This window comes from Zootoca vivipara, chromosome 3 (genome assembly GCF_963506605.1).
Source record: "Zootoca vivipara chromosome 3, rZooViv1.1, whole genome shotgun sequence".
Taxonomy (NCBI): domain Eukaryota; kingdom Metazoa; phylum Chordata; class Lepidosauria; order Squamata; family Lacertidae; genus Zootoca; species Zootoca vivipara.
The window spans coordinates 1,237,407-1,309,495 of NC_083278.1; the positions used below are offsets into that span (position 1 = coordinate 1,237,407).

At 44.6% G+C, this 72,089-nt stretch overlaps 1 protein-coding gene across 1 annotated transcript; it reads right to left on the reverse strand.

Moving 5' to 3' along the window:
* Positions 1 to 5,986: 5,986 nt before the first annotated feature.
* Positions 5,987 to 47,716, reverse strand: TFAP2D (transcription factor AP-2 delta). Its single transcript, XM_035110726.2, has 8 exons — positions 47,678 to 47,716; positions 46,262 to 46,759; positions 42,898 to 42,958; positions 21,957 to 22,122; positions 19,488 to 19,606; positions 16,127 to 16,268; positions 11,432 to 11,545; positions 5,987 to 6,206 (listed from the first exon to the last, which is right to left on the reverse strand). Exons 1-8 carry the CDS (start codon positions 47,714 to 47,716, stop codon positions 5,987 to 5,989), a joined length of 1,359 nt encoding a protein of 452 aa, XP_034966617.1.
* Between the last annotated feature and the right edge of the window lie 24,373 nt (positions 47,717 to 72,089).

Consider the following 72,089-nt stretch of genomic DNA (forward strand, 5'->3'; position numbering starts at 1 on the left):
ATAGCCACCTTCAAATATCTCAAGGGCTATCACATGGAAGGTGGACCAAGCTTGTGTTCTCCTCCCATGGAAGGTAGGACTCGAACCAATGGCTTCAAGTTACAAGAAAGGAGAGTCCGACTAAACATTCAGAAAAAAAAATCTGACATTAAGAGCTGTTCAGTAGTGGAGCAGACTCCCTCGGGAGGTGGTGGACTCTCCTTCCTTGGAGGTTTTTAAGCAGAGGTTGAATGGTCATCTGTCATGGATGCTTTAGCTGAGGTTGCTGCATAGCAGGGGGTTGGACTAGATGACCCTTGGGTCCCTTCCAACACTAAGATTCTATGATTCTTCATTTTCAGGGGAAGCATTTCTAGACCTGGTTCAGCCCCATGAGCTGGAGCCCTGGACACCTGGTGGACCACAATTCCTCCACCCTGCCATAAAGAAAGGCTAATTTCATAATTCCTTTTTGGTGGGGTGGGATGGCTTGGAGGCAAAGCCATCAAGCGCTATTGTAACAAACCCTCCCGGAAAATTTATCACTTTGAGGGAGACTATTTGCATGTTTGGTGGAGCTGCTTAACTGTAGCTATTGCAATATGTTAATGAATAAAGTGATGCTTGGAATGTTTGGGATTCATTCCCAGCCACCCTCATTAACTAATCACCCTGAGCAATGTGGCCTTGGGGATCAGCAGTGGTCAGGAAAGGCCGGTGAGATGATAAACTGCTCTCTCTCTGCCTGTGAAGTGAATACTTTAGAGCTGAAAAGAAATTGGACTGTTGTGCTGAACAAGTTTGCTATGTTTTGCAGCAGTGAAGGCCATTCAATTGGCTGGAACCACACATGGGTAGGATCCTGGTTTGCCTTCTTTATGGTGAAGCTATAGAGACAAAAAAGGAACTGCGGGAGCCTTTTTTGCTGCCATCTGCTGGCTGGAGTATTTCAATGCATCCATTTTATTTATTTCTTGTATCTTGGCAGAGCTGGGGACCCAGGTGGCGCTGTGGGTTAAACCACTGAGCCTAGGGCTTGCTGATCAGAAGGTCGGCGGTTCGAATCCCCGTGACGGGGTGAGCTCCCGTTGCTTGGTCCCAGCTCCTGCCAACCTAGCAGTTTGAAAGCATGTCAAAATGCAAGTAGATAAATAGGAACCGCTACAGCGGGAAGGTAAATGGTGTTTCCATGTGCTGCTCTGGTTTGCCAGAAGCGGCTTTGTCATGCTGGCCACATGACCTGGAAGCTGTACGGCGGCTCCCTCGGCCAATAATGCGAGATGAGCGCGCAACCCCAGAGTCGGTCACGACTGGACCTAATGGTCAGGGTCCCTTTACCTTTACCTTTATCTTGGCAGAGCAAGTGACATCAACTAAATATTTGATCCTGTCCAAGTGAATAGCAGTATGGCTGTACCTGGGAGGGCAGCACAGCAACAGTGGCCCTCTTCACATGCCATGCTTTGCTCATTCTACAAAGTAGCATCTTGGGTTTATGCCCCAGACTCCTGTCCTGATGGTACCTACACACAAGTATGCACACATTGAACAAAATAGGACTTCTGAGTAGATATGCACAGAACCAGATTTTCCCACTGCTGCATGTGTTTCCAGTGTGTTTCCAATGCTATGTGGCAGGCATTCATCGTGGCACAGAGAGTCAGTAAAGGGAGAAAGTTACACCTCCTGAATTTCTGGCTGTAGTTGGTGACATCAGATGATTAATAGGTGAGTTAACCTACCCACCTGTCAAAGTGGCCAACTCTGGTCTGCTGATGTGATCCTGTTCCCCACACCTGTGTTAAAGGTACAGAAGGCTAGAGGGAGGGGCAACATGTTATTTCTGCTTAGAAATCCGAAATACAAAAAAATATTTCCAAGTGCATAAATCAACATAGATTTTATTGCCGTGAAATGTTCACTTAAATGTGGTCATCATCTTCAGAGACCCATGTCTCATGGACAAGTCATGTAGGGAACGGAAAGGTAAAAGAGAATGAGTTTAACCACCAAATTATAAATTGCTGTGGGGTGGAGCAGGGAAGAGGAAAGGAACAATAATCTTTGCCTTGCTTGTGACCAAGTGCTCACTCACATTTAAGTACAATCACAACAACTGCTGTACAGAACAGAATCCATCAGACAAAAGAAGAAAAAATAGCTCTTTAAAAATGATTCCCCATGAAAGAAACTGAAGTTTGGTCTTTTTCTGATGTCGGGGGAAATGACCTCATCTTCCCAACCCCTCAGTCAGCACTTCTGCAGAGTCAGCAACACAGCCAGGAGGAAGAAGCCTTTGAAATTACACTTCCTGGATCCTGCTTGTGGGCCTGGATTTCTCTTACTTTCAGCTCCTCTTGCCCCTTTAAAGCAAACTATTGGAACAGCAGAGTTATCTTTCCAAAGGCTAAGATAAATTCAAATTTATCGGGATTAATTAGCAGCCCTTTCTGATTTGTTAATTTCCAGAGCAAAAAACAAAAAAAAAACAATGTTCTACAGTCTTTTCAAGGGCGGAAGGAACCACTACATGGGGTGGGGGCTCAAGGATGCATCTGAATAACAGGATGCCACCATGTGAGTGCTCCTATCAAGCGACCATGCCAGTGGGAAATTTCAAAAGGAAGATATGAGCAGTGGGTGGTATTTACACAGAGGTCTGAGAGAAAGACTGTACACTGAATCAGGGTTTGTTTTTGTTTTTTTTTGTTTTTTTTTGTATCTTACAGAACATCAAGCCTGACCTGCAAGAAGGTCATTTCACACATTACGCAGCAACAAAATAATGGTTGGCCCCAAGTGTACACTCAAATGGCCCTCAAGCTACATCTAGGCTGCAGCTCACCCACCGTCTTCTAACAAGTGTACTTCGTCTGAAACACATATTTTCAAACACCTGTTTATCACATCCACACTATACATTTTTAGGCGTACACTTTTTTTTAATTAAAAAAAACCACCATAATACAGGAAGGAGGCCCTAAGTACGGGTGCCTGTCTGGTTGGATAAAAAAGATGGCTGTATTTTGCTAATGAGCTTACTTATAGAAAAACATTGGCAACCAAAGGATTATAAAAGACTGAACAGTTAAGATACTTTTGAATATGAACTGGGGTGGAGCTGTGAGTGGCAATAAAGGTTCTTGCCAGGATTTCAAAATGAAGAAGTGGTCCTTAGCTTTTACCATCTGAAAATGCAGTGGTCCCATGAACGCACAATTCCAAAAAACCCATTCATCCCTCTCTTGATTGAATAAAAGCGTTTCTAAATTACAGCCACCAAGGCTGTCCCTGGTCATTCATGCCTGTGCGTCACAGCCAGGGTGTTACAAATGATGGCTACAGGGGACCCGATACCTGCCACACAAAAATAATAATCACTCCCATATTTAACAAAAATGGTGAATCCTTAGAAGGGAGGGTTAAATGTGATTAAGTTACACAAGAGGAGACCTCAGGTAAAACTTCATGATACCAAGAGATTTGTCAATTCTGTGTGTGTGTGTGTGTGTGTGAGAGAGAGAGAGAGAGAGAGAGAGAGAGTAGCTGACTTTTGACACCTCACAAAACCCCACCATGCTTATGTGAGCAGTCTACTTTGGTAAGCAGTATTATATCAGAGCCATGGATTCATATGAGATCAACCCTTCTCCTCCATGTATTGAAAAATGGCTTGCACAGAAGAGGAGCCATGTTCTCATGTGACTCCAACGCTCGAGAGTTATACTGTTCAAACAAGCAGGCCACAAACATGAGTGCATGTATGCAAATTGGGTTTCTGGAAGCAGGGGCGTAGCCAAGATTTTGGTTAGTTGGGCAGAACCAACGTGATTGATCAGTTAGTTATGTATTTCTATTGTTTTATTTGATGGGGGGGCAGCTGTCCCCCCCAGGCTACGCCCATGTGTGGAATTATAATCAGAACCAGCTCTGTGGGATTCCTCTCTATTGGCAGGAATTAAGTGTGTGATGCACAACATGTCAGGGATTTATTTTATAAATATAAACTTGTAAGCATTTCAGCTGGGTTGGGCAACTGAGATTAGGGCAGAATACAGATCTGCAGCAGTTAGCTGAAGTGTGACCTGCTGACCACTGTGTAAGGCTTAGCTGGAAGGACTAGTGGCAAAGTTAGCAATCCTATTACATTTTGATCCTGGACATATTTCACGATGCTTTAGTGAAAAGTTGATTTTACTCTGGATTTGGGTAAGTTTGGTGAGTATTTGGAATGTCAGAACATCATTCTATTTTAAGAAGAGGAAGTAAGACAATTGAGGGCAGTAAGGTTGTGCTCTAGTTTCTGCAGTGAGTAAAGTGTGTGTCTCTCTCTGTGTGTGGCAGATTTGGTGTTCCAGCCCCAACATGCGCATATGTTAAGTGTAGGGTCTAGCTGAATGAACCTGAGCCCAGAATAGCAAACCAGACTTTCAGCAGGTGTCTGGGAAAGCAACTTTTAAGTCCAACTTTATTATAAGCCACAGCTAGAAGGCTTTTGTCACTCCTTTAATGAACCTAACAGAAACAGAATGAGACTGGCAAAAGCTGAGGCATTAAGTGTCAGAATCATGAAACAGCTAGAAAATCATAACTCTCTGGTTGTCTTGGGCATAGCTGCTACAAATGGCTACTTCTGAATCAGATTATTGAATTGGATAATGTGCTGACCTGTAACAAATCTTGAGTTTAGGAATGTGTGTTCGGTGGGGGGGGGACGACATTTGGCACTATTAAGACATTTTCTGAATAAGCAGGGAAAGGGGGGGGTAGCATCTTCTTCCATGCTCATGCCTTCTGGCCTTGCCCTCACTCCTTATGCACATTCAGCATGGTGTCTGTACAAATGATGCCCTACACATGTGCAAACTGTTGGCTCTGTCTGTGTGATCAGGGACCTTTCCTGATTGTGTAGTCAGAGCTTACACACACACATTTGTAATGCCTGCAGGATCTTTCAGACATTGCATCAGAAGCACATTGGGGCAGACCTGGCAGGAGCAATCCTACCCCCCCCACCCCCACAATAAGAGCTGAACAGTGTGGCTGAAGCATGATCGTACAGGCCATTGAAGGGGGGGGGAAGAGAAACATTGTGACATCACAGCAACACACTAGATCTCCCCAGTCCCCTATTCGGATCCAGCAGAGCATTCAGCTGTTTATGGTTTTCTGCGGGCACAGAACTCAGCTGCAGGTGGGAAAGATGGTCAGAAGCTCCAGCTCTTATTTAGTTGAACTTCTCCTAGCTAGCGGTAAGAAGGCTGTGGACTCAGTGGCCACACCCTCCCAAGAGAAGGCACCAAGGCTGGAATGACAAATCATTGACGGGCTTTGACATCAATTTCTGGTGTGGATCTATCAGACGCTCCCAGGCCTCAGTACTCAGTCCAAACTTGTTATTTGAAATACTGTATCTTCAAGTTCTTCCACCTCCTATGCAAGACTTGCTTCCATATTGTCTCTCGTGGGGGCCAATGAAAAGAGGCACTCTTCTCTGTTTCATCCCTTGAACGGGTGATGATGTGACACAAGTTCACCTGGGAGGCTGCATATCCCAGGATGCCATATTCTTTTAGCCTCCGACTAGGCTGTCCAATCAGAAAAGTGTTTCAGCATTAGCCTGTGATAGGTTAGAATTGTGCTGCTTCTTCCAAGTCTGGAAGTGCTAAGGGTGGGGTGGGGGGAGTGTCAGTGTATCATTCGGAATGATCAAATGTATGTGTGTGCGTGCACACACAAAACATCATTGAGAGAGAGAGAGAGGCTTTAAAAAAAGTTTCATCCCACAGTTACTGTACATAGCTGTCCTTGGGGAGAGCAGGGGTGGTGGGTTTTTAAAAACCTCCCCCTCCCCAAATTCAGTTTGGTCCACCGGAGCCAAGTCACTTTTGTTGAGATATATAGATATAGATATATATGTAGATCTATATAGAGAGATAGATAGATATATGTTTTTTAAAAAATATCAGTAGCAAGGTTCTCTGGAAATAGATTCTGTTTGATGTAGCTAATCTGTCTTTTCTGTTTTGCCCTCTTTCACAGCAGCCTCTGAAGTTTTCCGCAGCGGGGCTTTCTCCGAGTTGGGGTGTCCTTGGCCGGATTCTGCTGCTCCGCCATTTTTGTGTGCCGTGTGTTTTTCCAAGTAGTTCAGCATTTCACTGAGAACAGTTTGGAAAGTGCTGAGGGCAGCACATATGGCAGGCGTCCCAAAGCCATGCGTGATCAAGCTGTAAAGGAAGGAGAAAGAGAGAGAGAGAGAGAGAGAGAGAGAGAGAGAGAGAGAGAGAGAGAGAAATATTGAAGAGTTTACTGCACAGATTTTCATTTTGCTGAAATTGAAGACTTGCCCACTAAAATATTTATTACTTTTCGAGTGAGGAAGACACAAAAATAATCTATCTATCCAGGCCAGAAACATCTTCAAAGGTTGATTTTCTTGACAGAAGCTTAGGTCTTAAGTGCAGCCCTTAGGGACCAGATTTTCAGTTGGTGTTGCTTCATTTACTGTGGCCAGGATGCCCTGGAACCCCACAGGTGGAAGAGGATGCCCTGAAGTCCCCCAAAGTAATAGAATGCGACTCCCAACAAAACTGTCTGCTAGGATGAGGAGGAATAAAGTCCAGCAAGAAAAAGCCTCCAAGGTAGAAATATGTGTGGAAAAACACACAGCTTGTACCCACTGGGAAACTCTGGCCCAATCAGGTACTTGTGCACGGGTGTTTATGGGTTTGTGGGTAACATCCACTCTTGGCATGGTGTGGTGAGAGTCAGTGTTTCAACAACAGTGATTCCTGCAGTAATAATGTATGGAACTGGAACATATACTGGGGTGGTAAAACAGGGAGCAGGCAGTCTTCATTCTGGGAATAGGTATGAAGGAAAAGGGTTAACCCCCTTCCAAATACATGGCCCTGATCCAAATCATACTTGGGATACAGTCACATGTAGTTTGGTCTTTCATTTGGATTGCCGGTTTCCCCGCCTGGCATGTCCCCTATACCTTTAATGATTGCCTGGCTGGCAAAAATCAGCACTGACGTTTTTGCGGCCATGGCTATTCAACAGTGGGCAAAGCTTAACATACTGGTTTCTGACTGTTATATAGCTATGAAATGCTGGAAGTATTTGGATGCAGCTAAGCTTGCACTAGGGACACAGGTGGCGCTGTGGGTTAAACTACAGAGCCTAGGGTTTGCTGATCAGAAGGTCGGCGGTTTGAATCCCTGCGACGGGGTGAGCTCCCGTTGCTCGGTCCCAGCTCCTGCCAACCTAGCAGTTCGAAAGCACATCAAAGTGCAAGTAGATAAATAGGGACTGCTACAGCGGGAAGGTAAACGGCGTTTCCATGTGCTGCTCTGGTTCGCCAGAAGCAGCTTTGTCATGCTGGCCACATGACCTGGAAGCTGTACGCCGGCTCCCTCAGCCAATAATGTGAGATGAGCGCGCAACCCCAGAGTCGGTCACGACTGGACCTAATGGTCAGGGGTCCCTTTACCTTTACCTTTTAAGCTTGCACTAGAGGCAGAGGTGTAGGAAGGTCAGGTGGTACCCAGTGTGGAAAATTTCTTGTCACCCCCCCCCACATACACACACATTGATTTTTTTTTATTTGTCTGCAAAAATGGTTTTACATGATTTCTTATTTTCTTACAAAGGAATGTGGATTCTGGGCCCCTGATAACAAGTAGGCGACTGTGGACAGATACTTAAATCTACAGGATGGATTGTGTTTTGGCTCCACTGAATTGAAATTTCAGCCCTCATGACATATGAAAACAGCCAAGTAAGCAGTTATTTGCGTGGAGGAGGCTCAAGATATTAACTGATATGCATGAAATTTCAGATATAGCTATATAATCCCTAGTGTAGTAAGGTAAGATCTTTGGAGCAGGCATTTTTTAAAAAATAAATAAATTATGAACCACTCTAGTAGGGCAAAACAAAAAAATTTTTCCCCCTTCAGCAGCACCTTAGAGACCAACTAAGTTTGTCATGGGTATGAGCTAGTGGGGCAGTAATTGTTCCTTGATAATATGGCACTCGGGTCGCCCCTGACTGGAGGCTACAGAGAGGAACCTCCTAGCTTCCTAGACTATCATTTATCCTGTGCTGACCTTCCTAGAATTTCTGACCTCATTTCCTACTTTCTTCTTTTCCATGCCACCTTGGCATCCGCCTTGAGTCTCTCTCCATTTGAGATGAAAGAGAAAGCAAGGTTCATTGCACCCCTTCTATTCTTACCCTGGTACAATGCTCTTTGGGGAAACAAAAAATGGATTTGTGTTTGTAAAGAGTGTTCTGAGAACTTTGGTGGTGGTTGGATATTATGCCAATTTTCTCAAGTCATTATGCAGTTAAGCATATGCAGCCATGCCCAGAAGCTGGATGGGAAGGGTGTCTCCGTCATGTTTTAATGATATCCTTTCACTGAAACAAAACCAGCCAAATAGGCCTCAAGACTTGGACTCTCCTTTGGCAGCAGCTACAAGGTGTCGCACACCCCACCCCACCTCTCCACCCCCAGGCTGACAGAGCTCAGTCTTATGGTGAAGGAAATAGCTTTACTCTCCATGGGAGGTGGAGGAGAAAAAGAGGAAGCCACCATCTGTCTATCCCCGTTTACAGCAATGGCCAAGTCTGGATATTTCTAGCAGCAGAAGTTGCTATCAAATATTTACAACATACTGTGGCAGGCTGATGATACTCAAAGAGAGACATGTGCCTCTGCTATGCCCTGCTCAGTGTGAAAACATCTAACCCCATGAGTGGCCCCTATGACTGCAGAAGCCCCTTCCTGCAACCTCTACAACATACAGTGGTACCTCTACTTACGAATGTTTCTACTTATGAATGGAGCTCCGTCCGCCATCTTGGATGCGGTTTAGATAGGATTTTTTCTACTTACAAATTTTTAGATAGGGTTGCTTCGACTTACAATTTTTTTCTCCCAATGCATTCCTATGGGATTCGACTTACAAATGTTTTCGACTTACAAATGTGTGTTTGGAACGCATTAAATTCGTAAGTAGAGGTACCACTGTATTACCTGTGGTTCTTCTCAGTATGTAACTTGTTCATGGTTAGAAGCTAGAATGCCTCTCCTCATGATGGATAACACCAGGGCTTAGCGCCAAGCCTTCAGATGCTTTACAGCAGGCACAGCCAAGGTGGGGGCCCTCTGGATGTTGTCAGACATCAACTCCCATCAGCCCCAGCCGGCATGGGAGTTATAGTGCTGAACATCTGGAGGCAGGGCCGGTGCTAGGGTTATTGGCGCGCTAGGCAAGATCACCTTCTGGCACCCCCCCCCCCGGGGTATGTATCTTATCGATGCACGCCTGGTGGTTCCACTGACTTACTTTAATTGGAAGATCAATGTTTCAGCTGATAGCTCAGACGTGAGATGGTGCAGTGTGAATGGCAGGAGGGATGAAAACTTTATAGAGCACATGGGATGACTGAAGCTCTACGGGGCGCAGAGCCCATGCTGCTGGCCTGGGCAGCGGACGCTGTCTCCGTGCCACTGCCGGCGCCGCTTCCTTCCTGCTCTCGGCCGCTTCTGGCCGCTTCCTCCTGCTCGGCCCTGCAGCCAATCAGAAGCTGCGGGCGCCTCTGGGCCAAGCGGGAGGAAGCGGCCGAGAGCAGGAAAGAAGCGGCGCTGGCAGCGGCACAGAGACAGCGTCCGCTGCCCAGGCCAGCCTCCAGAAGGCGCGCACAGCAGTGGCGGCCTCAGAGGAGGACCGCCTCCTGCGTCCTCCTCCCCACAGTACCCCTGATCGCCAGGCGCCTTGGCGCCCCCCGCCCGAGCCTAGAGACGGCTCTGCAGGCAGCAGCGGATGGTGGTGGCGGCGGGTGGGCTGGCCAGTGCAGCGCCCCTCAATTTCGGCACTCTAGGCAGTGGCCTAGTCCGCCTAAATGGACGCGCCGGCCCTGTCTGGAGGGCCACCCTTGCTTTACATAAATTTATTTTGGGAACAAAAAGGTGAGAGCAGTCTCCAGTGTTTTCTTGAAAGGATCTCGCTTGGTCAATAATCACATTTTTGTGGCCCACGCACAGCACTCGCTGTTTTCATCTTCATGAGGATCTGCTTGCAACGAGTGTATCAGCCGTGTCTCTTGCTGCATGAGGGACTGTATCGGCCACAATGTGGGCATGCTTTATGCGGGGTTTCAGCTTCTCTGGCACTGAAGCCTATGCACATAGCTCAGTTGCCCATGTCGGATGTGTGGGTGTTGGGGGGGGGTCAAGGGAAGCTGCAGAGGCCGTGGTATCGCCCCACCACTCCTTTCTGGGCATGGCCTATTAGAACCCACACATTCCCTTAAATACTATGAAATTGTTTAGTGGTAGTTCTACTGGTTGTGTTTTAGTTAATTTTGTTTGCAGAAAATCTTGCAGGGTTATATTCAGATACCCTGTCATAGCAGCACAAGGCTCCATAAAGGTTTTGGCACTTCAAGAATTTAAATCCTGGAGAATGTAACCTAGTCCTATGTCCTTTCTTGCTTCCACATATTCTTCTTTTGTTTAGCTCACTAGCAGAGCAGCAGAAAAGAAATGACTGCTTCTCACCAGCACCACCAGAGGGCACCTGACCACTCAGGAATGACAGCACCTTGGAACGAGACAATAGTTTCCATTGCATTGTGCAAATTTTCATGAATTTGGATTTCATGTTTAAGCCCACATATTCCACTGGACAGTTTTTCATTATGCAAAAACTGAAGTGGTTTAATTGTTTATTTACTTAAAACATTAGTCGTTTCCGACTCTTCGTGACCCCGTGGGGGCAGATCACCAACAATAATTTAAAGAAAAACATGGGGGGGGGGAAGCTAAACTATTAAATGTTGAAGAACACACACACACAAATAAAAGCGTCTCTTAAAATAATCTTAGAACAGTGCACAAACAATGCAGTACAGATCAAAACAGGAGTTTAAAAACCATTCATAGCCTCATGCTCCTTTAAAATGGAAGGTTTGACCATCCGGTGAAAGTCATTAAAGGGAGGGCTAAGGCAAGCCACGCTGGGAAAAATTCAAGAGCCTTTTCTAATCTAAGTCTATATTATTTATATAGCAAAATAAAAGTCTTAGATAGTAACTGTGTTCCAGAGAGCCAAACTCTCTCCTGGATCAAATTCTAAGACATTCCTGTGCCTTGGGATCCTGTAAGATGTGGTTGCTACACAAGGACTAAACTCGGCATAGCTCCCTTACCCAAGGACAAAAAGTTCTACTAGCCTCCTTTTATGCACCCCTTGAAAGCTCTTCCCTACCACACATAGATTGGATTGAACAGATACTAGTCTTAATGTAGAACTTACCGTGGCAGCATAAGAAACTTTCCTCCCAGTTTCTTGAGAGAAAGCACATTGAAATCTAAAACATTCACCAACTAACATTTCAAGTTGACTTACAGAAGACAAATGGATTTCAAAGGTCATACCTGAAATGTGTTAAATGTCTCTGGATGTCAAGGTCCAATATTGGAGTGGGTCTTGAGGATCCCAAGGGTGATCTATCTTGGCTTAGCAGGTCCTGAAATTCTTTACATATTTGCCTAGAATAAAAATTGATGCATAATGTCCAAGATGTCTACCCAATGTCCCAATGCATGCTCCAATGTGTTGACATCTCTTAGCAGAAATGGATTCCCAGGTATGGAGCACAACTGAATAAATAGTAGCAGATGGTACAGTGGGAGGTGGGCTGGGAAATGAAGGCATTCTTCAAAGCTCTGCTGAAAAGAGTTTGGCACTGGCACTATTCCACTAAAATAGCATGTGAAATAGCGACACTATGAAATGCATATGGAATGTGCATAGAGGCTCATTGCTTCTTTGCTTTACAAGTGAAACTGTGCCAGGATGTTTGAAACACGTAATATAAAATTGGAGACCAGATCATCCAGCATGTGGACTATTAGCTGGCCATTGCTCTCTTATGCTGTTTAGTGATGATATTCAAAATCAATCTACATTCCAAAAAATGTGCATATGCATGCACATGCATGTACACACACATAATACAACGACAACATTCCAACGCAATTTATATGTGGTTATGCTGCTTTTGGAATCTATTTTAAAATGCTTCAGGTTGCAGTATTACTAAACCTTGACCACCCAGTTCCAGGCTTTGGTCAATAGAACTTCACATTTCAGTGAACAGGAAAGGCCATCAATGGGAGGCATCTCCCTACAACCAGGACTTGCCAACCATGCTTATCTCACTCATGTCTAAATTCAGCTGCTATCAGCTTAAAGGTAAAGGGACCCCTGACCGTTAGGTCCAGTTGCGGACAACTCTGGGGTTGCGGCACTCATCTCGCTTTACTGGCCGAGGGAGCCGGCATACAGCTTCCAGGTCATGTGGCCAGCATGACTAAGCCATTTCTGGCGAAACAGAGCAGCGCATGGAAATGCCGTTTACCTTCCCGCCAGAGCGGTACCTATTCATCTACTTGCACTTTGATGTGCTTTCGAACTGCTAGGTTGGCAGGAGCTGGGACCGAGCAACGGGAGCTCAACCCGTTGCAGGGATTCGAACCGCCGACCTTGTGATTGGCAAGCCCTAGGCTCTGTGGTTTAACCCACAGCGCCACCTGCTATCAGCTTACTTGTACGCAATTTTCATCCACTATGTCAGTGAGACTACTGCATAGGATCGAAGACAGACGATCAAAGGAAATAGTGCTACATGGGGTTAACCTCTTGGTTGCACACCATTGCACTGTTCTCTCACCATCTCACAAGGAAGCCACACATACGTAAAATATTGACTTCTGGAGCCTGCAGTGTAATTTTCAAAAGAGATGATGAGCCATGCCCTTCCTTTTGAGGCCATTATCAGAAATAAGCAAATCTCTTGGGTGCATGCCACAAACACCTCCCAGGTAGGGTTTTTTTTTGTGTGTGAATAATTTCAGAACCTGCCTCTTAGGTTCAGATAGGAGGCCACTTCAGCTTGTGTTTAGAGGGTTGCTTCAGTCCATTTTCTGAAGCCTCACATGACTTTCCCACAGACTATAATGGGGAAATTAAAAAGAGTCTCCACCTTTAAAAAAAATTTAAGGCAGAATTGGGTGTTATATGCAGAGCTGAGTTGCTCTCAATTTCTAAACAGACTGTATGAAACAGTGTAATTTGTCTGAGATTCCTGCCTCATAGAACTGTTGAGTTGTAGAGTTGGAAGGAACCTAGTTATCTAGTTCAACCCCCTGAGACTTTTGCACAGCCTTGCTCTCAAGTTCTACACCAATTTTCCCTACAGGCATAATTTTATCTCATGAACAATAACCTTCCACACGAACTTCTTTCTCTAAGATCCAGGGGAGCCTGCGTTAAGGCCCACCAGTCCATATCAAGCAAATCTTTGCTCTCTAGCATTTTAGCCTTTGTAGCACATCAAAAGTCTTATTTTTCAAAAAAGGAAACAAATGATTTGCAACCGTTGATAGTTTAAAATGAAAGCAAATAGTATTAGTTTTTATCATGCCAATCTTTACAGTGTTAAATCATAGCTCCCCAAAACTCTAATGCAAATCATTAGTGTGAGTAAGCCCCAGAGTAATTTTGGTCCAGTCTTTCTTCGAAGCTCTGCCACTCTTGGCAGGAAGGGGTCACTTTGAAATGGTATGCTGACGTGCCTGCAGATGAACGAATTGGTCTGTGCTAGTCCTAGGTAAATGTTTTAAGAGTCTGTTTGGTCTTTAAAATCCTGGCAGACTAATTGTTTTTTATGGCTCCTTGGGGAAGTTAAAGGGCTTCAGGAGGCCTATTTGCCTCTGTTATGTTTGTGCATTTCAGAACTTCTGATTGTAATGACTGTGTGTGGCCTAATAAAAGTGGCAGCTTGTTTCCTTCCATTTTAAGCCAGTTATGTGATTTTTGGACTATTGCATGCTGGTATAGCCAAAGGGGATTCTTTGAAGAGAGGTTATACATCAAGTAGGAAAGAGGTTTCCCTTTTCAAGGAAACAGAAAGCTTGCTACTTTCATTGAAGCCTTTGATACTGTATAAGTTATTTGCGGTCACCTGTATCTTGTCGCCAGGCAGCACACCATGGCCGTTGAAAATGTGAAAGAGGCACAGGGGAAGGAACTCAGAAGCACTTACAGAGCAAAAAGCCTACTCTCTGTCCTTCATGAATGAATATGCAGGGCAGGTATAATACAGAAAGTCTGATCCCTAAACAAATTGGGCTGTTATAGTTTGATTGAGTCTCATATCTCAGACCAACAGAACAAATTAACCTACTTTGTCTAGCCTATCATGTGAGCTTAAATGGTTTGTGCATTGGACTATAATGCTACAGTGCAGTATGTACTTCTTTGGGGGTCTTGTTGAAATCAGGGGAAGTTTTGTAACTGGGCTTATTCAGAATACCTGAGAGAGACTCTTACTGAAACTGCATTAGTGAAAATAATAGCTGGTGTGCACAGTGACTAGGTCTGGGGAGACCTTGGTTCAACGCCCCACATCCATGAAGATCACCAGCCTTCTTCATAGACTGGGATGAGGATAACATGGGATAAAGTGACAGGGAAATGGAGACATGTTAGCAGTGGTGTCCCTTAGGTCTGCAACATCTGGTCTTTTGCATGTTTACTCAGAAGTAAGCTTCTGTTGAATAAGCCTCCTCATTTCAGAATAATTGCATTTGGGATTACATCCTTGCTTGTGTATTAAAATAAAGCAAATAAGAGACTGAAGTCTGTAATGTATGTTTATGGCCATCATTACAATAAACTAAAAAAAAATACAAGGCCTTTACTCCAAAATATGGCCCTTGATTTTTGAAAAATTAAAATTAAGCCATTGACTTTTGCATAAGTAACCAAAAATATTTCAAGAAAACATTTTCCTCGCTTTTTCCATATTGCCAAAAAAGTTCAAAAATCAGATAATTTCATAAGATTTAACATCAGGAAGTCAATAGGCTGTTTCTGGCCTGCTCCTGTCTTGATGTTTGCATGTAATAATGTCTTCTTCATGTACTTTAGTAAATTCAGCACATTTGGGCACATTCAAAGAAGTTTGATATGGAGGATCGCAAGTCAACTGCTATACAGTGAGGTTTTCATGAGAATACTGAACTTCTTGGTCAGTTTATATGTTTCCCATGAATCCCACTGGATAATTCCCATGGCAAATCAAGCAGAGATGGATTTAGCACAGTGCGACTGGTTCCCCTGCACTGTGTGCCAACCTGAGGGTCACGCCACAACTATGTTGCAATGCATATGCAGAATAGACATGGAGAGGTGGGAGGGCCCCAAATTTTGGCCTCATGGAGGGGGCTGCTGAAATTAGAAAGACCAAAGTTCTCCCTTGGTACAAGTGCACTACAGAATTGGCTCATGTGCATGGTTTGTTCAGCAAGCCAGCAGGCATCTTCTCAATGGTAGACACCTGGAATTAAGACTGTATTTACAGAGCAACCAGAAGCTTGACATGGACCATTCACGGAACACATGGGCACATCTTTAGAGAACATTTTGAAGGAGTCATCCTAGGCTTTGCAAAGTTTGTTTTCTGAATAGACCTCGCAAAAATGAGCAAAGGTGCTTTCACTGCAGAAACACAGTTTTCAAAGTCCTGAGTTAAATGAAAATCACTATGGTCAGACTTGCAGCTGGGCAGTCTATGTCTATGACATGCAGGTGATCAATTCTGATTATGCCCAGTAGAGGGCAATAATAGCATAACAGAAAACAAGCAACAGTCCATCTGTCTGTCATGCACCAGTCAGCGGATTCCAGTGATGTGTCAGCTGCCGACTTCTGTTAAAAAACATCCAACTCATCTTTCTCCACACAAATGGAATTGGCGATTTTGCATTTCTAATAATATAGTGCTCATGCAAGTACAGTAGACCGCTCATGTGAGCGCTATACTTTCAGAACTGATACAAAGTGCTATTCTATTAATATTTACGTATTTGTCTCACTAAATTCAACACAATGGACTTCCTAGGAAGCGTGTTTCAAGCTGCGGCCTTTGTAACTAATGCATTTATGTATCATGGAACAAAAACAATCTAAAAGTTTGCAGAGGTACACATGCCCTTCCACTGTGTTTTGGGCTGATCCACGGTCAGTTTACAAACCAGCATGAAAATTATCTGGCTCTTCCTTACTTTGTTGCTAGGATCATCTTTTTCCTTGCTGTTTGTTCCTTCTGTTCCATGTGCTGCCTGGCAAGATGCTCCCCAACCGCCTTAGCTGGGAATTCAGTTTCACAAGTGTAGCCAAAATCCCTGGCCAAATGTAAAGCTTCTCCTGCAAGCGGACAAAAACAACTGGGTCATTTTACATTTAGTCTTTGGTACTTTACTTTACTTAGAATGTACAGACACTGTCTCTCTCAACCTAGATAGATAAATGTTTATAATTTAAAGCATTTTTACCTGCTCTTCAAACAAGAACAATGCCAGAGCAGATTGCATAAGAGTAAAGGTAAAGGGTAAAGGGACCCCTGACTGTTAGGTCCAGTCGCGGACAACTCTGGGGTTGCGGCGCTCATCTCGCTTTACTGGCCAAGGGAGCCAGCGTACAGCTTCCGGGTCATGTGGCCAGCATGACTAAGCCGCTTCTGGTGAACCAGAGCAGCGCACGGAAATGTCGTTTACCTTCCTGCCAGAGCAGTATCTATTTATCTACTTGCATTTTGACGTGCTTTTGAACTGCTAGGTTGGCAGGAGCTGGGACCAAGCAACAGGAGCTCATCCCGTCACAGGGATTCAAACTGCTAACCTTCTGATCAGCAAGCCCTAGGCTCTGTGATTTAGACCACAGTGCCACCCGCATCTACTCTGCATAAGAGTAGTAAGAAACAAAACAACAACAACAATTTTTGTTGTTGAAATATGGCATCAAAAAAACAAAATATGGTACTGACAACCCTGAAGAATCGCAACCATCAAAATACAAGACTGGACTTTGGCAAACTTAAACTTTGGCTGAGTTTTTAATCCATGCTCACAAGACATTATCCAAAATGTATATGTATCCTGTACTTTGTGTTTAGATACGACTGATGCCTTGTTTCTCAAACCAGTTTCCCACCAGCTTAAATTGTTCTGAAGCCATTCCTCATTTGTCTCTAGCCAAAGCATGAACACATTTGCATGGGGCAAAGACATCCCTGCTCAGTCAACACCTCCTGGTGTGTACACAGACAGAAATTGAACTGATTCATAGAAGTTGGAAGGGATTCCGAGGATCATCTAGTCAAAGGATCATCATGTCAAAGTGCAAGTAGATAAAAGGATCATCATGTCAAAGTGCAAGTAGATAAAAAGGTACCACTCTGGCAGGAAGGTAAATGGTGTCACTGGTGTCACTGGTCTGGTTTTGGCAGAAGCGGCTTAGTCATGCTGGCCACATGACCCGGAAAAACTGTCCGTGGACAAACGTTGGCTCCCTCAGCCAGTAAAGCGAGATGAGCGCCACAACCCCAGAGTCGTTCGCGACTAGACTTAACTGTCAGGGGTCCTTTACCTTTTTAGTACCTCTGGTGGGGGATACGTTCCACCTTTGTTCCCCACCCTGCTCTCAGCTCACCCCTGTGGCTCCCAGAAACTGTCAGCATGCAACACCAGCCATACCCCAGGAATGGCTTTGACTAGCCAGCTAAACCAGGTGAAGGCAGCCGATGGGTCTCAAACCTTCGATGAGTTAGGGACTTTCCCAGCATGTGAAGATAGGCTCGGGCTAATAGTGGGTCCAATGGTCAAGGAGGAAGTTGTATTGCCAGATCAGATATGGCCAGTAGGCGGTGCTTCCTGGTTTCAACGTTTAAAGTTTGCATTGTAATATGCAAATATATGGATATTTAATCAATTAATTCATTGATTATGTGTTCAGCTATAAAACATGTAGCCAGATAAAAGCCCTAAGATGGACAAAAGATCAAGGGTAGGTATTTGACACATAATTCTGATTAATTTTGTGTTGCTTGTTTAGAAACAGAATTTTTATACAGAATTTTATAGTTTCATTGGGCTCAATTGGATAACTGTGGAGTAGCTAAAACTGGAGTAGCTAAAACATCAGGAGGACATATCACACTTAGCTACAGATATTAATTTTAGAGACAATTTGCTTCCCTCGCCCCATCCCTTTAGAGGACAAAACACATATTTTCAACAAACAGGTCAACATAATGTGTCTCTTTTGGCTGTTTAATGGGCACTACCATATCCTCAGCTCGTCTCCCCTTCTCCTCCTACTCTGTAGCCTTTGTTTTCACAGCCTTCATTCTTCTGTCTTCTCACGGGGATGGAAAAGCAACCTATTTCTCTTTCTCTCCCCACCCCCAATTCCTTAAACAGGTAATGCTGCAGGAGTGCTGATCATTATGCAGGTAAAGCCAGAGAGGAGAGAAAAGCAAATCCATGGATAAGCTTCCTCCTAGGACTGTTGTTTTCAGCTTTCACTTGAGATAGGAGCATCCCTCAGTCTTGGGGAAGCCCAGGAGAGCTCCATGCGGCTCCTTGCACCTGCCAGCTGAAGCCTGTCAAGGTGCACAACCTGGTCCCTCCAGTGGGGCCTTCCAGAAATCTCTGCCTTAGCCCGGCAAACTGTCCTTTTCAATTTTGCAAAGCTCCCTGGACAATTGTCAAGCAATACAGAAAAAGTCTTGCTTGTTCAGCACCAGCTCTAGCTGTAAATAAAACAGCCTGTGCCCCAGATTACAGTGAAAACAACGAACAGAGCAGCATGGCTGTTCTTGCAATCAGCACTGTGTGTTGGATCCTCTGAGCAGAGTTGCTGTGGCATTTCAAGATGGCTGTGCCAACAGATTAAAGGCAGTCCCTTCCACTAAAATCCCACCATGGGCCCACCAGTCCTCCTGCTCTTGTCTACTCTGATTGACAACAGCTGGTCAAAGCTTGAGCCTAAGTGTATTTGGGCTGACCATCAATTACAGTACGAATTACAGTACAGTGGCAAATGGAGCAAGTTTCCTGGACTTTGCTGCAGGAGTCCCTGGTTTTTAAACCCATCTCCTTAAAACTCCATGTTAGGCTCTTGCCTTCTCAGGCGGAGTCAGTCTGCTCTGTCTCTTGCACAGTCGCCAGGTCAAGTCCCTGTTGGGGCTTTTACAGCTTAAAAGGAAGAGGGGCTGTACCACCTGCTGATTGTAGAATACACACTTGGCATGCAGAAGGTTCTGAGTTCAATTCCTAATCTCTCCAAATAGAACTCTTCTCTGGAATCCTTGAGAGCTGCTGTTGAGTTGGATGGACAAATGACGTGACTCAGCGTAAGACAGCTTTCTGTGTTCGTTACTTAAATAGTCTTCCACCTTGTCACTATCTCAGGGCAGGTGCCTCATTGAGATGTTGGAAACAAAGCATGGAAACTTCAGAAACAACAGTTGTCATTCATTGCTAGTAGGAAAAAATGTAACTGTAACATGCTAGAACTAAAACCACTTCAAAAATTCAAGAAGGCAATGAGTAAGTATTTGTATCATGATATTACAAAGCATACCTTCTACTAAGGATGTTAGGAGGGTGACATTTGCTGCTTTCCTTCTCCCTGCAGGCAGATTGAGCCCCAGTCTGTCCAATTTTTCTCTTAAGCAGCGTCCTCCATTCTTGGATTTTGCTCTGTCAGTGAAAGGGGAGGGAATGGAAATGCAAAGATTCATTGTTATCCTTTCCCAGTTTTTCTTACTTAAGATAATTCCTCAAATGTGTATCTAAGAGCTGCATGTTCCCAATTTGCAGTACAAGGCCCTCCTCAGCAGGAATTGATAGGTACTCTCAGCAGCTGGAGCTAGTAAATGAGAAGAATGGTGTTGCTAAGGGCTAAATGGCATGTTAAGTGGGGGAGCCATGACTTGAGGTTGCTTTCTTTCCCCACAGGAACCATTGTGAGTAGCAATTGAATCAGTGCCATAGTGTACATGAGTGTGCATGGGGCTAACCTTTCCCCACAAATTGATTTCATGGTGCAGATCACTTAGTGGGGCTTCCAAAAAATTCCCTCAACCAAATTTCTCCCCAGATTTTGGAGTTTTGAATGATCAGGTCTTGTTTCCAAAGTGAAACTGACACATTTGATTTTTCTCCCCATTGTTCCTTTTTGTTTTTCAGATTTGTACAACACACTTTGCACACACACAGCCTGTTCCTTCAGCTTATTTGCATGCCTTCTCTTCTGCATCACAGATGTGCAGATGCTATGTGCATTGATAAAATACATCAACAAAACAAATGCGATATGATAGCACCTACAATTCTAATAGAATGCTTTTTTTGTGTGCCGTGTTTGACCAATCTATGACAGCAAATGGGCACACTGGAAAGAAACTTGATGCAGTCATATCAAGATAGTTTTGGGGGCAGTGTGCTTTATAAATGCATTAATGGGCACTGGTAACAAAAGCCGAGATGATACAAATGAATGAGGGGGAAAAGGCTGTCCCAAATTCCAAATTAAATTTTACAAATGCCTCTAGTTAATCTGGATTCAGGAAAAGTGAAATTTGGAGCACAGCAAACCAGAGAAACAAATAAAGCAAGAGAACGAACAGAGGAAATCCTATCACCTCTAAAACCACTCCTCTGAAAGGGACATTAGGTGGGAAACTGAAAGCATGCAGGTACAATAGGAGTAAAAGCTGAGGTTTCTGACGCACTGGCATTCTCTCTTGACTTATACTTAGAAAGTAGTGTTACAAAAATAGTCCTGTTCCTCTCTCAGATTTATGGGTTTCAGAAGGGACCCCCTGAATGATTCTAGTAAAAATGAAGAAAATGAATGACTTTGATTCTATTAACAGAGCTTTGCACCAAGAAGAGCAAGAATCTTCCCACCCTTCACCAATTTAATTACTCCATGGCTTTTGCTATTAACTACATATTTTGTTTTGTGATTAATTTGAGAAAGTCACATTTCTTTGGTCATTTTTTTCATGCAAAGTCATTTTGTTTCAACACTCGTGTTTGTCTCCCCCTTCAATGAAGCTTGTAACTCCCCTGCCCCTATCATCTGGGTCAACAGTCATCACAGAGCTGATTTTGGAGCCTGCTCCTTGTGACTGCCACTTCATTTTCCCAGAATGCCCCAGATGTTCTATTGTTCTGTGGGCTTTCTTGCAGGAGGAGCGGCATAAATTAATGGTGGTCACCGCTAGGAATGACCATCATGTGAATCAGCTGTCATTTCTCTCCCAAATATATTGAGGTGATGCATCATCTAAGCCAGGCTTCCTCAAACTCAGCCCTCCAGATGTTTTTTGGCCTACAACTCCCATGATCCCTAGCTAGCAGGACCAGTGGTCAGGGATGGTGGGAATTGTAGTCTCAAAACATCTGGAGGGCCGAGTTTGAGGTAGCCTGATCTAAGCACTGTGGAGAAAATAAAAGGTAGAGTGGCCATTGAAACATTGGGTATAAGTGTGGTAACAAAAGCTGAGCCCATTCATGCCCATTCATTATTTAATGCATTCATTCTGAAACAAATGAAAATTTAACCAAATGAACTCCATTTTATATACATTCCATAGAGATGATGCCTAGCTGGTGTTTGGGAGAGGAAGGATGTTGTTTCTATTTTATTTTTAGACACAAAAGTTGTCTAACAGATAAAACCACACCAACAATTAAAATGCTGCAACAAAAAGCTGCTTCTGTTTCCTCTATTATTTCTGGTCTTCCTTGTTGAGGCAATCATTTTTTTGATGTTGCTGTCAGTCAGAGGGACAGATCCAGGTGAAGTAATCACTTCAGGAAACAGATTCCAGAGGAGGCACAATTTCTCTGCCTCTGATCAATCTGTCTCAGTGTTCCCTTTTCCATGAAGAGCCTGAGGTACAAAAAGGTCTGAAGAAATCATCTCTTATAAGCCTAGCCAAGCTGAGCAGGCGCAATGACATGCCATCTAAGGCCCCGCTGAGTCCAACTCAAGCGTCCCTATATCTTCCCCATGCAGTTGCACACAGCTTTCCCTTACCTTCTCAAAATCCCTCCTAAAAGAGAGGCATTGAGGCATTCTGGTGGGGACAAGCGTCTCTTCACTTCTGCGATGGTCACTTTGTATTTGGAAGTGGAGCTGAGTAAAGATAGACGGCCAGGAACCGAGCAAAAGAGGTCTGTGGGATTGACTACACACGTGCCGCCTGGAAAGGTATACATGACATGCGTTAGGGGGAGGCTCAGAGCAGGAGATATCAGGATGAAATGTTCTTGGAACACATTTGAGGGAAAGTTTTGCTTAATGCTGGAATTATGCCTGAATGGGGGATGGGAGCACAAGTAAGGTCCGTGGGGCCAAGCACACCAGCCCTGCTGGCCAACACTCACCTGTGTGCTTGCCCTGCCTGTTCCATCCCTGATCTCCCTGTATTGAGTGGGAAGGTAGGGAAGGGAATTCTAAGCACATTTGATTGAACACACTGAGAAGTCTCCTTGGAATAATGCAAGGTTCTCAGTTACAGGGAAGTTTCTAAGCACATTCGGCTAAATGCACTTATAAATCTCCTTTAGACTTTCCATCCCCAAGACTGATGGGGATGGAACTGACATGCAATCACTTTCCATGGGTTGATCATTTTAATGCCTAAAATCATATTTATGTCTCTCCCAGTTCTGTCCATTTTAAAAGCACAATTTCATAGCAGAACTTGTTATTGTTTTTTTTAAAAAAAAAAGTACCCCCAAAACTATAGCAAACAAAGAATTTGTACAACATGTAAGAACTTCAAATAGCTAGTCACAACAGGCTATTTGCAACTAATTACAATGATTTCTTCCATTTTTATATTTTTGGTTCTGGAGGATCTCTTCTTCTCCCAGGAAAATATTTTTTGCATATTTATTTCAGGCTTTTTGTTCTGTGATTTCTTCCCAGAACTGCCACTTGCAACTGTGACCTGACCTCTGGCATGATAGTGATACTTAGGCATCATCACTACTACAGCTGCAATTCTTGGAATATATCGCTTCAGACAGAGGATTGCACAAATACTGTATATCCTTCCCTGTACATAGGCAATTAGATGTCAGGGAGAAGGTTTCTAGCATTGTATTTTTCTATGCATGTATCTTCCCCAATAAAAGCATTCAAGCACGTTTTCTGCAGTCTGAAGAGGGGCTCTCTTCCCACAGTAGCTGCTGTTTGTGTAGCCTAAGTTTTGCAGTGGTAAAAATCATTAAAACAGGTTTAAAATGCTATTTGTATTCTATATTAGCATGCAGTAGATGTTTAGATTATTGCAAGTGATACATACACAAGTGATTTACCAAAGGGTACTTGGGAAGGACAATGACAACAATCCAGGCAACTAACATGTATCAGTATTTGTATCATGTACATTCCGCTTTTTATTACATTTATAGAAGTTAACATTATTCTTTGAAGCAGAGTTTATAGCAATTATATTCCATGGACTTACACAAGGCAATGGCACACTTGAAAATATTTGCAATGTCCCCAGACATTGTTGTAGTCTATGCCTTCCCCTTTTTTTACATTTTGTTTTCACAATTTCTAAGTCATGATTTCTGTATTTATGCCTAGTGCATTCAAGTGGTTAATCACGATTTCTCCCTAATAAAAGCTAGTCCCTCAATATCTCCATTGCATTGTGAGGAAAAAGAACAACATGTGGGATGTGCTGAGAGAAGCAACCCATGGCTTGATTTGCAGTGACTGGTATAGAGAACTGGGTGAGGCCTCCATTGCAGTGGTGTCTCCAAGGGCACTTCTTTCGTTTCTTCCATATAAGTGAAAGGGAAATGTAAGGTCTGCTCTTGAAGGCAAACCTATCCTCCCGCACTCACAGTGGGTGCCTCAACCCTCACAAACAGGGATCCCCTGGGAAGCAAAATGCCCCTCCACGCACAAAGTGTCCCTATTCTATTTATGGGCATAACAATTTGCCTGCCTGCCTGCCTGTCTTTATCTATGCCACTTTCCATATTTTCTGATTTCACCCTGCTTCCTGTGACAGAGACCACATACATATGCAGTTTACAAGGAGACAAGCTGCTTGCTTGTTTGCTGCTCAGGGGTCCCAGCAAAGGTCAACCCACTCTGTCACAATAAAAGGGGCTTCACTAGAAAATAGAGCTGTGTCTATATCTCTGTCGCTATCTAACTAGTGATTTTATAAATTGTCATTTAGGAGAAGAAGAAAAACCCCGAGGTCTCAAATTAAACGGCCAACAATGAAAGACCAACAAAATTCTGAAACTCAGTTATCTTAATGAATGTGAGTATTTTCAAAGGAAAACACAGGCTTCATAACTAGTAGAACTCTTAAGTGTGTGTGTGTGGGGGGGTGTATTTTATTTTTCAAAACTCTACCCCTGCCAAATTGCACCTTATGCTTTTTCACCTACATATAGCTTTGTTTTGAATAAATAACAGTCTTCCCATGTATCCAGATTTCAGTTCAGCAAGAGAATGTGTAAATGATGTTAATTATATTGGAAGGTACTATTTATTTCAGCTCTTGATATATTTGCTCGTAGGCAGGTAGAGAATTACCTGCAGCCATAGATCTTTATATTACAATGCAAGAGACAAATTAAGTCTACATTTTACAAACAATGAGGAAGTGCAGCAATGAAATATTAATATTTCTCTTTTGCAACCCAACCCATATGTGCACAAACAATTTGTGCTGAATAAATAATTGCTCCTTTAATAAGAAAACATTTTGTTCCCACCTGCTTTATCTTTTTCAGCACAGGCTATATCATTCAGCAAAATGCATCCACAGTACTCTTCTAAAATGAAACTGACTCAAAAAGCGATGCCTTGTAAAACAACACTGAGCAGAAACAATGGCCAGATCCAAAGAATTACTAACTTACGGTGCCCCTTGGGGATTTCAATGTACCCAGTGGGATTATTGACATTTTCTCCTGGAGTGACAGGCCCCAGCATGCCACATCTCAAAGTACTTTCGAAAGCCCTCACCGTTTTCAAAAGTGCTTTGCCTTGAGATATGAGCCACTGCTCTTTGACAAGCACAGGTCCAAATCAGCACTGGGCATGCAGAGCTAGCTGTATCCTTGGATCGTGGCCAATGAGGACAGGAGGGAGAAGGGGAAATGTAGTGGGAATGGAAAAGGCATTACTTATCCAGTGACATTCCCTTCATGGATCAATGCCTTGTCGTGGCGAAGGGGCTTGAATAACTCAGAGAAGCTATGAGCTATGCCAGTGATGAGCAACCTTTTGAGCTTGGTGTGTCAAAATTCGCCAAAAAACCGAGCATAACTCGCGTGGTGTGTCACTTTGAGAAAAACACACACCATAATTTCGCGATATTTATAGTTTAAATAACAAAAAATGTATAATTGTAATATATAACTGTATTTAATAAACCAAAAACTAATTATTTAACCAAACCAAACCAAAAACCCCTTATTTATCACAAAGTACCCAGAGTTGTTGAGCTTTTTGGGGGGAGCTGCTGACCAAAGTTTTGAAGGTTTTTTGGGGGGTGCAAAAGTTGCTTTGCTTTTTTGGGGGGTGCCCCAAAGCTGCTGCACTTTGGGGGGGGGAGAGAACAGAAATAAATGACGAATAATACCTTCGCTGGAACTAACACACAGCACTGACATAGTCTGCCAAAGCGCCAAAAAACCCAGCACAGAACGGGTTAAAAATGAACGCTGTTACACCCAATCATAGTCTGCCAAAGCGCCGGGGGGGGGGGAAGCACAGAAAGGGTTACAAAACCAATCTCTGGCTACCAGCAACAACAACAACAAAAAAGGATCTGGGTTTTAAGAGCGGAGACAAGCTCTAGCAGAGACAAGCTGTAGGAGGAGTGGGAGAACAAATTGGGGGGGGGGACAAAACAACAACAGCATGAATGGGCTGGTGGGGCACATGCCAGCAGTGAGGGCTCTGTGTGTCACGTCTGACACGCGTGTCATAGGTTCGCCATCACTGAGCTATGCCATGCATAAGGGCAGGATGGTAAATGGAACTTCCCAGTGAAACATAATGAAGATATGAAGCAGGGTCTGCCCAAATTATGACTTAAACCTGCTGGGCAGGCTTCATGGGAAACCTCAGTGCACCGGTTGCACAGCCCACCCACTGAGCAAAGGGAAAGCCTGGCCCTGGAGGAAAGAGCCAGCAGCCAGTTCTTGAGCACCTTCAGGGGTGCTGCCCTCAGCTGACTCCTTGGTTTCTCCTCACCATCCTTGAGGTTTGGATGCCCGACTTCTCTTCTCTCAGTGTCCTTTGATACTACACTCTTCCCCACCATTCTTCCCTATCATGCTTAACATGCTTCCCTGGAGGCTTCCCAAGGTTGCCCACCACTACGGTAGGACCAGCCCTGATGGAGTGGGGCAAGTTCCATAACTACACATAAGTAGGCACTACTTTCCAGGATGAAATCGTAGGCACACAATACTTTTCTCCCTTCCAAAGAATTGAAGGTGGTATGATAGGAACACATTTTATTCCACTGCCATGACTGGTCAAGCGTTTGTTAGGGTGCCTAACTACAAAAGGGCAAAAACTGCTTTCCAGAATCAGCAATGGGATGGAAAATGTACATGGCTGCATTACGAGCCATGATGGCACTATGATGCTACTCCCAGGAGAAGAAAAGCTATCATTTGTCTCTAGTCTGACTATGGTGCACTGGAAGGATGTTTTGGAGAAACTTCTGTATTCTACTAATCCCACTCTTTATAAGCAGCATAATGTGGATTGAAAAGCTATATTCACATTAATGATCAAATTCCATGCCTAATTTTTCATGCTTTATGACCCGAAACATTCTCAGCTTCAAAAACTCTGGAATATGAGATGATTCTTAAACACCGTGTCCCAGTCATAGTACCTTAGAGCCAAACCATGAAGTGTCATGAAGCAGTTGCCTTGGGCAGCAGATTCCTGGGGCGATGCCTTTTCCACACCTCCTGTTTCTATTTATGTACACATTTTGAAACATCAAGTCATCACTAAGCATGGGGTGTGGGTTGGTGGAGTTTGTGTGTAATGTGGGAAAATATCCAGAATGGTATATGCCAATTGTCACCACTAAAGGCTGGAGTAACTACTATATACTAACAGCTGGAGCCAGAGAAGAAAGAACAAGCAGAGCTCTGCTCATGAAATGGGCCCTTTTTGGGCTCCCTTTCCATTGCAGCCCCTGATAACTCCAAAAGTCACGCCTCCTGGTCAAGAAGGAGGCTGAAGGGGTGGGGTGTTAATGGGATTTGGGGAGGAGCTACAACTTTAGATCTAAGCCTAACAACTCAGACAAAAAGGGCACCCTGCTAGAGCATAATTAGCAAGAAATATGGAGCAGAAAACCAGGTTTTATTTAGTCACTGAATTCACCATGGAATTCTGCATTCCTGTGGCAAATATCTCTGCCCTTTCCAGTATTAACTGTCTAGAATTCAAGTTGGTATTTACTGAAGAACAGTTTTTATAGTGACTTCTGGCACTTTGAATCTTTGTGATTGATGTTTCTATCCCTAACTGTGAAAGCTAGAACTATCTCCTTAAAAATAAATAAAAATGAAACCAATACTCTCCCATAATGGCATATGATTTCTTGGCTAATGAAGGTTTCAGTCTATACATTTTAAACAAGAAAAAAAATCACTCCATGAAGGAGCCATTCAACTATCTGCCCTATACTTCAGTTCTTGTCCAAGAAAACACCTTGGGAAGCAGGCGTTCAACTTTTATCCTAAAATCCTAGCTGGATTCAGAATTAGATTTCATCGACCTAGATGGGTTTTCTTTCATGACAACTGGATTTCACAACTATCCTATGCTAGCGACACTGAAACAAGTCTCATTGTGCTCGGTGGGGTTTACGCCCAGGAAAGTGTGGAAAAGGTTTGCAATCTTTTTTTTTAAAAAAAAAGGTGTTTCTAAAATATTTTAGAGCAAGCTTTGGCATAACACAAGGAAGAATTTGATGAAATGTGATGTCTAGGCTTGCAAGCAGGGCCGTCTTTACCTGGGGGTGCAAGGGGTGCAGGGCAAATCTATACCTACTGTATACCAGTCTCTCTCGATCAGTGGCAGCGAAAAGCAAAGGAGCGAAAGTCCTCGCCCCCCTCCTCCATTGCTCTGTTACTCAGCAGCATCAAATATCCCCGACGAGTCAGGAAACAAAAGCAGTTTTTTTCTGCTGCGATTCCCGCCCCCCCCCAAACTCTACAACCTCGAGTTTGCCCCCCCTAAAAAGGTCAACAACTTTGGCTTCCCCCTCCCCAGAAAAGCTCAATAAAAGTTAATTTGGGGACGGCTAAGCTAAATTTGGGGGTGCTGGGCAGATCTCTGTACCCTGGTGGCACATATGCTAAATACGGCCCTGCTTGCAAGCCTATGCACATGTTCTTGGGACTAGCCCTCACTGCTCTGTGAGGTCCCTTTCTGAGCAGAGGTAGATTTAGGAGAGTGCAGCTGGTTCCGCAGCACTGGGCAGCGAGCCTTGGGGGTGATGCAGGAAGCGCCACAACTGTGATTTAGAATGGAGTGTGAGAGGAAGGGGGTGCACCACATTTTGCTGTCGTGCAAGGTGCTGCTGAAATTTGAGACCCCAAGTTTCACCACTGTTCATTCATGACATGAGACCGCAGGAAACCAACAGGGAACCGGGGCTGGCGTGTTCCCCCATTAAGCTTGCCCCATTAAGCTTGCGTCTCCTCCTAGATATCTATCCTAACAGGAAGGCCGCTAATTATCTCTGGCTAGGTTTTTCACAGGGTTTCAGGATTCCTGTAGCTGGTTCACTTACAGCCAAGGATTCCCCAAATCAGAAATCCGTCAGGGAAATGCCCGAGGTCGCCATCAAAAAAATTGGAAAAGAGATTGCAGCGGGTAGGGTGGCAGGCCCCTTCCCTGACCCCCCACTTCAAAACCTACACATCTCCCCTTTAGGCATTGTCCCCAAGAAGTCCCCGGGAGAATATCGGTTAATTCACAACCTTTCCTATCCAAAAGGGGGCTCCCTTAACAATGCGATACCACCCAAGTTATGCTCAGTCAAATATGCATCTTTTGATCAGGCAGTAAAGCTAGTTAGGGGACATGGGCCGGGTGCCCTCCTGGCAAAGTGTGACATTGAGTCCGCCTTCCGGCTCTTGCCAGTTCATCCTAGGGATTTTCATTTATTAGGTTTCAAGTTCCAAGGAAATTTTTACTATGACAAGGCCATGCCGATGGGTTGTTCGGTTTCCTGTGCTGCATTTGAGACCTTCAGCACCTTCCTGAAATGGGCCCTGTGTTTTAGGACCGGCCTGTCAGGGGTGTGTCATTATTTGGATGATTATTTACTTGTGGGTAAACCAGACACAGCAGAATGTGCTTTTCTTTTAAATGCATTTGCGTCCCTAGCTCATGAATTAGGCGTTCCCCTGGCTGATAAAACGGAGGGTCCAGTTCACTCCCTCACCTTTCTTGGCATTGAGCTAGATACCATTTCTCAGTCTTCCCGCCTTCCCCGAGATAAAATCCGCGCCCTTAGTGATACCATACGTGAGGTCCTTCCACTTAAAAAGCTTACCCTTAGGCAGATCCAATCCCTCCTTGGCCATCTTAATTTCGCGTGTAGGGTAGTCTCCCCTGGCCGCCCCTTTTGCTCGCGGCTGTCTAGATTGTCCGCCGGCCTCAAGCTGCCTCATCACAGGGTCCGCCTCCCAAAGTCCGTCAAAGCAGATTTGGAAATGTGGTTAAAATTCTTGGAGCATTATAATGGTATCTCATTGTGGCAGGACACCTTGACGTTACATGCAGACTTTCAGGTCCAATCTGATGCGGCGGGGTCCCTTGGGTTCGGCGTCTACTTCCGAGGGCGCTGGTGCGCTCAGCGTTGGCCAAAGAGCTGGCAAGGCAAGGCCATCACTAGGGATCTCACTTTTCTTGAGTTTTTCCCAATAGTGGTCGCAGTGCACCTGTGGACAGCCGAATTCCGGAACCGCCGGGTTTGCTTCAGGACCGACAATCAAGCTGTGGTAAACGTATTGGCCAAGCAGTCCTCACGTTCTGATAGGGTTTCCAGTCTGCTGCGCTCATTTGTGCTGCTCTGCCTAGAGTGTAACATACTGTTTTCGGCCAAGTTTGTGCCCGGGATAAAGAATGACATAGCGGATGCTTTATCTCGATTTCAGATGGACCGCTTCCGGTCACTGGCACCTCTAGCTCAGCAGTGGCCAGAACCCTTCCCGGACCACCTCTGGAGCCTTGGAAACGCAACGTGATTAAGGGAGTATTGGCCTCCGTGGCCCCTTCTACCCTCCGTTCTTACAACCAAATCTGGGGTAACTTTTTGGATTACCGGTGCAAAGTTCTAGCCCTTGCACATAATATCCCACCGACTACAGATCACGTTTTACAATATTTGGAGCATCAGTACACTTTGGGGCGGGCAGCAAAAACTTTAAAAATACACACAGCTGCAATTACTTTCTTCAGTAAGTCTATGTTCTCCTTGGACCCTTGTGCGGACTTCATCGTCCACAGGGCAATTGACGGTTGGGGCAGGCTTCAGCCCAAAAAAGCCGAAGGGCGTAGGCCAATAACTTATGAATTGCTCTGCCTGGTTCGCCAAAAGTTAAGGTCGATTTGTTGGTCTAGATACGAGGCACGTTTATTCTCTGCAGCTTATGCCATCTCCTTCTTTGGGGCCCTCAGGGTTGGAGAGATAGTAGTGGAAAAGCACTCAGACAATGAATATCGTGGCCTTTTGAATGACATTCAGTTGTCCAGCGCAGAACTGTTAGTACATATCCGCAGTTCGAAAACTGATCAGCGTGGCAAGGGTGCCTGGTTAAAGTTAACAGCTTCTGAACATCGAGGTCCATGTCCTGTGAAGGACACTAGGCGTTATCTGTGCCTGAGACCTGCTGGCGCTGGCCCACTATTTATTCATGAGGACGGTTCCCGGCTGATGAGGCACCAATTCACGCGGGTCTTGCGTATGGCAATCGACGCATGCGGCTTTCCAGCAAAAGAATATGCCGCACATTCTTTTAGGATAGGGGCTGCCACCTCTGCAGCACATTTAGGCCTCCCTACAGACAGGATCAAGGAATTGGGCCGTTGGAAGTCGAACGCCTATAAGGGGTACATTCGTAAGGATCTTTAGCTGGCAGCCACTTACCCCCCCCCTCTCCTCCCTTCATTCCACAGCTTCACCTTCAGTACGAGTCTGGATTTGTGGGCACAGCATCGTGCACTGGGCACGAGTGCGGGCGTGCGATCAGGGCCTTGGCAACAACCTGGGTTTGCCGGCTGACGTGTGCGTTTCCTGGATCTCAAGGCGTGGGATGCGTTGGGAAGAGCTGATGCCTGCTGTGACAGCTCGAGCTGCTGCTTGCGGTCCCCCTGATGTCCTCATTATCCAGCTGGGGGAAAATGATCTTGCATACAGAAAGAGCATGGACTTATTGCTCCATATAAAGAAGGACTTTGATGGACTTACTGCCTTGTTCCCTGCTACTACCTTGTTTTGGTCCACACTGCTCAAGAGGAGAGTGTGGAGCGACAGTCATAACCCACGGGCCTTGGAAAAATCCAGGAAACTGCTGAATCGTGTTTTGGCACGCAAACTGCGTAGCATGGAGGGCAATGTTGTGGAGCACCCTGAAATCAAGTTCAGTGAGGCGGCTCTCTACCGTGATGATGGCGTGCATCTTTCAGATCAAGGAAACGACATCTGGCTGGCTGATATCACACGAAGCATTAGGGCTTGGTTACAGCGGTGAGGGTATTGGCGGCGAGCCCCTTTTGGGCTCGGGTGGCAGTAGGCATTGGAATATGGAGTTGTCTGGTGTGTTTGAGGACTGGTTGTGGCCATCATCCAAACCTCCTCATATAGGGGTATCCCCTTAAGGGATCCGGCGGTCGTGGATCCCGTCCGACGCCCTGCGGGTGGCTAGGGCCATGGCACAACCCCGGTGGCACCAGGGGGAGCTTTCAGTTGTATTTGCATCAACAGGCTCCTCCCTTGGGGTGTTAACCTGATATGACCCCCCGCCGAGCGGGGTGGAGTCACGCTTGCTAGGGAGTCCAATGCCTAAGCCAATACCTCTCACTTGCTTTAACCAATAAAGTTGTGGCCTTATTCTACCCATTAACCTTAATACCACGTGTCACTGTGTCTTTATTTCTTGCGGGGGGCGGGTCCTCGAACCGCAATATGCTTTTTGAGATAGGGTGACCTTGAATACAAACATTCTAAATTATCACCCTAACATGTGCCAGCACTACAGCACTGCAGGTATCATTGGTAAGTGTTTATGTGCTGGTACAGCAAACTGCATAATAACTGCTAACCTGGGCCACAATAAAGAGGTCTTTTCTTAGTGTGCCCAAAAGTTTAATATAGGCTTAAAAAACCGACACCTTTCTTGGAATGACAAACATATTGACCAACATTTTTTTTGTAAGCACACTTTCCACCTACCAGGAGCTGTAAGTTTCTCACAGATAAAGAATCATAGAATTGTAGAGTTGGAAGGGACCCTGAGGGTCATCTAGCCCAACCCTCTGCAATGCAGGAATCTCAACTAAGGCATCCATAACAGATGGATGCTTAAAAACCTCCAAAGAGTCTATAACCTCCTAAGGGAGTATGTTCCATGGTCTAACAGCTCTTACTATCAGAAAGTTCTTCCCAGTTTTGAGTCAGAATCTCCTTTCTTGTAAGCAGAACTCCACTGGTTCTGTTCCTACCCTCTGGAGCAGCAGAAAACAAGCTTTTCCATCCTCCATTATTGGAAATAACAGAGAAAAAAGGGGAAGTTCCAGGCTAGTTAAGATTGGGCTGCTATTTGGAAGTTCAATTGAAAACAATGTGCCACAGAATACAACAGGAATACATGGACATAGCCAGGCTATGTTGGGGGAGGCAGAACTGAGCAATTGGTCAGTTAGTTAAGTATTTCTATTTATTTACTTGATGGGGGGGACAGCTGCCCCCTAGCACCCCCCTGGCTACATTCACACAGGAATGTGGCAAGTGCCTTGCACCAAATTAGGAGGTGTGCCCACCTAGCTAGCAGTTGTCCAGGTCCCAGGCAGAGGTCATTTCACATGTCAGCTTCTAATTTCAATCTGAGATGCCTGTCAGGATAGACAGTGCTGGGCTAGATGGATAAATAGCCCATCCATTCATATGGATTTTCAAGGGTAAGGGCTTTGTTTTTGTTTTTAAACATTTGTGGGGTTAGGAGCATAGCTGTCAAGTTCTCCCTTTTTTAAGGGAAATTCCCTTATGCTGAATAGGCTTCCTCGTGAGAAAAGGGAAAACTTGACAGCTATGGTTAGGAGTGGTAGAAAAATTGCCACTTGAAACAGTGTTGTTGTTGTTTTTTAAAAAAAAACCCTCTGTTTCTCATTCCATTGTCACAATATCCATGCATTCTACTCATCTATGCTTAAACTTCCATGCAGATCCGGCTGAAAACATCATGCTGCCTATTTGACCATCCAAATCTGTCCCCCTGCAGAGGACTGTGGAAATCATAGGAGCAGCTCCTATTCTGTGCATTTTTTATTTTATTTTTTTACAAAACTGTGAGTTGTGTGTTGGGGGGGTCTCTATCCAATTCTCTTAATGTTCTGAGGGGTTGTTCCTCCAAAATTCCAATTTAACGAGGGGAATTTTAAAAACCTTTTGCTGGGACTGGAAAATGCACAATTTGCCTCCACTTTCAGTTCCTACCGTACAGTTCATGGTCATGATCTTCCCCATCTACTTTATGAATACAGTATACAGTACACATAACTGTGTAGAAAACATTGCAGAAAAGCAACCCTGAAGTTGTCGTTCCATGATTGTATTGAGATTCTTTTTGTGCAGTTTCACTGGTGTGCATAAACGTGCTCCTTTTCATTAGTAAAAGATTGCACAAAGGAAAATCAATACAACTGTGTGTACAATTCTATCAATGCAATTAATTAATGCACACACACACACACACACACACACACACACACAAGCATGCATTGGTAATGCAGGACAGAGTGAAGACATGAAGGAACTTAAGCAAATCATGGACCCACAGCACTGTATAGAAAATTTGGGAACAAAAAAGTGGACAAATGGAGGGCTCTGAATACATTGATTCTCTTTCAAAAACAAGCCCGCACAATTCAGAATGCCAAGAAAATTTAGAGGAGGAATATTTTGGAAGTACCTCTAATTCAAGCACATGAGTGATCAGCCATGTCTCTACCCCACAAGACAAAGACCCCAAAAAATGCATATTTGCTGCCATGTAACATGAAGCAGCACATAGAGTGAAGAAGCATCCTTAATTCCACCACCTTTAGGACTGGAATAAAGTTAGCATAGCCTCAGTATTTCAGTTGGATTGCATTAACTCTCTAGCAGTTTATAACCTCTCATTGCAGAATTGATCTGAGTTGCATTAGTTTTGTAGAAACCAAGTAACACCTCTGTCATAAACTCATTCCTTAACACACAAATTCCCAAAGGCCTTCATCCCACACAATTGCAATCGTGAAAAAGTTACTGGTACCTACACCTCAGTCTTATGGAAACTACAGCCCCTTGCCTATGATGGGGTGGGCAAAGAAGGAATCTCCAGTAAGCAAGGTTTACTTTGGAGTAAACTTTGATGCTTGTCTGTGTATTTCATCTCCCTAGGTAAGTACTAGGATTTAGCACGCCCAACTTCCTCTGGATTTCCCCCATGCAGTGGGACTTGTAGATATTGCGTTTGGGACTGCAGCCCTATTCTTACTTGGCCAAAGAAAGCAACACAGCCCACCCAACCTGTTACATCTAAACGTTTGTGTGGGGATTACACGAGGAAATTGTGCAGGCATGTGTGGGAATGACTGAGATCTGGTGCTGGCAAGCCACACCGATCTGCGAGAGTGTGGGCATTAGCGCGGCAAACCGGCTAATGTCAGAATGGGAAACACGTGAAGGAGGACAGGTCAGAGGCTCAGGTCAGCAGGGCAACAGGTCACAACAGAGCTAGAAGGATCAAGAAGGATCTGGATGGAACTGGATGAATCAGGACAAACCAGATGGGTCAAGCCAAGGAGGGCAACACAATGGGAACTAGGAGGGGGTGTTTACAGAGTGACATGTGCTTGGAGCATGGACAGAGGGCATGGCAAAACAACACGTGGGCTATGGAGGATGTCTTAGGGAGTGACCGGGTGTGACGTTACAGGAAACATCACCTTGTATGGGACTGCACTGCTGTAATTGGCTAGAAGTTACACTGTCGTTGTAATGATTAACTGTCATCCTGAGCTTTCAATAAAAGGAAGCGCTCGAGCTCTGCTCTTGGTCGCCTTCCCATTGAGTTCAACCTGCCTCGAGTCGTGTCGTCTTTGCCCCAGACAACACGTTTGGAATGAGGCGGGTTTGCATCCCTGCTTGGGAAGGCCCTTATTGGAGCCAACCGTGAACCCAACCCAAGAGAAGACCGATTCAACTCAGCCTGCCACCATTCGGGAGCAATCCCCCAAAACACAGCAGGGCTTTCTTCAAGGAAGGCATGCAAAGGATCGGGCTGTGCTCCTATGGTGAGCAACGCAAGGGGATTGCTGTGACGTGCTTCTGAACCGAAGGGGCTTCCCAACGCTTGAGCACAGCCATGGAAGTGAATGGGGGAAATGGTTTGAAATCCTAATACTCCCTCGTTTGGGGCGGGATTTCCCAAGACGCTCCCGTGACCCGCGTGTCCCAAGCCCAGGCAACTGTTCAGATACTCGGCTGCTAATTTTTCAGCCAAGCCAAGCAACCCTCCCCCCCCGCCGCCCCCGCAAGCTGTACCCTCTTAAAACCCAGCCGGGCTTATTCCAGCCGCTCCCTCCTTTGCCTGGGCGCGTTTCTTGCGGCTTCCTTCATGAACCAGTCAGGCTTTTCCCCCACACCCCGCCTCACGTCTCTCCTTTCCTGCCCCCCTTCCTCTCTTTTTATTGTTGTGACTCCATTTGAAACCAGCTCGGCTGGAACTATTAATTAAACAAGCGCATTAGGGCTTTTAAATGGGACTCAATTTGCTTCCTGGGAAAAAAAAAAGAGAGAAAAGAGACAGCAGCGTTAATGACAATACATTAAGGGCAAATTATACGTATTATGGGATTATCAAGATTTGGCCAGATAAGAGCTAAAGAGTGGGGAGGGAATTGGAATCTAAGGGGGCCGAGAGAGAACGGCTGGCAAGCAAGCCAGCCTCGTCCGGTCTCCTCCTCAGGTTGCTTTCTCAGAGACCGGGACACTAGCTCGGCATAGTTACGCGCGCCTAAACCCCCGGATGCGCAACGGGTGGTGGGGGTTGTCGGAGGTGTTATAAGAATTCTAAGATGTCATAAATAAAATGAATGTTCATAAGTGCACAAGGTAAACACACATGATAAAAAAAACCCCACATGTCTGAAATAATATAGTACAGGAAAGAAATCCAAAAACCATCTGGATTCTTAATGACCCATACATTTCCTCTGCAGAAGGAAGTATATTGGGGGAAAAAAACCCTCTCTCAGTAGTTCTTTTCGCTTACAAATCCTTCAAATCTAGTGAAAAGAGAACATTTTGTGAATGAATAGCGGAGGTCTTGGGACAGTGGTTTCAGGAACTAAAGTATTTACCATTTAAAAGATGGCCCAGACTGGCCGAGGTGGGGCGATCAGGAAACATTATCGAGTATCTTGACAAACAGGAGACAAGCCACACTCAAATTTCTGTTGTAGACCGCCTCTTTTTGAGATGTGTTTAGGCAATTTCTAAATTGTTTAAAATCTGTTACACACCTTTGTCCGGGGTCCTCCTCTTCTCTGACCGATCATGGATTTAGGACTTAGGAGATACTAAAACCCCTTGAAGTCCGTGGGGCTTCCTTACTAAGGGTTTTAGGGGTTTGAAATGGAGGGAGAAGAAATTCATATTATTTGTTTTTACGTCAATATTTAAAGATGGAAAGAAAAGGGGTTGAGGACTAGAGCTAGGCGTAACTTGGAGTCGAGAGGAGAGAAGAACTCAGGGAGAGGAGGACTATGAGACGGTAGAGGCTTGTGGTGGATGAGGTCTAACAGAGAACATCCTTTCAAAAAGATTAACCTCTTGGACATGTTTCTGCTGGAATATGTACTGTTGTAAAATGTGTACACATTTTTTAAACCCACTCCCACCATAAAGACCCGTTTAAAAACAATAGTCAAATAGAATTCAACAGAACAGCTATAGTGAAGCAAAAATAACCAGAGAAAGTGGGTGTTGTAGGACTCTCTCTTTGGACGCCTTGCGCCATAGGAGCCAACACCTGGGGCCCACCCCCTCCAAAATATTGGATGGGGCCATACCCCCCAGAATAAATGGGCATTGCTATTCAAATAGTGTTCCTTGTGATTGATTATGGGGGGGGGATTTACCAGCCCCCAATAGTTTCTTTAAGTTGGCACCCCTGCTTTTGCCCTAGGAAGACGGTTCGGATTAGCTGGATTTATTTCCTAGTAAATATGCCTACGATCCGATCAATCTCACCTCAGCCCTAACCTTGCCGGGTGGTTTAGACCAGGGCTGTCCAAACTTTTTTCAAAGAGTGCCAGTTTTGATGAAGTGAACATACATGAGGGCTGACCAAAGTTGTTGGCCCTTTTTCAGAACCAGGAGGAGGAACTGCCTGTGGGGGCCGGATTAAACCGACCGGCGGCTGGATTAGGCCCCCAAAACGGATTTTGGACATGCCTGCTTTAGGCAAACTGGTGGTTCAGGCATTCCTTTCATCTTAGGTATGGGACATAGTAACGCTGGCCTGCCTCACAGGTTTGTTGTGAAACGATTGCTGAGCTAAATGTGGGTAATGCTTTTGAGAGTACTCAAGAAAAACGCTGAGGTGCTAAAGTCACAAGCCAGCCAGAGTCAAGCATTTTAAGACACTGATTCAAATAAAATAGTTAAGCACATGTTTTGTTGTTGAAATTAATTTAACGAAGTCAGATCTTCTTCTGGAAATCAGCTTGGAAGTGAGCCTGATAAATGCAAAAGGGTCGCGTAGGATTGAATCCTATATGTAATTATTTCACAGAATAGGCGTATGAATATAATATACAGGTCTTATCTTTCCCCGCGCCGATATGGAGAATATTCTGCGAGATATACAGTACTAACAAAGTCCCTTTAGGTTTTACCTTCTGTTTAGGCGTTTACAGTAAAACAAACGGTGGCTCGTCTGTCCCATCTGGTTTCTCTGCCTAATTCCCTATTCTCTACACCCAGTATGAACAGGGTCTTTTCTAACACGACATATGCGTCGTGATACATTCTGCCAGAATGTACCATAAATGCAAAACTTGGAGCTATTCTAGAAAGAAAGAAAAGAGAAGAGAGAGAGAGAGAGAGAGAGAGAGAGAGAGAGAGAGAGAGAGAGAGAGAGAGAGAGAGAGAGAGAGAGAGAGAGAGAGAGAGAGAGAGAGATTGTTTGGTCTTAGATATTTGCCCCCTAGAGCTTCACTCCACCCCTTAATAAAAACTCTCTCCCCCCCGCATCCAATGAATGAGTCATTAGGCTGCAGTTTCATCATTAAGTGTCTCAAATTAAAATTGCAGATCAAAGGACCACGATCAAACCCCGGATTGCAAGGGATAGGCAGCGCCTTAAGTAAACACATAAAAGGCAGAAGCCAGAGAAGGGGGACGTCTACCCAGGCTCTCTATTGGTTAGGCTGGTTTTTTGGTGACTGATGCTCAGACTTTTAAGAGCCTTTTTATTTTTTATTTTTTTTAATCAAATAAGATCTGACAATGTTTCTAGCTTCGCATTAATGCCTCAGCCTTCTCATGTCAGTCACCTCTAAGCGATTTGACAAACTCAAGATCTCTTAAAACGGGAAGAGTTCAGATCATATTAATTCCCCAAAAATGTTTTGATTCAAAGTAGTTTGTATTTTACGTTGCCAAGGGCAATCGAGAAAGAGAGTGTGCCGATAGCCCGGGCCCTCTTTTTCTCTTCATGGCCCAGAGGCGATAGCAGTATTTAAGCTTCTGAAATTAGCCTGGGGCAGGGAAAGATGGATGATCACAAAGCGAAACAAGAGCCGCCCCCCTTTTCTCCCCCCCTTTTTTGAGTTTGCCATTTCATAAAACGACACAGGAGGGCCAAGTGTCACCGTGTTATCTTTTTTTAAAAGGACTCCAAAATATTTAGTGCAAAAGCCACCATTCTATCCCTCTTATTTACTCATTTCAAGGTAGACAAGCAAAGCATAAGAGACTCTTTAAAAAGTGGGGGGGGGGGAGAGGCAGGCTCCAGGCTGATAATTGTCGTTTAGAGAGGAATTCCTAAAACAAAAAACTGATTTCTAAGAAACTATAAAAAAGAGGGGAGGAAAACTGGGCGTGGCGGCGGGGAGACAAAAAGAGGTTTCTTTTTGCCGCCACCCTCAGCAACGATTAAAAATTGCAGACGACTCTTGTTTGCATCTTCGAGAGAGATTTCTTTTGAAAGGGGCGATCTGAATATCCAACTTTTAAGGCAAAGCTGCACTCGTCTGTATGTACAACATTAATATGATCTCTGCAGAATTTGGGCCCTCAGAAAGATTACCATATCAAAGCAGGCGCCTGCGGCTAGAGAAGCTATCGATACGCTCGCAGTAGGTAAAGTAAAGATTATTGGTTGTGATGGTGCGAGGAGCGGAGCTCCGGGCGAAATCCTGCACACCATTAACTGGAAGTGATAGCGGTGGGAGCTCGGCCACCGAATCGGGGGCAAATATTGGCTCTGGCTGGTAATTAGCTCGCCAACACCTCAGTCCTGCAGCCCCGACCTCCTCCCGCCCCCTCACCGCCACCGCCTAAGCCCACACAAAAGAAAAGGCCCCTTCCTGCCTGGGTCTCATTAAAAAGCAAACCCTCCACATCAGGGCACCTCCAGTGTCTCAGCTGGGACAGGCCTAGTCGGAGGAGGAGGCAGGCAGGCAGGCAAGAGGCTGCTTTTTGAGCAGGCGGGGGTGGGCGGGCTTGGGCCGAGGACGTTGTTGGAAGTGGGGAGGGGAGAGTAGGGGCACTTTGCAAGTTTTCGAAGAACAATTGAGCAATCTTGGCTGTAGAGCCAGAAGGCCCGGTTTGAAATATGTAGCAGCCTATACAGTACATGAATTTCCCCACTTTGTTTCTGTTCTGTACCTTATATAGTCCTTACCAGTTTCCCTCACCTGTTTACTTATTAGTAAACAGTATTAGTATTTTGGAGTTGTCCTTTGAACTCTTTCATTTTCCTCTATATTGAAATTAAAGGGTGTTGTTGTTTTTTAATGTCTTTCCTTCCTTCCTCTTTCCTCCTGCTTCTTCCCAAAGTGAAATCTTTTCTCTCCCCCCCTCGAATTCCCTCCCTCTCTTCTTAAAGCCTTTCCCCCACCTCAGATAACGGCACCAAACGCTTAAAATATGAGGGCAGCCCGGCTCCATATATTTGCATCGATGCAGCGAGAGAGAGAGAGAGAAAAGAAAGGGCCCCGTTGATTTATGCGGAAGGTTCCACAGCGCTCGGGCTCCTTGATGACTGCTAAGACTTTTTCCCTAAGACTCACTTGACAAAATATTTATTATGTATTTCGAGGACTCATTTGAAACGTATAGGTTCGTCTTTGATTTCCCCCCCCTGATTTCACAAGAGGCGTTGCACGGAGAGCGGGGGATGGGGGCGGGGGGGGGGCTCAAGGTGCAGGAGCCATTCAGCTCTTAAGATGCGTAGAGAAACAGCCTTGCATTTTCATGCTGGATTTCACCATCAGCCTTTAAATCCTTGAATGACTCGGTCGCCTTTTGAAAAACGGAACGGTAAGGAGGGAGAGAGCAGCCTTGCTTAACTACAATCAGTCGCTCAGGTAATTGGAAGCTCCTTGCCAGGAGAGAGCTGGAGGAGGACTCGAGAGGGGAAACCTCCTTCAGATGGGAGATTAGAGTCCAGTCAAGCAGTTACAGACACAGCACCTCAGTTGATGGGGATTCAACATTTGCCTGTTTCTCCCGTCAGGATCCAGCCCAAAGAAGCAAGCGCACTTGCTTTTAATGAATATGAACCAAAATACAAGAAACCAACATGCAACTCCTCTCCCCACCTCTGGCGCTAAGGAAGGTGGAGATGCTTGAATGAGAATGCATAACATATTGTCGACCCATCCCATATGGATTACTCCAGAGAGATAGACCCTTGCTCTTTTTCCAGTATGCAAGCAACAAATGTAACTTTAAAAAAAAGTGTCACCCCTAACTCTGTTTATATTTCTTAAACCACGCAATAATACCGCACATTAAGACTATTCTAAATATCAGAAGGTACAGTGTTGTGTAAAGGGTGAGGGGAAACAACCGATTTACAATCCATTGAAACGGGAAAAAATAGATTTGGGGCGATTTCTGATTGCTATTACGGTTTACGTTTCTGCAGACCTTGATCAAAGTGTTTAAAATAATATAAAAAGAATCCATCAGTTCGTTTAGATGAAAACGACGTGGATTTCACAGATCCCCAGTTCCTAGAAGAATTGTAACCCTCAACATTCAGAAGGGTTTTGGAGAGGAACCGTTATAAAGTAGCCGCAGGCGCTCAACGGCCAAGTTTCCTCGCTGTTAGGAAAACTCACCGCCAAGGAGCTGTCCATTTCAGCACCAGAAGTATCCCTGCCACCGCCTCTGTACCCGCACCTTTAGAATATCTGCAGTCCGACAGGATTCAAAAGACATTTCACTACTGGCGTGTTGCTGTGCGCTCTTTCCATAGTTTTATGCTTCAAATAATTTGTTATGACCCAATTACTATTTCAGTAACTTTAACCAAGACTGAAGAAAATTTTCCCTTGCTCATTTTGGTTTACCCTTCCCCCAAATGACAACAAATAAAATAAACAAAACTATCTGAAAAACAGAACCGTAAATTATAGTTGAAGCAATCCTGTTGGAATCGGCCCATATTACACACGTGGCCCAAATGGGCTAGGAAGCGCTCAGCGTAAGCGCAGAATGGCTTCGATAGTTTCATTTTGTCTCCCTGTCGTCGGTGATATATGGGGAAAACCCCATTTAACTTCCTCCCGTCATGTTCACATTTCGGGAAAAGCTGTTTCCCCCCGTTTTCAAATGTAAACTTTGAATAAATTCTGCTCTCTGACATTTTTATTATCCTTCATTCTGATCAGACCGGTGACATATGGGCCTAACTATAGAGCCGACTGCCTAAAATACTTGCGATTCACATAAGTTAATGAACTGACCCACCCCACCCCCTTTCATTCACCCAGTGCATTTACAGTGCACTCCTATACATGTCTACTCAGGAGTAAGCCTCTTTGAATTCACCCGGTGTAGGAGTGTTGCCGTAGGATCGAAATGTGAGCTTATGGCTGGTGCTACTTCCCGCCCCGCAAAAGCCAATAATTCGGGTTTCTGATACACAGTAGCTTAGAAGACCACATCCTGATTTTTACAAAAACTACGCTTCGGTTTTAAAACTTTCCTCGCAAATTGTCATTGAAGCCCTAATTGTTTTTCTCTCTCTACGTAAGTAGTACCAGCAACACACTGAGTTGAAAAGTTTACAAAACACACGCGCGCACACAAAATGAAATGGGAAACGCAGGTGGCAAAAACAGCGTCGCAAGATCATCCCAAGTAAAAAGCATAGCGGAGTGGGGCTATCTTTCATTTCCTAGAGTTGCACACTAAACATGATGCTTGTTTCTCAGTTAATAAAGACCCACCTACAACCTTTTAAAGGGCAACGTTTCCTTAGCGCCGCTTCTGTTTCTATTGGGGTGGGGGTCAATTACATGGATATAAAAGGCATCCAGAACCCGGTCATAAACTCCGCTATTTGTTTGGACGTTGGCCCTAGTGGCTATTACACAATTTTAAGGCTTTCTGTTGTTAAAATAATAAGTAAAAATATAGGACTCGCAACTTGCTTACCTCTCCTTATCACCCCACCTTGGCCGTTCAACACTAGCCCACACTGGGTCTCCACTGAGCCCTTGAATGAAGAGAATAAAATAAAATCAGATAAAGATCCATACAGATAAATTGCATGGCTGGATGCATCGAACGTGATGCGTTTTAGAAGTGACTATGTTCAGGTTGCAACTCAAAGAATACACCTCCTACGAAATATTTCAGAAACCATAGAAAAGCACAGCTTCTTCCCAGAACAAACAAACTCTGTTCTCAGATATGATCTTTTGTCTGAATGATTGATTGGCAGGCAAAGAGGAAGAGAGTCAGTATCGAAAGTTTTTGAAGGGGTGTTTTGGAGGAGGAAAAAGAATAATTTTAAAAGAAAGTGGCAGCATACCTGTGGAACATATATACCCCTTTCAAGGTCCATGTCTAACGTGTTAAGTGAACGTGGCATTCACATGTCACACAACTAGGACCAGTTTGCAGAGACTTAGACATGGGAGTTATAAAGAACGGCGACAGAAGGGGAACAATCGGGTGTTTCTCGATTTCTCGACTGGACTAAAATCTAGACTAAGTTGTTCAGGGAACCTTTCCAACGACTGAGAATTTTGCTATCAACTTCAGTGGGATTTCAACATGCTCTGATCAAAACACTTTACAGAGTTCCATATACTCTGGTTTCGCTTTATGTTGGGATACGAATTCTATCGAGTAGAAATCCCCCCTTTTTCTGTCTACGTGTGTGTACATTTCTTCCATGCAACCTCTCAGTCCTTTTGTCCAGTGGCAATGTGTTAAAAGATGCATTTTCCTTTACAAACAAACGAGGTATTGGACATGAAAGAGGCCTCTTAAGGGTGTTAACCTACTCAACAGCCCGTGAAGAGTTAAGTACATGCGGAGAAAGAGTCGGTGCATAATAATAAAAAGCCCACTTTACAAAAACAACCTTTACAGTCCCGTCTCTCTCTCTTCCCCAAGCCCCCCCCCCCCGTTTTTCGGCATATTGACGCTGGCCTAGAAAACCCCTTTCAAGGCCTCTTTTGAGTTTTAGTGTTCTGCCTTAAAGTGATTATGAAATCAATATGGGGAAAAACTAGGCGACTGAGCATAAATTAAAGCGGTGATGGGAAAAGGTGTGACAGTTTCCTTTGTTGCCCATGGAAAATCTTTTTAGGGGTCTCAAAGATGCCCACTCCGGCTCCAAGACTCCTTGCATCTGTTAGGCTGGCTTAAACAGCCTTCCAAACTATTGGACTTTCACTTAACATTCTGAGCAGGGGAAAGTATATTTACATTTGTTGCATTAGAAATGAGGCATATGTTGATGAAGAAAGTGGAAAGCGGGCGGGGGCGGAGATGAAAAAGAAAAGGGGAAAACTGGCTACGAGTTGGAGTTCTTCCTCCAACCTTGGTCGGGCAGCAATCCATCTTGTCACCAAAAAAAACCTCCCCTATAAAACATAAGAAGCTGAAATCAACAAGCTTCTTTTCAAGCGTCGAAAAGAAAAAGCTACAAAAATCAATGCAAATTCACAAATAGTGGTTCCCCCGCCTCCGCCTCCCGTCACTTTAGAAACCTCACATTTGTAAATGTAAAGAAACTGAAGACGACGTAAGGAAATAGCATTCATGTATAATGAGTATAACAGACATTATGCATCATGCATAACTCAAAACCAAAACAGGTTTTTGTAAAATTTGATTTTTGTGGAATTTTTTGGTAGCGCTTCGCCGCCCCCGCCCCCCCACATAGCGTTAAAAAAACAGAAAGAAGGAAAGACGACCTCGTGTTATTCTCTCTATTGAAGACAAAAATGATTTTTTAAAATCGTTGAAATGATTCCTAAGCATGAACCTGCCATCTCAGTCTCGGCAAAAGGAGGTTGGAAGGGAAGCGCGTTGTTTGGTCGGATGACATTGCATAAGTGACCAGTTGAATGGCACTAAGTCGAAAATTGGATAAACTATGGTGCTTTTTTGCACAGGATTTAGGCATTGTGCGCTGCCTTGCAAACGTCTCTAATCCCTTCTTTTGAAAAAAAATACAAGGCTTTGTGCTCCGCATAGAAAAAAAAAATGTACAGCTAAAAAAATCAGCAGCAGACGTGGTTATATAAAAAAGGGGAGTAAATAGGTCTTAGTGAAGCGAAATAGTGAATGGCAGATTTGGGAGAAGGAGTGATGAGGAGGAACATAAGGGAAGCCCTGTTGAAAATGGGGAGGGGGCGGGTAGAGACAGAAGCGTGGAAAATGATTGAGTGAATTTCAATGCAGAAAGTCAGGTTTTAGAGAACTGTTCTTCATGGGCCCAAATGATTTTATTCTTGTGTAGATTCCAAAATATGTGTGCGGGAGGCCTTCCCTTTATATGGAACACACACAAACAATTCTTTATCCTCAGAGAGGAAAATATATATTTTTTCTGATAAGAAATCTGGGGTGGGGTTTGAGGGGAGAAGAAAGGACAATGAAAGCAACTTAGAATTTACTCTCTTTAAGTAAATAGAACCCACTTCACGGTGTGAAACTACACTCCTTCCTAATAGGCTTGATAGAATTTCACGTTCCATCTCTTTTACAGTAAAGTTATAACTATGTATTCGTTATTATATCTATAATTAGTTATTATAATACATTGTAACTATGTATTAAAAGTAGTTAATTCCATCAAAACGCACCTTCCCTTGATGCTGATAGCTTCTTGACTAGGAAATGTTCGAATTTTGTAAAACTAGAGATTTGTGTGTGTCACAGAGAGCGAAAGAGAGATACAACAGAAATAAACAGATGAGCATGTTGGAGAGGAAGAGAAAAACAGGTGTTTGCGTTGAAGGGGGAGATAAATTTAGGGAAGAGATGTGCATGTTCAGGGGGGGAAAGCGGATGATTGGGTTAACGAATGGATGGATTTGCAGATCTGTTTCAATATTTTACAGCTAGTTTTTAATGCTTCTGCTGGCTTCCTCACTGCTGTAGGTTGGACCCGCAGTCGCCTTCCATGAGCCACTGCTCTTGTGCAGTTTAAGAGATATTTCTGCCTGTCTGGTTCAGTTTTAATTTTGCAGAGCGGAGGGGGGGGGTTTGTAGGGATGCGATTGGGTTTGTAGGGATGCGATTGTCTTTAGGGGAGCGACCTTTGATTTCTGCCTGTCTAATCTGGATTAGGTAATGTCCCCGCCCGCCCTCGGCCGCAGGCGGCTCGCAGGTGAGAGGCTCCTCCGCCCGCCCAGCACCTTCCCTCCTGACCAGAAGGTCGCCGAGCTCTCTCTCGACAGCCGGGGGCCGGGTGGGTGGCAGGCGAGCGCGGTCCAGGGGTGGGAGCAGGGGCCGGTTTGCGGCAGCCGCGGCGGCGGGAAGGCGGCGTGTGATTTACCTGCAGGTCGTCTGCTCCCGAGGCGGCAAGCCCAAGGCTTGGTCCTGGCAGGAGTCTTTGATCGGGGTGCATCCCATACTGGGAGCCATGGCTCATAAGAGACAGGTCGTGGCGACGGTAAGCGTCTAGGCAGCCCAGCTCCCTCCTCTGCTCGTCCAAGCAGGAGGACTTGAGCGCCCGGGCGTTGTGCAGGTTGATAAAGTCGGTGGGTTCTCCATGGTGGATCTGCTGGTAGTACTGCTGCGAGTGGTGGAGCGAGTTCAAGGAGTAGGCGTCGGGGTTGACGGCCGGGTGGCTGTGTTGGAACTCGTAGTGGAAGGACTGGTGGTGCAGGGGGGTGTACTGGTGGTTGGTGGAGAAGTAGGGGGAGGCAAACTCAGTGCCGGTGGTGGAGTAAGTGAGGGGCGACGTGGAGGAGTAGGCGACGGTGGAGTTGGCCACAGACTCCAGGCATCCCAGCTGCATCAAACGGTAACTGTTTGATCCATCATGACGTATCTGAAAGGAAGAAGGGAAAAGGTAACCCAAATACTGCAGGTTGGTCATCGGAAAAGAGCGGGGCTCCAACAGCACCCTGTCCCGCCTAGCTCCCCCCCCCGTAACCCTAGCCAAAGCTCCTCTAGAGTTAGCGCCGGTAACCCCATACACCTTGGGCTGGTGCCCTGCAAGTCTGCACTAGAGGTTTAAAGAGGGAGCGAGAGAGAGACCTCTACGTAGGAAAGCGAGGCGTCCACACAGCTTGGAAAAGAAAGCTGCCACTTCACTGTGATGGCTGCTTGCGGAGGAAACCCAAAGTTACCCAACACAAACGCTGCAAAACTCCATATCCGTCTCAAGCGCAGAAAGACTGATCTCCTCCTCTTACGGTCCTAACTCTCTCGGCAGACAGGTCTCTCTCGATAGATACCAGGCACCGCGTCTCTCGGTGTGGCTCGACTCCCTACATGCCTTTTTAACCCTTCTTGGTAAAAAATCTAGGTCCAAAACCTTCCCCTTCCGACAACCTGAGTAGGAGTCGATCGTTTGCTGCCCCCCGGATTCCCATTGCGCGCTCTCGCTCTCGCTCTCTTTCTCTCTCTCCGGCTATTATTAAATAGTATTTGCCACCTTCCGTTTCACGGCATTATTGGGGCCATTAGCCTGCTTTCTTTCCGGCAACCGTTTGAATGCGGCTATGGGTTTGCCCCTTTCCTGGCGACAGATGTCATAACGAATTTTCGCCCTTTACTTCTCGAAGTTCTCTCTGAAGCCGGATTATAATTAAATGTAACGGTCCAATGTGGATTAACAAAAAAATGGAAACAACCACACACAGGCACACTCGACCGTACACACACACACACACGCATGCATAGGCACACACATCCGCACACACGCACACACGCACACACACACATCCGCACACACACAAAATACCTCCGCATCGTGGACGAGTCCTGGAAAGGTAGTTGACATTTTGGGTTCTCCGAAAGAGGCTCTGATTAAATCCCTTCTCCAAATTTAAAAGGAAAGAAAAGACACCGAAGCAACCACCAAACCACGAACAGTTTTTAAAAATAAAAAAATTACAGTCCTCTCCTGTTTCCCACAGACGTGAAAAAAATATATACATATAGAGAGTATTTCTATCTAAACACAAAGAGGCTTTGCAACGTGTCTGCATAGGTCTCCCGCTTTTTTCCACCGTGCACCCTTTTAAAAACCTGTAGGAACAATTTTTCCCTCTGCACAAAAGCAGCTCCCCGGATCAGATTTTGTACTTGCTGGGTATTTCTTTGGCTGATGTCGTAGGTCCCTTGGTAATATAGAAGTTTTGAAAATTAAGCATCAGCACTGAGAACTGGGAGGACAATAGATAGAGCAGCTTCATCCCAGGAGACAAGGAATAAATATTGTATCTTCGCCTAATAAGGAACTGTAGGTTCTTTCAACGTTTTTATACATTTTTCCTTCACTCTTTTAGAAGGCTTCCCCCCACTTTACTCAGGCTAATGTGGGACCTAATCTTTTCGAAAGGGACCTTTTTAGGAACGTATGATTGAGGTGAACTAGAGCTAATACATAAAACAAACTAGATTAATTAAAACCATCCTTTTTCAGTTGGTGAGTGTTTATTCTTGCTGGCTGTGGCTATCCACACCCCACCCCCATATTGACAAAAAAAAAACCCACAAGTTTAGCATGTATGTAACTGGATTTCCCCCGTCCTCCGAATTACACCAACGCATTTATATTTGTTAGAGAAAATAATAAATCGAATTGAAGTCCACCTCCCCCCCCCCCCCACCTTAGTGAGACTGTTCGATATGGGGCAACTTAGAAGAAATCACACTGGGTTTTGAAACAGAATTTCAAAGAAACAACTTATCTGAAATGTGTCACTGCGGTTAAGTGTCGCTGCCGTGCATTTATTTATACACACACACACACAAACACACTATATATATACATATACTATATATACACACATACATACTCTCTCTATACATATCTATATACTATCTATCTATCTATATAAAATATAGATATTTTATATCTATATAATATTATATAGATATTTTATATCTATATAAAATAAATACACACATATAGAGCGATACCGGGAGCAGGAAGACACCCCCGCGCCCCCCGCAGCCACACAATGACAGGGGGTAAGAGAGCTAAAAACCTGGAAATTTGTGAGGGAAAAGATGAGAAAGATTTGGAGCCTCCCGCCCCAACTTGGAAGTGTCTATTTGAAGTGCAATTTGTTTTATTGTTCAGACAGCTAATTATGGCCGAGTTAGCATTATGGCTGAGTTTAAAACTACGTGCATCTATTTATTTGCAACCATCCCGGGAGTTAATTTCTGGGGGCGCGTCCGCCTTCTGCGGGAGAATCATCTAAGCCCCGTTTTCTGCTCGGAGGAACCGCAACTGAAGATTCTCGCTTGTCAGGGCGCGCCTGGCGAATGCTCCAAGGAAGGATCTGAAGCAAATGGCATTTCCTGCCGCTGCTGTGCCTCTCTGCTGATGGCGAGCTTAAATTACAAGCCTTGGAGACAGAAGCGGGTGTAACTCGCTTTTAATTGCCATTTAATTTGGTTCGCTTTTAAGTGTTTAAACCGCGAAGGTGTCTTAATAATAAGCCGCAGGCAAACAGACATGTGGCTCTTTTTTAAGGTCCAGGTTTGGGGAGTGTTTATTGGTATCTGTTCATGCAGGCTAACAGGAGCTGTCATTCAAGCCTCTATTCTTTATCCAAATGGACAAAGGCACACGACTAGAATTGAAATGCATTGTCTGAAATGGAAAAGTGCGATTATCCAGACCGGCAAAGGGTCAGCAGCAAACACTTTTTGTTGCCTCCCCAACCTTCTCTTTAGCGGGGTGGGGTGGGGTGGGGGGTTGTAGAGCTGCACTTCTAAAACTCCTTCGCAGAAAGAAAAAAAGAAGGAAAGAAATTACACCCTGACATTAAACAGGAAACTCCATTAATTACTGACATCTCTAATGTTTCTTTTCCCAGTCTTTGGGCAACTTTGGTGGTAAAGATTAGGAAATGGGAGACAGTACATAAATCAGTGAAATCTTTCCCCTGCAGAGACTGAGTTTGTCCAGTGATCACCCTACCCCAGTTAAGACGCTCCCGTCCACCCCCTTCCTAAGCGGAGGCGCCTTCAGGAAAGAGCAGGGACTCCTCTCGTGTCACCTCCTTTTAAAGGATCCTGCTTGCTCACCAGACGAGAAGAGCCCCAGTCTCCTGGGATAACCACGATTATTCACCCCACCCTGGTTTATGACCATCAATAACGCCGAAGGGTATTGTTTTGGTTTATGAGAGCCTGGATCGTCCTTCTGGCTCGCAAGAGTAGATGAGCACGTTGGAAGCATGGAACAAAGACAAAAAGGAAGGAAGGAAGGAAGGAAGGAAGGAAGGAAGGAAGGAAGGAAGGAAGGAAGGAAGGAAGGAAGGAAGGAAGGAAGGAGAGATCTTGTTCATGGCTAGGTTCCACTCAAATGTGTCTATTCACGTGTAACATCGGACTTCTTGATTTGTTTGTGTGGAAACCTTACCCACGTCAAACTGGATTTCCAGGACAATGTGCGGAGGATAGCATCGTTACAGCCCGATTCTCTATACTTCCCTCTCACCTGGAAGGTAACCCCTGCGGATTTCAAGTGAGGTTCTGCTGCTTTAAAAGCAGTTTAGTTTTGCGCACCTCAGGTGTGATTCTTCTTGTCACCAACTGGACGTACTTCTAAGTGAGTGCCTTGAGAACAAGATGGAAATAGACAGGAAGCGAACCCAGGTACGCTTACCTGGAGATGAGATCCATAGGACATAAGATGCAAGTTGGTGATGGCCACCAACTTGGATGACTTTAAAAGAGAATTGGGGAAATTCAGGGAGGAGGAGAGGGCTATCAACGGCTACTAGCCGTGATGGCTTTGTTCTGCCTCCATTGCCGGGGCAGGTGATGCATCTGAATACCGGAATCGCAGGTGGGCAGAGGGCGCTTGCGCTCAGGTCTCGTTTGCGCGCTTCTCATCAGCATCGAATTGGCCAGTGTGAGACAAGGATGCTGGACTAGATGAACCATTGACCTGATCCAGCAGGCTCTTCGTATGTTCTTGAAATCAAGCGTAGGTTAGTAATTGGTCGGTTGCTGCAAGGTCTTAAGGGTTGAGGAGCTAGTTCACATTCAGTCACGAAACTCTGTAGGTAAGGTTTCTGCCAACCTGGTGTGATATGACACTTAACCATTGTTTCCCCCCAACGGCATAGAAAGTGTCAGTTCGACGCCGAAAAAGCGAGTGGAGAAAACGCGCGACGTCCTTTCCCATGCTGGCAAAGAAAACAGCCAAATGAAGACAAAGTTTGCATGTTTTATCTTACTTGTCCATGTTTAGGCTGGAGAGCTGTTTTCACTTTTCTACAACCTAAACAAGGCAAGACAGGCGTGCAGAAATGAGACTGACAGTTTCCTAGGCATGGAAACAACTTCCTCGACAAAGCAGTGACTCCTAAGGAAGAGGATTTAACTCCTCCCTTTCCACAACAACAAAAAAGGCACTCCTCCACCGTCGCGTAAACACTAGGGGGGTTCCCAAATCCTGGATCAGACAGGCAACAAGGACCAATGTTTCTGCCCGGACTGGCGAAAACGTTTAAAGAACAGCCAGACAGAACAGATGAATTTGTCCTGCCAGCTCTTTTAATATGAAACGTAAGAAGCTGCCTTCTGCCCAGTTCGGCTGTGGCTCCATCTACAATGAGAGGCAGCGGCATTCCCGGGCTTCGGAAGGGTCTTTTCCACACACACACACATCCCCGGAAATGTCGGGGGTTGAACCTGGATGGGATCTTCTGCACGCAAAGATGCGTCACCGCTGAGCTACAGTCCTTCCTACGCCCTCGATTTGTGGTGCTCTCGAAACAAACCATTAAACACACCCTCTCCTCCAGAATCTTGGCCAAATTCATATTGATGAACGGAGTCAAAGCTGTGAAGCAACCGACTGATTGCTTCTCAAAAGCAAGGAAACGCCTTGTTTCCTGCTATGTCAATCCCGTCCTAAGCAAAGCAATGCCAGACTGTCAGCCTAAGGATGCAATAATTGAATGTGTTACAGTTAACAGATGCAGGTCTAGCCGAAGTAATTCCCACTGGGGTCAGTGAGAATTCCTCGCAAGTAAGTGTGTAGTGAAGGGCACTCCCAAGGTGTAGTTTAGTTTTCTAGCTAGCCTATTCTCTCAAAGACTTCATTCAGTTTTAGCCTGTGAGGGAGGATTTCAGTGGCACTTTTGATTTCTTTGACAGTTTGCGAGATTATGGAAAGAACGCCTGGCTTTTCTCTCAAAACAAGGCATTCAGAACACAGAAGGCCAAAGCTGTGGTTTTACTGTGTGGTGGTGCGGAAACCACCCTAAGCTATTGCTCACCTCCCTTCTCTCTATTTTAATTAGAAAGCCTGTGGGATATATTGGGGGGCTTCTCCATTTGAGGTGATCCAAGAGGAGGTGATTCAGTTCTCAGAGACAGCTAGAGAAGTTTGTTTCACACTATCAGTTTTGCCTTCTTTCTCCCCACCACTCTCTGTCGGGATTCTTTGACTCATCTTATGATCCACAGGCACTACCATCATTTCCCCTAAATCAGGCCCCCCCCCAAACTTTTTTCAAAGAGGGCCAGATTTGATGAAGTTGATGAAGTGAACATGCATGAGGGCCGACCAAAGTTGTTGAGCTTTTTTTAGGATTTGACCCCAATAAGTAAACTGCCATGGACTTTGGACATGCCTGCCTGCCCTACGTAAAGGACTGTTTGTGGGAGGAAGGCTGGGAGGGACACTAACTCCATTCAGCCCAGGCCGAATGTGATGGTGGAAGCATAGGGCACACCTGCCACAATTATTCAGGAGCAGCCAGCTTCCAAGCCGTGTGCTCAGTTGCCAAGTAATTCCAACAGGAAGTTGTAATTCAAGATCATTGGGCCCACAAGTTGGTTCCCTCTCTCTTCTTTGGGGGATCAGCACCCAGTCAGTTTCCTTATAGTACTTCTGATCACCAAACACCGACAGACTTAAGCAAGCAAAACCGGAGGCTAACAGAGAAGTGCCGTTCAACCAAATGCTGTTGTTTTACACAGGAGCCACACAGCTACACAGTCTCGCCTTCAATGGACCACTTCTGAGCCATCCATTGTCTCTGCCTTTAGAGACAGAAGAAATCTATTTGTCTTTCGTCTACAGTATCCTTAGATGAAGAGCAAACTGTACTGGGGATATGAAACCTACCTTCTCTCCCACTCCCTTCATAAATACAAGAGCAGGAAGCAAAGTCTCTAATTCAGCTATATGCCATGTCCCTTGGCAAGTGCCAACTTGAATAAAAAGGGGGGGGGGCGATAAGCTCCATACTGCATAAATGATCACATGATGTGGTGTGGACATACCATTTGAATGGGAATTCATCTCAACTTGGTGGCCCCCTCAAATATATTATTGGGGGGCTGAAGGGACCTCAGCCTCTAGGAGTTGGTTCCTATGCAAGGTGCTGTAGTAACGGTAAAGACTTCAACACACCTCTTTCCCGCCTCTATGTTTGTCCCAGATTTCCTCATTTTCGATCATTATATGCTGAATCCACTTTGCTTACTGCAATATTATTTAAGCTCTTTTTAACTAATCTGCATAAGCATTGGGCTTGGACCATGCACAACCTTTAATGATCTTGAACTCATTTATTCTGCAGCCCACAATAATGGTTTCTCAAGGTGTACCCTTTCAGCATCTTTTATCTATACTGTCAAGGGAAACTGTTCTTTCAGCAGAATCCTTTCCTGCCTTTGGGAACTTTCCCAAGATCTTTATTGGGAGACTAACCTAAATGCAAGAAAGAGCTCTACTCATTGCTGTGAATTGTTGTCTCAGTCACAGGAAACAAGCATCTACAAGTTGAGAAATGTAGTACTAGTTTTCCCTGCTATTGTTTTTTTTATTTCATCAACAAATGTGTGGTTGTCTTTCTCAAGCTACCAATGGGTTTTAATCATAGCTGCCAAGTACCCTGTTTTTCCCGGGAAACCCCCATATTTTCTTACCGTTTCCTGCAGGTGTCCCAAATGGCAAAATACCCTGTATTAACCCCGGATTACGGAGCTCCTGCCGGCAGCCATGTTCTTATGGTGCCGCGCCAGCACCGGAAGTCGCTTCTACACACTTCCGGACATGCGTAGAAGCGACTTCCGATGCTGCTGTGCCCATTTCCAAAATGTCTGCAGCGCCAGAAGTCGCTTCAACGCATGTCCGAAAGTGCATAGACGTGACTTTCGGTGCCGCAGCGCTGCTGATCCCAGATTTTTCAATCCGGAACTTGACACATATGGTTTTAATGCAACCACTCATTCAGACAATATTTAGCTTACTCTGGAATATGAATATTCACTTTAAATATGTACTGCTCTCACCACATTCTTTTCAGAAAGGTCCTACTTGCTTCACTATGTCCACTTCACCAAAGATACATAGCAACATTGATCTTCCTTCCACTCATACCTGTGAATAGTGATGCAGGCCAAGTCTTGCAATCCTCTCAGCTCAGGATCATGCTGATAATTTTGGATTCATCTGAGATGTCCTTCTTGATGTGCCATCTCTTATTAGAGATAATTTTTTGTCCCCCCCCCTCTGGGAATATACAGTTAACTGTAGGAGACTTGAGGTTAGAATATTATTGGATGTTACCAATAACATCTACCACTTTGTGGTGGAGATTCACACAAACAGAGACTGCTGCAGCTTCCAGCAGCAAGCCAAAATCTCTTCAGAAGCATCAGGTAGAACCCCAGGTTCTACTGATTGTTCTTATGCACTAGCATTATGCAGATTTTCTTCCTATGGTAATTATTGTTTAACCACTATGGATCGGGGGGGGGACAGGGAGGGAGGGGTTTTCATTGATATATACCCCTAGAGCACATCCGGATGGTACTTTCCCATTTATTATTATTATTATTATTATTATTATTATTATTATTATTATTATTATTACTACTACTACTACTACTACTACATTAAATTTGTATACCACACTATACCAGCAGGTCTCAGGGTGGTTCACAGGATATATGCACTAAAGGGATGGCTTTGAAAGTGAACAGAATAGGCACCCTGAAAAATAGGTACCCCTTTGAAGACTCATAATGGAATCTCTCCTGGGAAGATGCCAAGCCCATGATAGCCCCAATATCAGCAGTTATGGCTTGGAATGGTAGAGAGAGTGCTAAGAGAGTAGCCCAAGGTAGAATTGTATATATGCATGTGGAATATATATATATTGCCACATAGCTGCTAGCACAGATTTGGGATTTTCTAAAAATAGCACAGTTGTTATGCCACCTATGATGATTTACACAACCTGCTCTTCAAGCTGGGTCATCTTGTGAGTGATGTGCTGTTTCATTTGTCTTCAAATTCATAATGCCTTCAGTATAGAAGTGCCTCCAGTTTTTCCTGAGAGTTACTGATCCAAACACTACTTTTTTTTGTAGTCTCTTAGAAAAAAAGGGGGGAGGGGGCAACTAAACAAAGGATTATCAAGGATTTTCTGACCAGGCTCTCCATAAAAGTACTCCTGGCTGAGAAAACATCACACCAGATGCCAAGCTGCTTTTTCATCAAGACTATTCTGACATTGTTTTCAAGATGCATTTTAATATTTGAGTCAGTATCCAGTAATTAAACTTCCCTCTGGTAGCCAAGAATGAAAACATCTGTAGACTGTGATGTATTAAAGATGTACCGTATATTAGGAGTGTCTATAATTGATGGAGACATTCCAATAAATAATACAGTGTCAGAATCTTTAGATTATTGAGGCTCATCTACAGTGCTCATATATTTATGCACCACCAGTAATAGCAAGCATGTCTTCTTTTCTAATTAAACACACAGCACCACTACGGTATGTTTAAATAACATATAGCACAAATGTGAAAATAATTCATGTCAAAGATAAGGCTGAAATTTGGGTCCTTAGCTTACGAGTCATCTTAGTGTCAACTCTTTTTTTGTAGTGAAATAACTTGGTGAGCATTGATGTGAATGTCAACATCCACTAGATTTTGGGTAATCATTCTAATGTATCATACTAATAAGTACCATTTTGACTTGCTTTTGGTCTTCCAGTTGTAGGCCTATGCTTTACTAGTAACACTCCACATGTGTCAGTCTAATGCTATTTATGTTTCTAAGCAACTATTTTCTCAAGAGTATGAGCAACCTGAATAAATCAGATTTTATGATTAAGGTTTTTTTTTGTAAAAATAAAATAAAATTGAACACATATTTATTCATGGGCTTGAAACATAAGGCTTTTATTGACCCAAGGATCCAGGATGGTTGCAAAGGAACCACTGAATATATATTTTTCCTTGACTGAGTCAGAATTCATGCCTTCCTGCTATTAAAATGCATATGCTGCATTCCCCAGACTGAAGCCAGCTACTTCAGAGACACTGGAGTCCATCAGGGAATATGTATTTAGGTTTTAAAAACATAATTTAATTTCCCCATTGATTGTAACAGCTCTTGGATAAAATCCCCTCCCATAATGATCACTTAAAAATTAACAAGTAAAATTTATATGGAAAACAAAATAATGTCTTCAGCAACACAGCAATAAGAGGGTAGTGGTAAGTTTGTTTTATATTTTAAATCCACAAGGTTTGATTCTGAAATGAGTTTTTTCCTTATTATGCTTTCTTTTTTAAAAAAAAAGTTAGATGAAGGAGAGGTTATTTCTAACCTTTTGGCAATAGCCAATAGAGATTCACAATGGTCCTGTTGATAGTACCAACTATGAATTCAATTCTGCAAACCTAGTAATCCCTGCTTAAGCTAGTTGTCTTCCTGACCCTATTGGAGTCCTTGACCTGGGTGAAGGTTGCAGGGTCAAAGCCCTAGAACTCTGGAACTCTTGAGGCCTGAAGGGCTTGGCCCAAAGCTCATTGCAAGTCAGAGCCTCTTCAGTTGAATGCACTAGGCTTGAGCTGAGGCCCTGAGCAAGTGTTTGAATTTTCATTGTGTTTTAAATGAAAGAATGAAAGAGTAAATGGCAAAGCAATGGCTGCTCACATTAAAGGAATGAATTTTTAAGCATTTGGGGCCATTTCACACAGTACAGCACAGAGCAAAATTTGGGTTTTTCGTCAGGTAAGGACCAAACTACATGTTACATGCACTTGGATCTTTAATTGCCTCATTCTCTTCAAGAGAAGTATATAAACCCTCATTGGGTGGCAATTGGAAGTGCAGAAGTGGTATAGGGAGACTGTTTCAGGGTGCTGTAAGTGGGTTATTCAGGTTTGATTTTTTTTCTGTGTGCCCAATGGCCCTGCAGCTACCCATCACTCCTGTATTAGCCATAGGTTTTTGTTTTTAAAAAGATATCCCACTGCTTCCCAACCACAAACAGTGTGCGGTCCTTGATGGAATATTTCTGTGTTATGTTTCTCGCTCCTCCTCTCAGTCATTACTTCCATACCTTTCGTTAATTTTTCTTGTTCTGGACATGCATACAGGAATTTCTTCTTAAATAATTGCGCAGGAAGTACACAATAGCAAGGGTTATGAACCCTTAGTTATCATGTCTCACAAGGAGCAAAACCGGCTTATGCTGTTTTAATTTGGAGGTGGGAGGTGACATCAATGTCCATTTATTTTCTGTTTCAAAGAAGTTAATTGATAATTATGGCTGTGGGTGTGTAATGGTTTTTTGTTTTACTTAATGGATTTTCTCCAGTAAGAGGAAATCTGGATTAAATGTAAAAAAGGAGAGAAAATGGGCTGGAATTTTGATGACAGTGTCATCATGTCAATGGTGTGAAAAATATGCATGCAAGAGTAGCACCAATATAAAAAAAACCCTCTATCCGGAAGTGCCCTAACACTTTCCCAGCCCACTGTTTTTCTGCTCCAAATTACTCCTAAATATCTTCTCCTGTAGGAAAAAAAGTGGGAAGGGTAGTAGGGTGGAACTTGAGATTGCATATTATGTACAGTTTGTTCTTGATCATAAAACTTGCTTTAAAAGTATGAAGTTACCCCGAAATATACTTTCAGGATTTTCAGCAATACCATTTCCCAGGTTCTGTATAGATCAGTGCATAACAGGAAAAGAAAACATATTATTGTTTGCAAACAGCAACCACTGTGAAGACTTTCTGAATGAACCCACAACCACTGTTTGAAATGGCAGCTGAAGAAAAGGATGACTTTGGGAACCTAATCTGAAAGCATTAGTTATTTACAGGATATTGGGATCTGCAATTTTGTCTGGAAGGCTGTAAATATGAGCTCTCTCTGCAGTCTCTGGCATCACTGAGTAATTAATTTAAGCATAAAATTGCATTTCCTAATTCAAGCCAGTAACAATAGGAGGCCACCCACACAATGTATATTTACTTTCAACAGGGCATCATTCAAATCAAATGTGTTCAAGAATGTGACCATAAAACTCAGAATTAGAATCAGGGCTATTTTCAAAACCTGAGATTTATGTTATCTGATAATAATCAAAGTAATTCCATGAATATTCTCAAGATGGAAATGGGCATCAGAACATCAGAATATTTATAGCATTTTGTTTCAAACCTCAATCCCTATTTCAATCAACAACGATTGATTTCCACTGAGTGGCTCTGTCCATAGTCTATCCATGTGGGAAGCTGTGGTCATTTATGTACATGCAAATTCTGCTGAAGTTAGTGGTACTGATTCAAGCTTAACTGAGAAGACCCGTGCCTTAATTTATGCCTTACTATATCAGTAACATGCTAGCAGTGACCCTATCATCTTGAGCCCAAACACACTTATAGGGAAGTAACTCCATCACTTCCAGTGGAATTAACTTCCAAGAATATTTGCTTAGGGTTTGGATATACATTTGAATCCCCAAAGTTATTAGGGATGAATCTTTGTGAGTAATGCACAGCAAATCTAAAGGCTGATTTTGATTTATATAATTAATTGGGGTGGGAGATGATGAATTATCTCTCCACTCTCTTCCTTCAAATCCCTCCTCAATACCCACCTGTTCTATAAAGGTTTTTTGTGCATAATATCTTTGTCTTCACTCCCCACTGAACTTCAATTTGTGCATCTCTCTCTCCCCCCCCCCCGCTATCCTTGCTCCCACCACCTTCCACTTACACTGGTGTTTCCTCCTCTGCTGAAATGTAAATTGTAAACTGCTTGGGGTTGAGAAACAGTTACCAACAATCTCTTTGTCCTTGCTTTAAATTTTAATTATTCTGGAGCAGAATGACTCTAAATCATTGAAGTATCACTTGTTTTCCTGCAGGATGTTTCCCCAAATCTAAAAGGTACCTTCCTTTATTGTCTTCAAACAACCCCTGAGCTAGGTTGAATGTTTGCAATAAGAGTATGAAAAAAGAATGCAAGCCTGCCTGGCATACCCTTTCTTTTATTTTCTGTAACAGGAGCAGCCTGTTAGTTGGAGTAATCCCACACCCTCTCCTTCCCTGCTATGCGACCCCCCCCTTCTCCTTCCTCCAAAGAGTTACTGGTTTATCAAACATCATGGCCCCTTCTAGCAAGGTCCCTTGTCTTTCAGCAATGCTTCAACAGGGAGCTGTCCATTCAGGACCAAACAACCACGTGGCGCCTGCCCGCGAAAAAACAAAAGAAGTGAAATATTAATTAAGAGAGAGAGAGAGATGCAATCTGTTCAATCCTACGCCTGCAGGCAAGCTCTAACGGAAACCACATATGCTTTCTCTCTCCCCCCAAGAAATCTTCATTTGGGCATTAAAATACTTAAAAGGATTAGTCATTAAATACTTGTACATTTGGTTTAATTTGCTAGAAACTCTATGTCACGGGGTTAGATCAAAAAGCTAAGAGTTTTAATCTCATTTGCAGTATTTACCTAGATGTTTTATTTCTTCTGCTGCTTGTTACAGGGATCATATTAATATCCTATGCATCCAGAGGGAGGAGGTTGAAAAAAAGGAGCTGACTGATGGCATAGAAATATCAAAGGGCCTTTTCAAGTAAAACAAAAAGCATTAATGGGGATTGGGTGTTTCCTATAGCAGTCTGGCTCCTTTTAATGATAGGGATGCTGTAATAGTTGCTCAGGGAGACAGTGAAGCTAAATGGGTAGAGTAGTGGCTGAACCCATTAGGGGATTTGGGTGATGTCCCACCATTTCAGTTGTTCAGGGTTAGTCATCTTCCTACTCTCTGATTTTATCTCTTCCCTTTCCAGCTGTCATATAAGAACACTGAGTTGTTTCAAGCAATGGGTTATTGCAACAAATTCTTCTATGTTAGTTTCTCAAGTTGTTGTTGCCATTTAATTAACAGAAGGTTTGGCATATTTCATTTTGCTCTGCACTTGCTTAATTAGGAACAGCAACATTGGTAATATGGTGCCCAGTGCAAGGCCAAAATTTGACAGCCCAAATTTGACTGCCTGGCCCCAGCCTAAAACTGTCTTCTGAAAGCCAGATATGGGAGGTGTCAGGTTTGGGAAGGAGCTGCAAGGCTCTGGCAGGGTTCTAGAGCCCTGCCTACTCCTTCCCAAAGTTGGGGAAGTGCTAAATAGGCTTTAGGAAGGAGGTGGGAAGGTGTCCCTTTGGCCCCTGTGCCCTGTGTGTGTGAGAACTGGTCATGGTGCCCTAAATCTGCCTCTGGGAACAACATGTATGGAACTTGAGTAACCATGACCTAAAAAAATAATCTTTGATACTGGGGAAGGGCCATAGCTTATACTTTGCATTCAGAATGTCTTGGGTTCAGTCCCTGGCATTCCCAGGTAGAGCTGGAAAAGTCCCATGTCTAAAACTCCAGAGAGCTATAAATAATACTGCCACTACATGGCCTTGATCAGATGTGCACAAATCCATGCAAATCTCAACAACTGAAACATGTACAATGGTAACTCGGTTTAAGAACAGCTCTGTTTACGAACTATTCGGTATACAAACTCTGCAAAACCGGAAGTAGTGTTACGATTAGCGAACTTTACGTCGGTCTACGAATTGAAGCCGAATGGTGGAAGGGCACCGGTGTCGGGAGGCCTCATTAGGGAAAGCGCACCTCGGTTTAAGAACGGCTTTGGCCTAAGAATGGACTTATAGGAACGGATTAAGTTCATAAATCGAGGTACCACTGTGATGAGATATTTAGCTCCAAGCCACAGTACACCATGGGGAGATGAAACTTCACACTGGAATATGGGGCATATTAACACTCACCAGGCCAATTGGCAGACCAACTATCCTTACAAAGATGTCTGCAAACATGATATGAAGGCTAGCAACATCACTCCTGCCGTCTAGGAATCCCCAATAATAATAATAATAATAATAATAATAATAATAATAATAATAATATTTATACCCCGCCCATCTGGCTGGGTTTCCCCAGCCACTCTGGGCGGCTTCCAAGAGAAAAATAAAATAAAATAATTGATTAAACATTAAAAGCTTCCCTAAACAGGGCTGCCTTCAGATGTCTTCTAAAATGACATCTGATGGGAGGGCGTTCCACAGGGCGGGCGCCACTGCCGAGAAGGCCCTCTGCCTGGTTCCCTGCAACTTGGCTTCTCACAACGAGGGAACCGCCAGAAGGCCCTCGTTACTGGACCTCAGTGTCTGGGCAGAACAATGGGGGTGGAGACGCTCCTTCAGGTATACTGGACCGAGGCCATTTAGGGCTTTAAAGGTCAGCACCAACTCTTTGAACTGTGCTTGGAAACGTACTGGGAGCCAATGTAGATCTTTCAAGACCGGTGTTATGTGGTCTCGGCGGCCGCTCCCAGTCCCCAGTCTAGCTGCCGCATTCTGGATTAGTTGTAGTTTCCGAGTCACCTTCAAAGGTAGCCCCACGTAGAACGCATTGCAGTAGTCCAAGCGGGAGATAACTAGAGCATGCACCACTCTGGTGAAACAGTCTGCAGGCAACCACAGTGCCTGGAGACAGAAACCAGGTCATGTATCCATAGCGGTGACCAGAGGAGGAATGATCACCAGGAGCAGCACAGAGAGAATGAATGTCATGGTGCATTTGCATCAGCACAACTAGACACCTTTATCTGTCCCAGCTGCAATAAAACATGTATCTCCCATATCAGTTTCTACAGCTGCGACCTTCCAACAGTTTGTCTTTACCTGCAAATACACACCAACCAACCAAGCAGCCAGCCAACCATCATACAACAGAACAGTCCTTAAAACCAAAGATGGTACCAGTAACTGGTACCAATGGTCTTCAATGGCAATCTCACACAGAGTGTACTAGAGTAGTCCAACTTGAATGTCACTACTAGATTCTATGTCACTAATAAATGAGGTTAGGTCTGCTTTATTCAGATAGGGTCATGGTTGGCATCATTCCGTGAACTTCCCTGAGACCTCTGGGTATAGAGTGGAATATAAATTCAATTAATATAACAACAACAACAACAACAGCAACAACAACCACAGTAATAATACCAATCTAAATGGAAAAATGCACTCCTGACCACTATGCTGAATCCAGGAGAAATCTGGAACTGTTTACTTCAGTGGGACTGCAACCTTATCCAAGAAGGGTCACGGGCCTCCATCCAGAGTTGACAATTCACCTCCATCAAAACACCCCCATCTTGTCTGGATGATGTTTTAGCTTGCTTGCCTTCATCCACACTAAAGCTGCCTCCAGGCACTGGTTCAAGAATTTCACAGCCTCTTTAACAGAGATATGGGAGTTTGCTTAAGGGCAAAATTAATCACGAAGGATATCTTCCATGTTGGAGCTTCAGCTGTGGACATCTCCAGTCATGAAAAGTCTCCTTCTTCCTCCGATGTGGGACATTCCTTCTTGGGCAGCAAGGACTGGCTTACATTAGAGAGTGGGCAGGATAGAGTTATACTCTAACATTTTCTTTTGGAAGTCTGGGTGGTGCTAATTTGTATATTTTGGGAATTGAGAAGGGATGTCTCCCTAGGTCAGTTTGATCAGAGGCTTATGTGGGGAGATAGGTGAGAGAGAAAGGGGGCAGGAATACAGACAACCAATATTTAGGGGCCTCACCATTCTGCAATATTATTATATTCTATTCTGGCTTATTATGGTTGCTATGTGGTGTAGGCTGAACGATGGAGCACTTGGGAGCAGGCAGGTCATAGAAGAGGGTTTTGGAGTGCATGGTCTTTTCTTCCTTTTTAATTTCATGAATCCATAAAACTATGCCCACATCAATTCAAATCTGCAGGTAAGTTTAATATAAAACATGAACTGAAAGGCAACCAAGCCATAAGATCCTTTTTATTTTCTTAAAACAACATTTTCACAGTAGATGAGACATTAGCAGCTCTCCTGATGGCTGCCATCTTGCTTTTCTCAGAATGCTTCATTTTTTGTGGTGAATGTTCAGAGGCATTCTGGAGGGGTGAATGTTGGGCCACTGAAGTCTCCTTCTGACAGAACTGACTTGGCTCCTGCTGGAGACTGGTCAGCTACTTATCCATCCTTGAATGCCACCAATTGAACAAATGCACATGAATAGGAGTCCCAGACTGGATGTTCATTCATGACAGTTTATTCCTCTATACAGTATATTAATTGTGCCACAAACGGGATAGACTCCATTTGGTTCATTTGTCCGTTTGTCCCTAAACAAATGCACACTCCTAGCAAGCAGCCACCCACCCAGGCATTGATCAAACTTGTAGAAAAGTTTCATATGTGCACTGCCTGGGCGCCACATTTTCTGTTCATGTGGGAAAAGGCAGCCCAAAAGTTGTGAATCTGAAAACTGACAGACTAGAAGACCTGTGATGTCTGTTCATGTTGTGTCGTAGAAGGAAAGGAGGGAATATAAGAGAGACATGGGAAACCTATTGCCTTTCAGCTTTCCCAGGCAATCAGTTTACAGCACGCAAAGTTAAGTGACTGACAATTTTGCGGCCTTTAAAGGGACCTCAAAATTTGCTGCCTAAGGCAGGTCACCACACCCTGCATGATGTTAGGGCCAGCCTTGAGGCTCAGCCCCTACAGCAAGGCTAGTTCCTCTGTTGCAAAGCTACCCTGCTTTAGGTGCTGGTTTGGGGCCAGCAAGAGGAAAGATAAAATTCGAGCGTTTTGATGAGGTGAAAAGCCCTTGCTTTTCAAGAATGCAAACCTTTCTTTTCATGTCATAGCTGCTGCATTTAATCTCCTGGATTTATTTCCAAATATCTGATAGATTTTATTCTCAGACGTTGCTCCCATGTTCAATTTTATTTGAGAATGCAGGAATAAACCCTGCACCACACATAAAGCTTTTTCAATCACACTGTTGTGCTTTTCTTCCCTTCTCAAAAGCCAGAAACTCTTTTCTCATATTCAAAGCGTTAAGCCCTGCTACTCATGGGAATGCTTGGATGAGGACTAGATAAGAGAGTTACATTAGGGCAGAAATTCGGGTCACATCATATCAAACTGAAAGCATCAGGCCAAATACGGGTTTGGCTAATAAGATTTGTACACAGTCATTTTAAATTTTTAAGGCTTGCCTTGAAATTTAAGGGGAAAGAAAAAAAGAAAAGAAACAATGAATGCATTTTCAATAAGCACAGGTTTTATTTGCTTGCAACATTTTAGGCTTCTTTTTTGCATGTTATTCTCTCCTCCTGGAAACTTCAATCCTTCTGGAAGACTTAGGCCTCATCCCCAGTCATGTGGTAAAACAGATTATGCCACTTTATAAAAGCTCCTTCACACACAATTGTTCCCTGCACATCAAAAATTTTGCATTTTTGGGATAAATCTCTTTAACATGTTAGTTTTCTATGTGAAGAGATTTTTGTTTTTGGAACATCCAATCATGTGAGCCTTCCACCTGCAGTCTGAAGTTGCAGGGCCCAGCCATTGGTTTTTAACACCTCAGTGACAACTTGCCTCAAAACACAGCTGTGTCATCAGCTATTCAATTTATGAGAGGAACAAAATGAAGAAAAGTTAAGCCTAGTGATGAAACCGGGACATATGATGGCTCATGAAATGCTTACAGTACCTAAATTTCTCAAGTAAATTACTTTTAGAATTTTTATACAATTCTACCTTTAGTTGGCTGAGCAGACAATCTAAAACCTATTTTGTGAATTAGTTGAAACCTAAACCAAAGAAGAAAACAGAACAAGGGAGGGGACTAGATTCATAATTGTTTAGTGTACAGTGGTACCTCGGTTTACGAACACCTCGGTTTACGAACTTTCGGTTTACGAACTATCCTAACCCGGAAGTTAGTAAACCGAGGTGCCGGAGGTCTACTGAGCGTCCGATGCCTTCGGGGAGGCCAGGCCTTTGCTCCGATGCCTCCTGGAGGCCCGCAGCGAAGGCCCAGCCTCCCCGAAGGCATCGGAGCGAAGGCCAAACCTCCCCAAAGGCATCGGAGCGTCGGATACCTTCGGGGAGGCTGGGCTTCGCTCCGATGCCTTTGCGGAGGCCGGGGAGCATTTCCGTGACTGGGCTGCAGCCGCGAAAGCGGTCCCCGGCCTCCGCAAAGGCATCGGAGCGAAGTCCCGGCTCCGATGCCTTCCGGAGGCCGGGGAGCGTTTCCCCGACTGGGCTGTGCAGCCGCGAAAGCAGTCCCCGGCAACCGGAAGCCAGGGACCGCTTTCGCAGCTGCACAGCCCAGTCGCGAAAGTGCTCCCCGGCCTCCACAAAGGCATCGGAGTGGCTTCGCTCCGATGTCTTTGCGGAGGCCGGGGAGCACTTTCGCGACGCTCCCCAGCCTCCGGAAGGCATCGGAGCCGGGACTTCGCTCCGATGCCTTCCAGAGGCCGGGGAGCGTTTCCGCGACTGGGCTGTGCAGCCGCGAAAGCAGTCCCCGGCTTCAGGTAGCCGGGGACTGCTTTCGCGGCTGCACAGCCCAGTCGCGGAAACGCTCCCCGGCCTCCGGAAGGCATCAGAGCCGGGACTTCGCTCCGATGCCTTTGCGGAGGCTGGGGACCGCGTTTCCGCGACTGGGCTGCAGCCGCTTTCGCGGCTCCCCGGCCTCCGCAAAGGCATCGGAGCGAAGTCCCAGCTCCGATGCCTTCCGGAGGCTGGGGCTTTGCTCCGATATCTTTGCGGAGGCCGGGGACCGCTTTCGCGGCTGCAGCCCAGTCGCGGAAACGCTCCCCGGCCTCCGCGAAGGCATCGGAGCAAAGCGGTTAATCCGTTCTAGGGGGTGTTTTTCCTCGTCTAGAATGGATTAATCAACTTCCCATTACTTTCAATGGGAAAGTTCACTTCGGTTTACGAACACTTCGGTTTATGAACAGACTTCTGGAACCAATTGTGTTCGTAAACCGAGGTTCCACTGTATTGCACACAAGGCAACACAACAGAATTACTGTGTGGCTGCGCACAGAGAATGTGTCTGCTCTGTTTAATGCTTTGTGTTTCTTCTCAGTGGTAGCTTTTCCTTAACATAAGGAAGCAAAATGAAAGTCACTGCAATGAAACTGTAGCAAACAAATGTGAGGGGAGAGAGACTCCATGTTGACCAGCAGGTAATGGTTCCCCCCCCCCCCACCTTCCAGTCCTGGGAGCTTCCATAAGGATGCTGTTTCCAGTGGAAGAACTGTGAGAGGAGAGAGACTCATGTTTGCCATCAGGGGGTGGTTGGTTTCACCTGTGCTGCTCCACCTCCAGCATGAGGAATATTCAGAAGGGAGTTGTCGCCATGGCCATTAGGTGTATGTGTATTTTAATGAGCTGAATGGAGTGAAAGATTATGAGTCATGGGGTATGGAGAGTGCATGTATGAACTTACTGGTGCTTAGTTTATTTTGGCTGCTATTTTGTTATTATTTTGTTTTATAGATTATAACTTCAGCGTTGATTTGATTTTTGTTTTTAAATATTTTTTATTAGATTTTCCCATTAAACAACATCAAATCACATTGAAATTATTCCCAATTACACTTTATATTACAAATCCAAATTAATTATACAATTCCAATTAAAGGAAACATTCCAATTATACCTAATTATATTGAATTTTTCAGACTCCCCATGCCTCAGATTCCAGAGCTTCCTACTAATCAGTACTGCCATTTGCTTTTAATAATTTCTCCCTTGTTATTCAGCCTCTGGTGTAAACCTTCACATATTGTCCCAAAATAATACAGTCCTTTCCTAACAGTCTTTGTTGACATCTTTCAATCTTCTCCAAGCCTATGAGTTGTGTTGCAAGCCGGATTTTGTCAAAATACTTTCTATCGTTGTGTGGGCTTATGTCTTTAATCTCCCTCTGTTAGCTGGTCCCCTCCAGATCCAGCACAAACACAGTCACAAATCGTGTCCAAATTCTACTCCATAACTCCTCCGAAAACAGATTTACAGCTTTTCCAGCAAGGGGTTGGCCAGGAGTGCAGCGACTGAGCTTGGAGTGCAGCGACTGAGGAAGGAGCAGAAAGTGAGCTGAGCTTGGGAGACACTCTGTAGGTTTTGTGGCTTTGTCTTTTGGGGCTGTGTGTTAGTAAGTTTGTGTGCTTATTTGTTTTCTTACTTGTTTGTGTGCTTGTGCTGGTTTTCTAGGGCTGCTGCCTCTTGGATTTGGGTGACTGTCCAGGCTTGTGTGGGTGTTTGTTTCTGGCTGTGACCTTTCACCTAGAAGTGTGAGTCAGGAGGGTCAGGTGATTAGCTGTGGGCGGAGCTAGTCAGAGCTTGGAGTGCAGCGACTGAGGAAGGAGCAGAAAGTGAGCTGAGCTTGGGAGACACTCTGTAGGTTTTGTGGCTTTGTCTTTTGGGGCTAGCGGCGCGCGCAGTTTGACCCATCTTTTTTATCTAGGGCAGCAAGTCTGACACGTTTGTTAGGGGGGACCTAGGCCTCTTCCTCTTTCCCCCTTGACTTCAAGGTTTTCAAGATGGAGGTGGAGGGAACAACCGTTGTCACCTGCAATTCCTGTGCAATGTTTGTTTTCTTGCCAAAGGATGTGGGTAGCTACACGTGCAACAATTGCAAGTTGGTTGCCCTACTAGAAAACAAGGTTGCCCTTCTGGAAGAGAAGGTGCAGCAGCTTCAGGGGCGTGTATCTACGCTCCAGAGAATTAAAGAGCTGGAGCTTTTCTTGGATGCAGCAGAGCACACTGTCTGCACCAAGGAGGAGACAGGGGATCTCCCTGAGGAGGAGGTCAGTTCCCCAACACAGCAGCCAGATGTATGGAGGAACGTGACTCATAGAAGTAGAAGGCCCAGGGATCGCTCTGAGTGCTTAGAATTACACAACCGTTTTGAAGTGCTCATGGAAGACGAGGAACAGACTCCACCTAAGGATCTCTCCCTCATCACAGTTGATGAGGAATATGAAGACGAGCAGCAAAGTCAGTCCTCCGGGAATATGCAGGTAACCTTGGAAGGGACAGCACATGGAAGAATCCCAACCAAGCCTATGAAGAGGCGTGTAGTGGTGATAGGGGATTCCCTACTGAGGGGTACAGAAGCAGTGATCTGTGGGCCTGACAAGATGTCTCGAGAGGTGTGCTGTCTACCTGGGGCCAAGATCAAAGATGTAACAGAACGGCTGCAAGGAATCATAAAACCCACCGACAAATACCCCTTCCTTTTGGTGCATGTGGGAACCAATGACACTGCAAGCCATAGCTTACAGAAGATCAAAAATGATTATGAGGCTCTGGGCAGGAAGTTGAAGCAATTAGATGCACAAATTGTCATCTCTTCTGTCCTCCCAGTTGAACGACATGGCCCAGGGAGAGAGGGAAAAATAGGGGAAGTGAACAACTGGCTTCGCAAATGGTGCAAACAGGAACGGTTTGGATTCCTAGATCACGGTCTGCAGTTTCTTGAATATGGACTTCTGGCAAGTGATGGACTGCACCTCACAAAAGTTGGGAGGAATGTTTTTGCCACAAAACTCAAAAACCTCATCAGGAGGGCTTTAAACTGACTTATGTGGGGGAGGGAGACAGTGGTCCTGAAGGTAGGAGTCTATCAAATGCTGAAGATGATCATCCAAATGTCAAGGACCAAATGGAGCAAGCAGCATGCAGACCTAGTGGTGGGACGAAAATATCCTTAAATAAGAGACATGGGGGAATGATCAACGGTCTTCAATGTCTGTATACTAATGCACAGAGCATGGGAAATAAACAAGATGAACTTGAGCTCTTGGTACAGCAAACTAAATATGACATAATAGGCATCACTGAAACCTGGTGGGATGAGTCTCATGACTGGAATGTAGTAATAGAGGGATACAATCTATTTAAGAGAAATAGACCAAACAGGAAAGGAGGAGGAGTAGCTTTATATGTTAGGGATATGTATACCTGTGAAGAGATCCAGGATTTAAAACTTCAAAGCCAAATTGAGAGTATCTGGGTCAAAATTAAGGGAGAGAAAAACAACAGTGATCTCATTGTGGGAGTTTACTATAGATCCCCAAGCCAAACTGAGGACACAGATGATGCCTTCCTGGAACAGATGGCCAAGCATTCCAAAGGAAGTGAGATAGTAGTAATGGGGGATTTCAACTATCCTGATATTTGTTGGATGTCAAACTCAGCCAAGAGCATAAGGTCGAACAGATTCCTCACTGGCCTTGCAGACAACTTCATTGTCCAGAAAGTGGGAGAAGCAACAAGAGGATCAGCCATTTTAGATCTGGTCCTAACCAATAGTGATGACTTGGTTAGTGGGGTAGAAGTGGCAGGATCATTAGGTGGGAGTGACCATGCTCTTCTGGAGTTTATTATCCAGCGGAAAGGAGCAACCAAGCATACTAAGGTCCAAATTCTAGACTTTAAGAAAGCCAACTTCAGAAAACTTAGGGAAACGCTGGGTGAAATCCCATGGACAGTAATACTAAAAGGGAAGGGAGTTCATGATGGTTGGGAGTTTGTTAAAAGGGAGATATTAAAAGCACAACTTCAGGCAATACCAATGAGACGGAAACATGGAAGGTGCCTAAAGAAGCCAGGCTGGCTATCTAAAGAACTTTTGACTGAGTTAAGATTTAAAAGGGATATGTACAAAAAATGGAAAAGGGGGGAAATCTCCAGAGAGGAATTCAAACATATAGCCAGCACGTGTAGAGACAAAGTCAGAAAAGCTAAAGCACAGAATGAACTCAGGCTCGCTAGAGAGGTTAAAAGCAACAAAAAGGGCTTTTATGGGTATGTCCGTAGCAAAAGGAAAAACAAGGAAACAGTGGGGTCACTCAGAGGAGAAGATGGTGAAATGCAAACAGGGGACAGAGAAAGGGCAGAACTCCTCAATGCCTTCTTTGCCTCAGTCTTCTCCAAGAAAGAAAACAACGCCCGACCTGAAGAATATGGAGCAGATGATTCAGCAGGGGAAACACAGCCCAGAATAAGTAAGGAGGTAGTACAAGAATACTTGGCTAGTTTAGATGTATTCAAGTCTCCAGGGCCAGATGAACTACATCCAAGAGTATTAAAAGAACTGGCAGAGGTGATTTCAGAACCACTGGCAATAATCTTTGAAAATTCCTGGAGAACAGGCGAAGTTCCAGCAGACTGGAGGAGGGCAAATGTTGTCCCTATTTTCAAAAAGGGGAAAAGAGAGGACCCAAACAATTACCGCCCAGTCAGCCTGACATCAATACCAGGAAAGATTATAGAGCAGATCATTAAGCAAACAGTCTGTGAGCACCTAGAAAGAAACTCTGTGATCACTAAAAGTCAGCATGGGTTCCTGAAAAATAAGTCATGTCAGACTAATCTGATCTCATTTTTTGACAGAATTACAAGCCTGGTAGATGAAGGGAACGCTGTGGATGTAGCCTATCTTGATTTCAGCAAGGCCTTTGACAAGGTGCCCCATGATATTCTTGTAAAGAAGCTGGTAAAATGTGGGCTAGACAATGCTACCATTCAGTGGATTTGTAACTGGCTTACTGACCGAACCCAAAGGGTGCTCATCAATGGCTCCTCCTCATCCTGGAGAGTAGTGACTAGTGGGGTGCCACAGGGTTCTGTCTTGGGCCCAGTCTTGTTCAACATCTTTATCAATGACTTGGATGATGGGCTTGAGGGCATCCTGAGCAAGTTTGCAAGGTAAAGGTAAAGGGACCCCTGACCATTAGGTCCAGTCGTGACCGACTCTGGGGTTGCGCGCTCATCTCGCATTATTGGCCGAGGGAGCCGGTGTACAGCTTCCAGGTCATGTGGCCAGCATGACAAAGCTGCTTCTGGAGAACCAGAGCAGCACATGGAAACGCCGTTTACCTTCCCGCTGTAGCGGTACCCATTTATCTACTTGCACTTTGACGTGCTTTCGAACACCAAATTGGGAGGGGTGGCTAACACCCCAGAGGACAGGATCACACTTCAGAATGACCTTAACAGATTAGACAACTGGGCCAAAGCAAACAAGATGAATTTTAACAAGGAGAAATGTAAAGTACTACACTTGGGCAAAAAAAATGAAAGGCACAAATACAGGATGGGAGACACCTGGCTTGAGAGCAGTACATGTGAAAAGGATCTAGGAGTCTTGGTAGACCACAAACTTGACATGAGTCAGCAGTGTGATGCAGCAGCTAAAAAAGCCAATGCAATTCTGGGCTGCATCAATAGGAGTATAGCATCTAGATCAAGGGAAGTAATAGTACCACTGTATTCTGCTCTGGTCAGACCTCACCTGGAGTACTGTGTCCAGTTCTGGGCACCACAGTTCAAGAAGGATACTGACAAGCTGGAACGTGTCCAGAAGAGGGCAACCAAAATGGTCAAAGGCCTGGAAACGATGCCTTATGAGGAATGGCTTCGGGAGCTGGGTATGTTTAGCCTGGAGAAGAGAAGGTTAAGGGGTGATATGATAACCATGTTCAAATATATAAAAGGATGTCATATAGAGGAGGGAGAAAGGTTGTTTTCTGCTGCTCCAGAGAAGCGGACACGGAGCAACGGATTCAAACTACAAGAAAGAAAATTCCACCTAAACATTAGGAAGAACTTCCTGACAGTAAGAGCTGTTCGGCAGTGGAATTTGCTGCCAAGGAGTGTGGTGGAGTCTCCTTCTTTGGAGGTCTTTAAGCAGAGGCTTGACAGCCATCTGTCAGGAATGCTTTGATGGTGTTTCCTGCTTGGCAGGGGGTTGGACTGGATGGCCCTTGTGGTCTCTTTCAACTCTATGATTCTATGATTCTATGATTCTAGGTCAGATCTTATCACTTTTCTAAAAACAAGCAATGGCTTCCCCCTCGCCTCTAGCTGCTCTCCGCTCCAGTGCCATTTTGTGCTTTCTTAATTTCTAATTTCTCGGCCCAGGCCCCCCCCCACAGGGTCCGGGTGGGTTAAGGGGCATCTGCGGGCCAGCG

What these genes read in the sequence shown, in the direction of transcription:
- TFAP2D (XM_035110726.2), bottom strand. Translation starts at nt 47,716, where the DNA reads ATGTCAACTACCTTTCCAGGACTCGTCCACGATGCGGAG. An exon ending in AGGTGGGGTGATAAGGAGAG is followed by an intron (nt 22,123 to 42,897) that starts GTAAGCAAGTTG and finishes ATACCTTTCCAG; the next exon opens with GCGGCACGTGTGTAGTCAAT. An exon ending in AGACATTTAACACATTTCAG is followed by an intron (nt 6,207 to 11,431) that starts GTATGACCTTTG and finishes CTTCCTTTACAG; the next exon opens with CTTGATCACGCATGGCTTTG.